Source organism: Brachionichthys hirsutus, chromosome 19, assembly GCF_040956055.1.
Source record: "Brachionichthys hirsutus isolate HB-005 chromosome 19, CSIRO-AGI_Bhir_v1, whole genome shotgun sequence".
NCBI classification, from domain to species: domain Eukaryota; kingdom Metazoa; phylum Chordata; class Actinopteri; order Lophiiformes; family Brachionichthyidae; genus Brachionichthys; species Brachionichthys hirsutus.
Window position 1 is genome coordinate 2,428,246 of NC_090915.1, and position 68,156 is coordinate 2,496,401.

Sequence of the window (68,156 nt, forward strand, 5' to 3'; positions counted from 1 at the left end):
GGTCAAGACAGATGGCCGCCCACATTGGTTCTGTCCAAGGTCTCTTCCTGATAAAAACTTTGCCTCCGTCTCCAAAGTGCTTTCTCTTATGGGTCAAGTTGGGTTCTGTCTTCCTCCGCCTTGAGATAACTTTCTGTTCTGATCTGGCACTATAGAAATAAATGTGAAATTTTGATACATCTCAGTGCGTCCAAACACACCCGGTGAGGGTCTTCAGGATGCGGATCTCTCACCTGATACCTCCCGGTCATGAGCTGGCTCCTGGACGGGGTGCAGATGGGCTGAACGTAGTAGTTCTCCAGGCGGACCCCCCCGCCGGACAGCCGGTCCAGGTTCGGCGTCTTGATCTCTGATCCGTGGTAGCCGACGTCGTTCCAGCCGAAGTCGTCCGCCAAGATGAAGACGATGTGCGGCTGTCGAGCCGCCAGAAGTCCCGAGCAGCTGGAGAGCAGAGCAGCAGCGATCAGCCAGGCGGCCATGACGCTTCCTCGTTTATTCCACAAACGACTGTCGTCTGTCACAAAATTCATCAATGAGGTTGAGCTCAGAATAAATGATTCTATTTAAATCAGAACGCAGCAATGAAGAGAGTCAGACGCAGACAAAGACAGTCTGGTTGGATTCATCTGAGCACATGCCCTCTTGAAAGGTCGAACCCTCAGGATTACGTTTACAACACGAGGATGCAGGTTTTCCAGTTGGACAGGTTAACAACGACGCACAGGTGTGTTTACGAGCACATACAAAAAAGCATCTGCCAGATTCAGCGTTTGAGTGTGAAGATTTTCTCCTCGTTCTCCGCGGTTTTGCTTCTGAATGACCAAAAGGCTTAATGTTCATTATCTTAAAGGGAAAAGGAGAAACGATGAATGGATGAATGGATGGAGCGAGGAAACGGTTTGCAGCTATAATATTTATGTGCTAATGAAGCAGCCCAATAAAATGCCTCTACTTGCATTCTCTGCTTCATAACAAATGTTGTCGACATAAAACCCGATGACGAGAGCTCCAGCTTTGTTGTTCGGGTGTGTGATGCTCGGCGTCAGGCCGACATGTGAGCCTCTGTTGATGTTGACGTCTGACGTCAAGGAAACAGGTTGAACAGTCAAGGAGAAGGGCTTCGACGCAGCAGGGTGAGGAGCGCCGAGGAGGCTACTGCAAACTTCAACGATAAAGTCATATTTAAAATATATTCACAAGGAGGTTCGGTTTTTATCTGTCGGCCTGTCAGCAACATAACTCAAGAAACTGCTGAGGAATATTGATGACATTTCCAGGAAACGTTGGGAATGTTGCCGGGAACAGTTGAATAAAGTTTGGTGATGATCCAGAACAGAAACACGCTGCCACACCTAAACCCCGTGTTCTGTCGAGCACTGGATGTCCTCAGCACCAAATCTGTGTGTCATCCGTAAAACATTTTTATTCTCTATACTTAGCCACTGCTGAAATGCAGTATAACGACAATAAAGTTATCCCTAAATAATAGTCATAGCACACGCACACACACACACACAGCCTCACCTTAAACTTCAACACCGCCTTTAACAGCTGGCACCAAATGACAGCTGTGGTTTTGCTGCCCATCAATCATGTTGTGTTATTTCATTGTGTCATTTGATGGGCTGAACGTAGTAGTTCTCCAGGCGGACCCCCCCGCCGGACAGCCGGTCCAGGTTCGGGGTCTTGATCTCTGATCCGTGGTAGCCGACGTCGTTCCAGCCGAAGTCGTCCGCCAAGATGAAGACGATGTGCGGCTGTCGAGCAGCTGAAGAGCAGGTGATGATGATGATGATGAATATATTTATTAGGTAGAATGTTAGAGCAGTACAAGTACAGTCAAACAGTAGAATGTATTACAGTACAAGTACAGTCAAACATCCTGTCTAAGAGGAGCATTCAAAAATGCCCTTGCGGTCTTGTTTCAGTTGAAAGTCCTTAGTACGTACATAAATCATCAACATTTAACAATACCAATAAAATACCAATAAATTACTCCATTGATGCAAAATAAGAATAAATTAAGAGACATAATATTTACAGCAGAGCAGCAGCGATCAGCCGGACGGTCATGATGCTCTCTGAGGACTCTGCGGGTTTCATCGCCTGCCGTCCGTCTCAAACCGGAGTGAACAAACAAAAGGCAGATAAATATTTAATTTTCAGTCAGATCCTGCGTTCACATCTGTGTTTCCTCGGCTCGCACCCTACCTGGAGCTGGGAACCAGCGATTCACGGACTTCATCCCTGCGTGGAGGTTTTCAGGCAGGCCGGCCGGGATCAACGGGAAGCCGACACACTCCCAAGTCAAGTAAAGTTAGCTCAGAAATAGATGTTCACAGTTTACAGCATAATTCTAATAGTGGAAACTTTAGGATCATCATCATGGGTACTGATCCAGCGGTGATGATAGTGCTCCAGTCAAAATAAAAACGAGGAAGACTGTCTGATAAAGAGTGGAGAGAAAAGACACACAGAAAAACCCAAAATCAAGATCAAGTTCATAACTTTAATTATCAGGGTATTAAAAAAACAGATTTACAAAATGATCTTTGTACATATTTGCAAGCGTTTTGTCTCTTTCACAATCAGAATCAGAAAAAACTTTATTATCCCCGTGATGGGCAATTTGTTGCACAGCCAGCAGAGACACACACCAATTCAGTCACCACACAATTAAAACATTAAAAGTGCACAAGTGACACAGAAGCTGTTGATAAAACCAACAGATGCAGGAAGAAATGACTTTTGGAATCTATTTGTCCTGCACTTTGCTACCGACGACCGGAAGGCAGCGGGTGGTTGTATAAATACTGTCTTATAACTCTCAGTAAAGATGATCAAATGCAGCCGAGTCCCATTTTGAAATGTTAAATTATTGGGAAAAGGTTCTTCTGTTGACCGATGAACATTAAACTTCATACGTGGAATTGAAAACACCAATTACTCTTCCAAAGCAACGGTTATTCGACTGACGCTGGAAAACCAGATTGCGCTCTACGGCGTCTCCCCTGACTCAGTTTGCTCCTCTTCATCACGGCGCACGTTCTCGGCGCTCACGCTTTGCCCGTCCCTTTCTTCTGCAGCCGGGTTCTCGTGGGCTCGGTGAGGACCAGCGGCTCCTGGATGACCGTGGCCGGGTACGTCTTTCCCAGTAGCTCCACCTCCACCTTCTGACCCACAGATCTCAGCTCCGGGGGCAGGTAGGCGAAGGCCAGGCTCTGCTGGCTGGTGTAGCTGTAAGCGCCGGACGTCGTGTTGCCGATCACCTGATGACAAACACGAGGCATCGGCTGAGTGACCTCTACACTCGAAACGACTTCAAGAGAAAACCTGTGTGTGTTAGGAGTCACAGGTACACAGAGATATTGTTATTTGTTGAGCTCATTAAATCCTTATGTACACACTTTTATTTTTATGTGTGAACTAGGGTTGCGTGATCCTGGAACAACATTTGCTTGGAATCGACAACGGAAAGCACGGATGTGACTGGAAAACACCCAGAGAACACACAACTCCACCAAAACCATCGACACGAAACAGTTCGATCAGCAACGCCCAACCCCTTAAACGCAGTGCCAGCATTTGGAATCATGTGGTCATCACTTCCTAACAGGTTGGGGAAACATGGGGAATTCCCATCATGGTGGATCTGGATCTATTTTTCCGTGGATGTGGCCTCTTATCTTTCACACCTATTGCCCCCTTCCTGTTGCCTACCTTGCCGTTGTGCCAGACGGTTTCGTTTCCTTCCGGGTCGACGTCATCGGTGTCCACAGTGATGTAGGAAAGTTTCCTCTTCAGCCATTTAGCTTTGATTTCCTGAAGGGCTGCTTTCCCAATGAAGTCGGCCGGCTGGGAGTTTGTCCAGAAGTACCGTAATCAGAGATTATTCTAAATGTTTTCACCGTTAGAGCAAATAAATCCTGGATGCGAACAGATGATGCAGCGTTACCTTGTTCAGTTTGATGAAATAATCCAATCCAGCCTCCAGAGGATTGGTGTCACTGTTCATCTGGAAAGACCCGACAAGTTACCATCAGCATCTGAGCTACTCCATTTGACTTATTTTCATCTTGCCAAGTGCTACATCAGAAATTCTCTCAATTAGCTTAGCTTAGCATAAAGCCAGGAAACGGCTCTTGAATTTCTCTCACAGTATCATTTACATTTCTTCACCCCGTCTAGTTCCTGGAGGCTTGAACAAGAAATCGTTTGAAACACAACTTTTGTTATAACAATGTTGTGTGTGTGTGTGTGTGTGTGTGTACCTCCTGTCCCCAGCCCCTGAAGCCCTTTTCCAATCTGAGGGAGGACATGGCGTAGGTGCCGAAATTGTCAATGCCTTCATCTTTTCCTGCTTCCATCATGGCCCGGTAAACAGCTGCCATGTTGCTCTGGTCCATGTACAGCTCCCAACCGAGCTCACCTAAAAACACACACACACACACACACACACACACACACGGTATCACTGGCAGGTAATTTAAAGCTACAGCTGCACATATGTCAACGGCAAAGATCGTGAGGTGATTGAACAACTATTTGTAGTTGGTGTTGTTTACAAGGATATTTGTTTATCGGCGCAGCATCTGTAAATAGACTCGTCCAACCAAAGTAAATAATGATATAACTCTCATAATGTGTACACATGTATGACGTTTGCTCCACAACAAGAATAAAACAGGGATGCATGAAATTATTTCATCAATTATTCCGTTTCGTTGATAAATTGTAAATCATTAGTATAAAAAAACGAGCCCATAACAGTGTCTTATAGATACTCCTTCAAACAGACGCATTCTTTTGGACTGGATTCACCTGTGTAGGAGATCCTGATGGCCCGCACAGGAATGCCAGCCAACTTTATTGTTTTACAGCGGAGAAATTTGAACCCGGCATCGCTCAGATCCTCGTCTGTCAGTTTCTGGAGAACTTGGCGAGATTTCGGTCCTGCAATGCCCAGCACGCCCATTTCTTCTGTCACGTTGCTGATGTCGACGTCATAGCCGCCGTCTGCAGCTTCCGTCTCGATCCACCTGAGGTCAAATCCACAGAGAAACAGAGATCATCGTCTCTGGATGAACAGAGACTCCGGCTCTATTCCGTCCTCTGCTGCCGATTAAAGGTACAAACGGTCCATCTTCAAACAGGAAGTGTAATCTCACTTCAGTCACGAGAGGGCGCTCACGGCAGGAAAAAAAGGGCCCTGCCTCACATGAGTGAATTAAGCTGATTGGCAGAAACGAGGGCGGTGTTACTGGCTGTGTTTGTCCAAGAACAAGGGAGATCTGGTGATCTCTGCAAAATGCACAGGGCCACACGTCGGACCGGTACTAGGTACATGTGCAGTTTTTGTGCCGACGGACCTGGTTATTCCTGCCATCCTGTATTTGTGCATTATACCTGAGGTCATGCCCTTCTGACCCTGAGCCTGTGATGAGGAAGAACTCTCCCGGTGTTAGCTGGGTGACTGTGACCTCAGCAAAGACCCTCCCAGTGGGCGTCAACATGTGACTGATGTTTGTCATTCCCACCTGGAAGCACACAGATGCGTTGGAATAACAGTATACACAGCAGTATATGCAGCTGTAATGCTTCATAGTGATGTTGAAGAAGTCTTTCACCTTGGGCATGGTGTTAGCGAACAGGCGGTCCAGCAACATTTGTGAGTCCTTCCCCTTTACGATGAACTTCCCAAAAGGAGTCAGGTCGATCACGCCCACCTTCTCCATTACCAGCTTACACTCTCTGCCAACTGGTCCAAACCAGTTGGTGCGTCGGAAACTGGGCCTACAGATATATGTCTGTTTTATTGAAGGAAGGAATAAATGTCTGCCCTGCTTTACCTCCTCCAAACGTCATTTTGCTCTAAACGCACAGCAAAACATTAAAACACGCTAATTGAATTATCTGAATGCTAATCAGAAATTTACAAGGAAATAATGATGGAACTATATTATTTCGGTGTAACTTCATTCCTTACTTGTAACCAGTGTCATCCCCAGGCTTGTAGAACCAGTGGGGTTGTTCCCAGCCGGCGTGAAAGCCCATTGAGCCTTTGTCCTTCAGCAGCTCGTAAACGCCGCTTGTCCGATGGGTTGGTCGACCGGCGAATCGCTCCTCCTTCGGATAACCAACTGGAGAAAGAGATCAAAGAATTTAAAAGCTTTAGAAGAACCAGAGTCTTCTTTGGCATCATGCTCGACTGTCTTGCGTTCTCCTTACCCACATTGTTGAAGCCATAGGACTCTCGAGCTTTGGCGCACAAGAAAGGCACATCTACCCATTTGCTGAAGCGGTTCGGGTCGCATTCAATCAGGTCATAAGGAGGTTCTCCGTTCCTGATCCAGTCGCTCAGGAACTTACCGATACCACCAGCATGAATGACTCCATACCTGAAAATAGTCCAAGCGTTGACAGTCACGATTCAGCGTCTCTTGCAGAAACAGTCTCCATCCCTGACACGTACCCAAAGCCAATGGCAGTCCAGTAGTTGCTAACTCCTTGATGTGGCCCCACACTGGGCAGGAGGTCAGGCGTGTACGTGATTGGTCCGGACACAATGTTGATGATATCCGCTTTCTTGAGCACCGGGACCATCTCCATGGCCATCTCCACATGCTCCATTATCCTGTCTAGATCTGACTCAAAGAGTTCTTTCCCAAAACCTGATGCAAACAAAGGAGAAGAGCAAAACCACAAAGAAAATAGCCTGTCAAAGATGAATCGCTTCAATGAAGTTTTCAGTATTCACGCAACACGAGCGCCTGGTGGCCAGGCCAAAGGCCTTCACCCATGGGAGAAGGCCGAGCTTCGGGTCATGACCGAAAGAACAAGATCGTGGGTACAAGTGGCCGAAATGAGCTTCCTCCGTAGCGTGGCTGGTCTCTCCCTCAGAGACAGGGTGGGAAGCTCGGCCATCGGGGAGGAGCTCGGAGTAGAGGTTACTCGGGTATCTATTTAGGATGCCTCCTGGACGCCTCCCTGGTGAGGTGTTCAGGGGACGTCCCACCAGTAGGAGACCACGGGGAAGTCCCAGGACTATGTCTCTTGGCTGGCCTGGGAACGCCTCGGGATCCCCCCGGAAGAGCTGTAAAAAGTGGCCTGGGAGAGGGGGCGACTGGGCTTCCCCCCGCTTAGGCTGCTGCCCCAGCGACCCAACCCCAGATAAGCGGTTGAAGATTAATGGATCTTTATCAACAGCAGACAGACCTGGAGGCACTCCGTCTCTGACCCAGGAGTCCTGCAGCTTCATCTTCTCCATGTTTTCATACGGGCCAAACAGCAAGCCATCTCTTTCCTGGCGCAAGTAGTATGACCCGTCCAGGTCCCGGATGACTGGGAGCTCCGTTTTCAGAGCCTTTACCTCCGGTACCGTCGCTGTCACTACGTACTGGTGATGCACCGGGATGGTGGCGTGTTCAAACCCGATCATCTTGCCCACCTCCCGTGCCCAGAAACCTAAAAAAAGAAGCAAAGATAGAATTAAATCAATGATTTTACTGAAACTGACAAGTTTAAAAAGCTTAAAGTTTAAATGGATAATAGCTTAGCTAACAGGAACATTTTATTAATCCTGAGGCAAATTCTGTCACACGTTACACAGTAAATGCTATGTCAATATTTACTCTTCCGTTTGGTCTTCACTAGCTCCACTTGTTTCTCTAGTTAAAATACTGTGGTATGTTTATAAGATAACGGCAAGCCGGTTCTAGCTAAAAATTACCTTTAAAAACAGGAAACGCTAGCAGAGTTCTAAGCTCGTAGGACGAAAGTTAGGCTCAGAATCACGTCCCGTGATACATAAACTGCCATTCTTCAGTATTGCAGCTGACCTGATGAGGTGAAATTCCAGACAACCACCTTCGAACTTAACTTGGACTACCATTGGCTGGAGTGTCTAAAACCTGCATTTGGAACAGCGCCATTTGTGAAAATGAGACGGCTAGACAAAAGAAGCGGTTGCGGATCAGGATGAGGCTCCGTCGAGGGCAGGAGAGGAGGAATAGAATGGAAGAGCCAAAATATGCAAAGAGAAAAAAGCCCTAGAAATAGAACCGAGTTTCAAGCTGGTGTCGTTTCAATATAGCAGCTGTTGCTAATTCTAAACCACAAAAACAAACTCCACAGGCATGCAAGCAGAAAAAATGCAGTGCTTATAACTCTGCGATGTGGATGTCCTCGCTAAAGCCTACACTTATCCACTCTGTAACGGCATAGCGGACCAAAAAGATTACACATTAACAAACTGCGGTACAAACTGACAGAGACTCATGTCAAGACTGAGTGAAATCTGAGGCCCATCTGGCAGAAGCCAACAGAATGCAAAGTCAGTGAGGAGAGAGCGAGAGGAAGTGAATGAACAGTAGAGCATTTATTCTTTAGAATGCTATGCATGCTAAGACAAAGTTTATTGCAGTTCATCCACAGCAAATGCATCACTTTAAACGTGCATATTATCTGAAAGGTTGTATTGCAGTTGATATTTTATTTGCCTAGTAGCAACCTGAAAGACCAACAGTATGCACCGCTACGCGTTTACATAATGTCCTCTATGGACAGAGCGGCGCCTCTAGCAAACTCACGATCCTCGCCAGATGAACTGGCAGCAGCAGGAATGAAAGCAGTCTTTGCCAGTAACCCCCAACCCGAACCGGTGTGAAGCAGTCTGAACCAAACGCTCACTTTCCTGAACTCCCGTCTTCTCTGTGGGCAAAGGTCTCCTGCTCTAGCGTCCTTAGATAACACGAAGCGCAGAGCAGTGGCAACAGGAAGTCAAATCAAGTCAAACATCACATTTCAAATTAGATTTCAAATTTCGGCAAAACCCTAAATCTATATAACGTTATGCAAACTCAAAGCAAAGGGAATCCGACCTGAAAATGAAGCCGGCGTGGAATAGAAGCTATTCTTCTCAGAAATAGAATTGAGAAATCAGAAACAAAACATCTGTTTCAAATTATTCATTTTCTGTTCCATCTGTGTGTCCAAACACAAACCTGTTGCGTTCACGATGCGATTTGCTCGAATGGTTCCATGAGGAGTCTGGACATCCCACTTGCCATCAGCGGTTGGGGTGAGGGCGCTGACCGGGGCTGTGGTGTAGATTTGGGCGCCGTACATACGAGCACCGGCAGCCAGAGCCATGGTCAGAGAGTAGGGGTCAATATGGCCGTCTCCTGGGGTGTACAGGCCCGCCAACACCTGGAGACACACACAGTCCTTCATGTTACAACATATTGTTTACAAGGTGTTGACCAGCAGATTTAATAGTTTATTATTTAAAGAAGTATTAGATGTTGGTATTTTGGACTGAGCTGAATCTAGGAGGAACAAATGTGAGAAGAAAAAAAAAAAACCTCAGGATTTGCAGATCATGAATCTTCAAATAAAAGACTGATTTAATTCTGTCAAGAATGTTGAACCTTTTATTGGCTTTATGACTAAAAAGTTGACATTTTAGCCAAAAGGTTGATGGGGAAAGAACATGAATGATTGATAGTGTGCAACTCATTTTCAGGGAAATCTTAAATTCAATTGCACAAATGTTAAATTCAGCTTTGTAGTTGTGCTAGGTGAAAGGGCGAGGGGGGGGGGGGGGGTTTAAAGAAATCAGAGTATGTAATGCATCATGAATATTCACGGCAAAATTTATCAAAATCTGGCTTGTAATCGTTTCGCCTTTGAGACGTTCGACAGAGTACCGGTGAACGATTTGTTGATACAGACCTTGTCCATGTTGATCAGAGGGAAAAGTTCCCGGACTTTCTCTGGTCCTATTAAATGCTGTGGCGTCACATGCCAGTGCGTCCGGGTCATCTGGTACTTGATCTCGTCCACCCTGGCCGGTGTTGAAGCAATTCGAACGCTGCCCGGCTGATGAAAGCCCACTGCCTGCGGAGGAAGACGATATGAACGACGGAAGAACACCAACTCCTCCGACACGCCAGACTCATGAGCGACAAGCGGGGGGAATTCACTTGTCCCGTTTCAGCCTCCAAGCTCTCGTATAACTTGATGCTGTCGTAGTGGACTTTCTTGAGGTTGATGCCCGGATGGTAATATGTCGTCAACCCGGCCTGGAATACAAAACAAGATAAGTCAGCCACGGTGTAAGATAGATAATCGCACACTCAAATGAAAAGGATGAACCTGCAAGTCAACGTTGATATGCTAAAAGCGTTAGCGTGTTCGTCTAGCGGGCACAAAGCAACAGCGGGATTCGTCCGTCGATGAGCTTGAGTCTACCTGATCAATCAAAATACGACTTTCAATCTGCTTTTGCCGCTTTTCGGGTCTTTGTTAATTCCTAAAATGTGTGGTTCTTTAGCAGCTATAGGCTAGGACATGATGCATGATTAGTGAACGGCTGCTTAACTACATATCTGACATCTGATTCACTTTGACTTTTCATGGTTGGTGTATAAAGATACCAAAAAACAATCTCGAACCTTTTGGTGCTGATCCAGATCACCGTGTGGACGGTGTAGATCCAGTTAGGAGGGGTATGAGCCGCTTGGAGGAGGTCTGTGCTCTCCGAGTGCTTTTCTAGTTTGGAACTTTTTTGTGTCCACCTCATTTATCAAGTGCCTAAATCACATCGATTTAAAGATACTAAAGGTGCGAATATCAACATGAAACTTTGTTCCGAGTTCATGCTGCCCTCTAATCCAACGCCAGAACCGGCTGCTGCCCGTGAAGAGACGAACTGAAGTTTTCTTGCTGACATGTCAACTGAGTATTAATAGAATCTCAGTCCGAGTCAGTGGGTCTCGACCTCATTTAACAGCTGCCCACTCTGGGTGGGGCCACAAACGACTAAATGAGGCCGAGGAGGTTTTTCCAAACGTGATGAATACTTCCAAGTATTTGATAGTGGCGACTAGATGTCCGATCTAAATATTTATACATTAATTTCTCTCATCTAAAATCGGGATGAAATTGCTCTAACTTTTAGACTCTTAATCTTTTCGGCCTATGATTAGCCCTTCACACAAAATGTACTACCTTGACTGAACAGGAAACGCGACCATGTTGGAACGCGATAGAAACCTGGACAAAATCCCAGTTCTTTTGTTTCAGAAATGCATTTTAATGGACAAAACAATAGATTAAAAACAGAAATCGGTAGATTGATTGAACATAAAATAAAAAGTGGGCTGCAACTTTTGTTACGTGTTAATATTTGGGTTTTCGACTCACTTTAATGACCAAACTCCAGGTTTTTAGTGAATTGTGCAGGTATTTTCATGAGTATGTGGATTTTATTCACGTAATTGTGTAACAGTACCCGGTGCTGCACAAGAACTGCTCTTTGGCATCTGCAACCTTTGCCCACCTTCACAGGGAATGTTTACACAAACATGGCTGGAACCCTTCTGACCCACCACCTATAGCCGTTTTACACGGACTCCTTATAGAAGGGGGGGGGGGGGGAGAGACTCACCGCATGCCAGGTGGATCCAGCCGTCAGCTCAGACTTCTCCAGCAGCACCACGTCCTTCATGCCACCTTTGGCCAGGTGATAAGTCAAACTTGTTCCCACACACCCCCCACCAATGACGACAGTTTCTGCCGTGTCCTTCCACCTCTTTCCCAAAACATAGGACGCGCCACTGAAAGGACAGGAACAGGAGAGTGGGCCGAATTGTACCTTAATCGTGCACCAGCTGCACGTTTTCAAAGCTTTCCATACCTGGATATGAAGATACGTCATAGTAAAGACTACTAGCAGCTCTGCGTAAAAGTTGCGCCAAGCTGTGCGGCTTTACGCACATTTACTCCATCGCTTGAGACTCGACTAAACATGCTTACTGTCCAGGTAACACAAGTCGACTCGAAGCACCTCACCTCTCTGCAGCTTGCTTCCTCGGGCTGCAGCAGATGGTGCGTAAAGGAAGACCGGCCAAACCCGGACACGCGGCTGCGTCGCTCCGTAACCGGTTACCGATTAGGTTTAGAATCCGTGACATGGTTTAACGCGCTTTTTTTCTCAAAACGATAAACTGTGAAGCATAATCACTGTCTCTTCTGGAGCTGTGACTCCATGCTGGTTGCTCAATGGCACTGCGGCTGCGCTGTCAGGCGAGTTGGTTGCTACGCCTCCTCCAACATTTACGCGGCAGGAACAGTTAACGCTTTTGAGTGCCACGACTCCAAATGCAGGTCGAAAGTCGACGATCGGCAGCTAGACACCCCCCCTCCCCTAGAATGTGTGTGTGTGTGGGGGGGTTACAAATGCTCTAACAATCTCTCTCTCTCTCTCTCTCTCTCTCTCTCTCTGAGCAAGAGTTAATCAAAAAAATAAGTATTTTCTATTTTTCTTTCCCCATGATACATTTTTCTCAGAATTCTGAAATTATAATCTCATTTATTTATAATCTTTAAATCACTAATCTCCATTGAGGGAAGCATCGCAGATTGTTTTCATACTTCTTCCATGAGTGTGTGTGTGTGTGCCTCGGGGGGGGGCTTGAACAGATTATTTCTCCATTATCAATCAAAAGCAAAAGTTCATCATGATCTTATTTTAAGGAAATAAACAACAACAGAAGACAAAGAGGCGATCTGGGGGGGGGCAGGCGGCCCGACGCGCCACACCCATTCCTGCGTTATAAAAGCAGCTGCTTTGCCTCCGCGCACGGAGGGAGAGTCACAAACTGCAGCAATCATGGCGCCGACCGGAACCAAGAAGGTAAATGCGTTTATTGATCATGTTTTGTTGCCAGATTTGGAGTCACTTGTAACTTTTCCGTCGTGCGTAAATGTAACTTTTACGCGCAGGGCATTTTGGAGCGCCTTGACGCGGGAGACGTCGTGATCGGAGACGGAGGCTTCGTCTTCCAGCTCGAGAAGCGGGGCTACGTCACGGCGGGGCCGTGGACCCCCGAGGCTGCTGCCGAGGATCCGGAAGCGGGTATTTATCTCTAATGGATTCGAACCCATCCCGGCTGGTGGATGCATTTCTGTGCTGACGGGAACCGACGTGCACGTTTCAGTGCGTCAGCTGCACAGGGAGTTCCTCAGGGCCGGCTCCGACGTCATGCAGGCGTTCACGTTTTACGCCAGCGACGACAAGCTGTTGAACAGGGGCAACGCGCAGAGCTTCACTGTGAGTCGTCGTCGTCCCCCCCCCCGAGCTGGTTCTGGACCCCCCCCCCCCCCCCTAACGGCCCGTCTCTTTCCTTGGGGCTGCAGGGGCAGCAGATAAACGAAGCGGCTTGTGACCTGGCCAAGGAGGTTGCCAGCGAGGGGGGTGCTCTGGTGGCAGGGGGGGTCTCTCAGACCCCCGCCTACCTCAGCTGCAAGAGCGAGGACGAGGTCAAGGCCATCTTTAAGAAGCAACTCGATGTCTTTGTCAAAAAAGAGGTGGACTTCCTGATCGCGGAGGTACGTTGCGGTGAAACCGGACGTGCACATCTCTGCCCACTAAGCTGGATCAGTCCCCCCCCCCCCCCCCCATGATGTCCTCACAGTTTGGGGGGGGGCGCTGTTCTGTCATTTGCTTGGCCTTGGTGTTGGTCTCGTTACTGTGGTTACCTGCAAGCCATCTTTAAAATGTAACTTAAGCAGCTGTAAAAATTGTGCTGCAGGAAGTGGCTAACGAAGCCTAGTTGCATCTTAACGCTTCATAATGCCATTTACTGGTTGACATGATTGATTTTGTGTGCCCCCCCCCCCAGTATTTTGAGCATGTGGAAGAGGCAGAGTGGGCCGTCCATGTTCTGAAGACTGCTGGGAAACCCGTGGCTGCGACTCTGTGTATCGGGCCTGAGGGAGACATGAACGGCGTGGGCCCCGGGGACTGTGCCATCAAGCTTGTGAAGGCTGGTATGCAAATTTACTTGAACATCGAGTCTCACCGGTTCCACGTTGGCCCATTTTAAACACCTAACCCTAATTAAATCCATACAGGAATGTGGATCTGTAGTTGAAGATATTTTTCTTGCTGGTTTAATAGTCACTTTGGCGCAATCTGGCGGCCGGATGAAAAACGCGCTGCCTGAAAGCAACCAAAAAACCTGCAAAGCTTGATGTTTGAGTGGGATCGTCTTCCCACAAACTCCAGGATGATCTAGGATGAGTTGGAATTGCATAAAGTTCTTCTGCACTTGATGATTTTCATCTTTCCTGTTCGCAGGCGCACAAATCGTGGGTGTGAACTGCCACTTTGACCCAGAAACCTGCTTGAAGACCGTGAAGCTAATGATGGCGGGAGTGGAGAAGGCTGGGCTGAAGGCTCACTACATGATCCAACCGCTGGCTTATCACACTCCCGACTGCGGCCGCCAGGGTTTCATTGATCTGCCGGAGTTCCCCTTCGGTGCGTTTTCGCAGCCAAAAGGCTGCCGGTCCGTTTTCCTGGGTCTCGTTTATAAATAAGACTTGTGTACGACTCTTCGACAGGTCTGGAGCCCAGGATCTTGACCAGATGGGACATGCAGAAATATGCCCGGGAAGCGTACAATGCTGGGATTCGTTACATCGGGGGCTGCTGTGGATTCGAACCCTATCACATCCGCGCCTTGGCTGAGGAGCTCGCGCCCGAGAGGGGTTCCCTGCCCGCTGGTTCGGAGAAGCACGGCAGCTGGGGCAGCCGCCTGAACATGCACACGAAGCCTTGGGTTAGAGCCAGGTAGGGAGAGAGATCCTCCTTTTCTGTACCTGCTTGGACAAAATGAGTTTGCTTAAACGCACTCCTCCTCTTAGGGCCCGCCGTGATTACTGGGAGAAGCTGAAGCCCGCCTCTGGTCGTCCTCTTTGCCCATCTATGTCCACGCCCGACAGCTGGGGGGTCACGAAGGGCGACTCCGACCTGATGCAGCAGAAGGAGGCCACCACCCAGGAGCAGCTGGATGCCCTCTTTGACAAGGCTGACAAATCCAAATGAGCTTCCTCTTAATCTGCTTCAGAGAGGGGGGGTGGCAAACTCTCTCCTCCTGAAGATGAGACGCCAAAAAGTTTAAAATGCATTTTTGTTCTATAGAGAAGTTGTATCATTTCAATGCTCGATTTGTGCCTGTTAAGATTTTTGCAACTTCGGGTGCTGTTAATTTACTGTGATAAAAGAACTGCACACGAGTAACGACACTCTGACGCCTTAAGAACTGATGAAGGGATCCAAAATAAACTTCTAACTGAGCAGGATCCACATGTGCATGTGGTGTTTTTATTCCTTTTTAAAACACAAATTTGGGGGGGAAAAGGAGGGCATGCTCTTTAACTTGTATTTTTTTAAATCTTAATGTTAGCTGTCAAATGTACATAAACGATATCCTTCTGTTCGTGCTAATGTTAGACTGCGCTGGTAACCTTTAGTTGAGGTGTTGCTTCAGGTCTCTGACAGCACCGGTCCCGCTTCTCCCATCTGGTGGACAGAAGACACGACAAGTAGGTATTTAACCATTATAATTAAATACACTTAAAATGTCATTAATGCATTAATACATTTAAACAAATATTAGTAATTTGTTGAGTTCAATTTCCACAGTAAAAAAAACCTATCCAATTTGAAAATGATTTTTTTGCTGTAGTGAGGAGTCTTTTGTCCCAGTTGGCTTGCCGTACAGCAACTAGCCATCGGAACGTCTCTCACGTGTTTACGTCATAGGTTTGCCCACGTGCAGATGTTTATGCTCCTCGTGCACGTTTGCCAAAGATCGAAACGGAGAGCGTTGTCTATAGAGCAAAGGAACGATGGGGGAAAATGACAAATATTAAATTTTAACGACATTAAACTCTGAATTGGGGATCAAGCTAATGCGGAATTCTCTCATGAATCAACTACCTTTATAAATAGACTGGTATTGTGGCCTTCAGGTACCAGGGGGAAAATGGTTATAACCAATGTCTTAAAGGTTAAATAGTTTTTATTTAAAAGAAACATCAACGTAGAACGAATAATTCAGAGTTCGAACTGATCAATTGAGGCACAGAACGTGTCAAGAAATCAATTCCCAAGCATAATTGTAATATGTCTTACTTTACATTTTCTTTTTACCTAAACTGTGACATCCTTGCAAGGCGTCCCCCGAATTTCCTGTTTTTATTTTTTATTCTTATTCTCACGAATTTGACCAAAAGTGAACGAGCGCAATGTTTCCGTCTATCGCCTGCTGGGTGTTAAAAAGCTACTTTTAACGACGCCCCGTGGTCCTTAAACGCAACACGTCGCGGGGGGAAGGGTGCACCAGTTAAATCCCTCCCCGGATTTGACAACGCGCACCTTTACTGCTTGTAAACAGAAGCTCACACGTGACACGCGAGAGCCGAGCCGCGCGACCGTATTGTCTCGTGAGCGGACAACAAAGAGCGCCCGGCTGCTTTGGTTAGCGCGAGCTTCGGGCAGGTGCCATGACAACCGGCGGTATCAGAACCATTATGGAGCCGCGTTTCCCCGCGTTCGTTTACGTCGGCGTGTCCGACCGCGACTGACCGCTTCAACTTCTAATGACCGGACCGGACCGTTCGGAGGGACAACGGCGTTAGCTCGCGAACCGAGCCGGACACAGCCTTTGTGTCGCCTCTTAATACGGCTAATGCTAGCTTCAGCTAGCGTTACCTTGTTTTCCTAGCCTATAGTCAACGTTAGCTAGCATTTAGCATCGAGAGTTGTTGTTTTTCCCTGGCTAACTGGGGTGTCATGGCGTTCACTATGGAGGATAACTTGGAATCCGATTGGGTTTCCATTCGACCCAAAGTCTTCGACGAAAAAGAAAAGCATAAATTCGTCTTTATCGTGGCCTGGAACGACATCGAGGGAAAGTTTGCCATAACCTGCCACAACAGAACAGTACAGAGACGGTCCACTTTTCTGGACCCGCTCCTCGACGGGACCATTGCCGACGGATCTCCTGCCCCTGCTGCGGATAAACGCGCAAAGAGTCCCGTCACAAAGAAGGATGACATCCGCCAAACGAGCAACGTAAGACCGCACTCCGTTCCCAAAGGGCAGCCCGCGACAAAGGCTTTCAAAGTCGGTAACTCGAAGACATCCGAGTGCGTGGAGGCGCTGGGCTCCTGGGATATCGTGACACCGAAAGTCACCGATATTGAAATCGTCGACCCGGCGGATGTGCCCATTTCCCCGCATGACGCGGACTCGGGGGACTTCAGCTGGGCCAGCCTGTTCTCCTTCCAGGACCTGCGGGCGGCCCACCTCCAGCTGTGCGCCGTCAACTCGGACCTGGAGCCGTGTTTACCTCCGTTCCCCGAGGCGCAGTCCGGCGTGTGGACGGTGCTCTTCGGAACCCCCGTGGTGTCCCGGCGGGAGACCGACGCCCTGGGCTACCAGCTGCAGGTCTACCTGGGTCACGCCTTGGACACGTGCGGGTGGAAGATCCTCTCGCAGGTGCTTTTCTCCGAGGGGGACGACACGGACGAGTACTACGAGAGCCTCGGCGAGCTGAGGCAGAAGGGCTATGAAGACGCGCTGGAGAGAGCCAGGAGACTCATGCAGGAGGTGAAGCAGCTTTATTTTCACGCGTTTGTGTGGGATGTGAATATTTGTGGGTACATTGTGAGTTCTCTGAGACCACAGAGCAGAGAGATCGCAGAGTTTGTACTTTCCGGAGCATAAGTGTACCTCGTGTTCCGTTTCTTCTCCTCCTCCTCCTCCTCCCCTCCTCTGATCCTCCATCTGTTGCACGTTTCCTCTGGCCTGTAATGTGATCCCGGTCTGGCCAGCCGTCACGCTGCAGCTGGTCTGAAGGGAGTTACTAGAGAACAGTCCGAGGTGAGGCTTCTGAAACGACGCCTCGTCACAGCTGCTCAGAATGGCCTCCACCTGAACACACGCTCGTTGGAATGTTAGCACGAAGAGATGGGAATTCTAACGTCACTTCGCCGGCATGAACAACCGGGTATCCGACCTGGAAGGAATTGTCTGACAGAATGTCTCCCTTGTCTCTTTAGATCTTTTGTCAGAAGAATAAAGGGACATAACACAAAATACAATACTGTAATACAAATATATATATGTGTATGTTTGTATAGGACAGGGTGAAGTGGAGAAGATTGACTTCCTGTGGCGACCCCTCAGGGGACAAGCAGAAAGTACAGTAGTAGTAGTATACAGTAACACAAACGTTATTTAACCCAGCGTGTATTATTACACAATAGTTTTATTGGGAGAACACGCTTTCTGCAAGGCTAACTTTAATAAACCTTTACTGCAGGTGCGATAAGCAGAGCACTGACCTGCTCCCAGCTAATAGCATGCTAAGATAGAAAACTAGGATGAGTATTTAACTCTTAAAAGTCCAGTAAATGACTAAAATGTCACGATCGGGGTGGCGCGAATCACTGGTGAACATTTACCGATTAAAACCAGTTTCCTGAATGCAGCTTCTCACATGTTAGGATTTTATCTTAATCTTTAAGGAGTGAAATGTTCTTCAAACAGACATGTTTCTGTTCGAGACAGCCTCATTAATTCAGTCACTATTAAACCAAACGTACGCAGACAGTCCACAACATTTGTTCCTGCTAAACTGACACTGCAGATTGGGATTAAGATATTATGAGATTAGAAGAACATCACTTGAAGATGCTCGCTGGCTCTCTACTCTCATTTGTCACTGATTGACTGAAGACTCGTAGTGTTTCCTCACCTGTGATTTGTTGTCCAGCAGAAATCAGGCCAGCCGCTTGTCTGTAGTAAACCTGACGCCTTTCAAACTAATATTTACCTCCCGTGGTTTTATTGAGCTCTTACAATGTAAAGCGTGTCAACATACAACAGTCGTGTATTTTGAGACGTGGCTACGTTTAAATACCGTGATTGTGTTACACATGCAGCGTTTGATACCAGAATGCGAACGTGGCAGAAGTAATTTATTCATATTTAGTTTTATTTATTATTTGGTCTGTAAAATGTCCAGTTACATATTTAAAAGTTAGAAGCCACTCAAGAGAGTAAAGACGCAGATAACTGGAATTCACTTTTTCTTTTTATTACACCTCTGTTTCTCGGCTCGGATCGCAGCCGAGGCGTGTCCCTCCGTTGAGATTCTTCCGTTAAAAAAAAGTCCTCCAGCAAGACTGAGCAGATTTACTGCCAGCAAACTGGAAGAGTAGGTCCTGATGGCAGGGCTGCAGCGTTTAGCGTGTCGCTAACCGACTCGAACCCGGGCAGTCCGGGGGTTTTCCTGCCCCGCGGCGACTGCAGGGTCCGGGGGGGGAGTCGGTGTTTGGCCTGGTGGTTGCCAGGGAGACAGAGATCGAAGGTAAACAGTAGGAACAGTGTTTGTGCTGAATCGCGCTGTGTCTGTCCCCGTCCCAGCTATGGAGGGACGGGGACGTTGGAAAAGCAGCCAGGAGTTAATATAAGAGTCTATTCATAATCCAGAGCTCCTCACAGAGAGGAGAACACTTGATTCAGGACGGGAGGAGGCGTTCTACTGTATGAATCGGAAGCCGGGGGGGGGGGGGGGCTTCCTGATGGATTCATCTGGCAAACAATGAACCGTCTGTGGATGGCGGGACACATGGAATGAATCAGCAGCGGTTGGAGCCAGTTTATTCTCATTGTACTAAATTCAAACAATATAATTACAGTATTATTCCTGACCACACTCGCCCTGGGGCCTCCTCTCTCTCTCTCTCTCTCTCTCTCTCTAATAGGTTCAGCCTGGAGCTTTTGTTTACTTGTAATCCTGAATTAGATCCTGTTCACCCACATCCATTGAGTTTGAACAAAGTTGCCTCACGTCTCTGCTCTTATTTTCAGGAACCGCTCCTCTTAAATAAGCTGTTTTTGTTGTAAGCTGACCGCATCTCGTCAAACTCGGAAGTCTCCAACCACGTCTTTCTGCCGTTCTGTCCCAGGTGTTGGACAAACACAAAGCCGCGGACAGCATGGTGGCGCTGCTGCAGGTGTACCCGGAGGAGGACGAGGCCCACGGAGGCCTGCTGGAGGCCACGACTCAGCTCTACCACTACCTGCTGCAGCCGTTCAGGGACATGAGGGAAGTGGCGATGCTGCGCCGACAGCAGATAAAGGTGACGCCCTCTGCCCTCTGCGTCGGGCTGGGTTTAAGCACTTCAGGCTTTAGCGGGAGCGGCTCACCGGTCTGCCGCCTCCGCTCCACGAGCGGCGAAGCCGTTTTTGTGGTTTGGCAGTTTTACAAATCCAAAGTTAGCGCTGGGAAAGGAGCCCTGAACCGCTGCACGACAACGTCCTCCAGCGAGCCGACCGTAATGACATTTAGCCGAGTTGCTAAGGCTGTAGTAGACAGTCAGTGTTACTGCATCGGCCGTGGAGGCCGGCGGATCAGCCAGGCCCCCCCCCCGCCCCCCTGCCGCGAGCGGCTTAACAACCAGCCTAAGTATTTTTTCAGCAGCCAGTAAACCACTCGGTAATTCTGCAGCTTCGGGTCCGTTCCACAGACGCTCCATCTTTGTTGTGTTCCTTCAGCTTCGGCTTCGTTGGGCCGGAGTCGGCCTTATCAAACGTCTGGTCGGGTTCCTCGCGCCCTTTAATGTTCGCCAGGAGTCATCTGACCTTTTGACTTCTGTTCATCGTCTACATGTCGCATCACAACCGGCTCACGCAGCACCGATCGGCGTCCATTTTCTTTTTCCCACAGCAGGATCACCCAGCAGTCGCCGAGCAGCACGAGCGACTGTTTGGGTGCGTTTGCCTTCATTATTTGACGTCGGCTTCCAGGGTTGAACCATTTAAAGTCACAGATATGAATATGCCCCCCCCCCGCCCCCCCCCAACCGGGAAGAACGAGCGCCGCCACCTGCTTACCCCTCAGGCCAAACCGGCAGCTGATAAATGAAGCCGCATGCAAATAAATCCTCTGCTGGCAGAGGTGTTTGGTTTCTCCCAAACCGATGAGTCGGGGATCGTAGCCCTGCCCTCCCTTTTGTGAAGAACGACCCGGGATGCCGTCGTTTACATCCAGTTTGCATCCCGATGTCTCAGCGAGGGGGGGAGGATGAGCCCCCGACCCTCTGCTGCTCCCCGGAGTTCCGAGATGTTTGAGCTGGCTTTGACATTCCCAAAGCTTTTTACTTTAAATGGCAGTTTTAGATTACTGTCCGAGAAAGCACATTGGGATAAATAAAATAAAATAAAAACTGACCTTTGACCTCCTTCATGCTGCAGCGGCGGTGTCGTGCCGTTGCCGGGAATGTCAGAGGTCATCCATGAATTAAAGATGAGTTCTCCAGTTACTGCCTCGCATCCACCGCTTTGCTGCGCGTCGACGGGCGTCGCCGGCGTTCCTTCAACGGCCGCCGGCTGTTCCGCCACCTGTCAAGCAAATTGTACACAACATTTGACTCGGCACAAAGTATTATATGCAAATGAAGCAGATCCATTCAATCCAGGTGGAGGCGGTTTCGGTGTCGTTCGGTCTGAAGCTAACGTCGCTCAAACGGGGGGGGGGGGGAAACGAGTTCCAGATTTAGATCAGTCCGGGTTTGCCGTTTCAGTATTTGTGGTGGAAGGACGGTAATAAACAAACTACTGTCTGTAGCCATGGTAACGCTGCAGCGTGACTCATTAGCGTGTTTACAGAGGAGGACGACGCATCAGGCTTTTTATACACACACGCAGTACGGAGTTGGTATCGAGGGATCAGCTGAGAATAACACACAGTGACCCCGTCGTATCCGACGGTTACCAGGAATACAAGCCGTTTGACTTGTTGTTCCGAGCAGATGAGATCAGGACCACCGTGACGGGATCCACGCCGTGACTCGGGGAACTTTACCTCCAGGATGGCGTCGCTTCTATTTCCAGCTGCTCTGGCACGTCTGTGTTTCGTCACCAGCAGCTGTCGGTCGGAGGTGTTGAGGGACTCGGCTCCCAGTTCCTCAAAGGGATGATCCTTTCATCCGTCTCTCTCCAGAGCGGCCGAGGAGCTTCTAAAGTTCAACCAAGAAGCGTCTGGATGGCTTTGATCGTTCGTATCAATCAGTCAGCTACTGCGTGTTTGATCTTCTTATTCCTCCCGTTTGTTTTAAAGTCTTGCTTTGCTTCTACCGACGTTGTTCTGATTTCATCCGTTATTTGGTAGCAGATTTAGATCAGCTTTAAACTCATTGAGAATCAACTTGACTTGATGCAGAGACGCTTCAGTTTGACGACAACAACAACAACAGAGAGAAGCTTGAGCAGCAGATGGTTGAAATATCACGAGGGTGGCGGCGTGACCCGTCACCGGGTCCGGCCGATCTGCTCGGGTCACCGTTTGTTGTCGTGTCGGTTCTGGAGCCCGCCCACATGCTTTGGTTCTGCATCCTTCCTGTTTGAGGAGATCTGAACAGCGAGGTCAGAGCTTTAAACGTTCCTTCTCTCTCTCCCTCCCCCCGGCGCTCCCGGTTTAGACCATAAACCCCTCCCTGTACTTGCGCCTCGCGTGGAGACGGACCCACAAACGCACTGAGAATTCTGGGTAACATAAATCAGGGCGTGTTTGCGGCTTGTTGGTGATTTCTGCGGTTCCGTTTCTGACACACATCTGTTTTACGTTCAGATAAGATTACATGAACGTATGCGAGGAGGAGACCACGTACCATGTGGTCTTCTTTTAGGGGGGGGAGGGGGGGGTTCTCCACGTGGCACTGCAGCTTCGCCCTTTCTCACGCTTTTTCATGGTGAACTGGGAAACACGACCTCCGGCGCGTCTCCTGGAACAATCCGCTTCCGGGTGTTTGTGTTTTCTCATCGGAGACTTTCTCGATCCAGTATTTTTGTTTTTAGTCTTCCTCCAGCCCAGGAGGACACTGGGTTAGTGTCACTGGCCTCTGGGGGCTCCTACCGCCACCTGCTGATGGGAGAGGGAACTGCAGCCCTCTTTATAACCTGAACACACAGTGGGATCTTTTAAGAGCTTATGGCGTTCATCAGAAAGACTTTAGATTGTTTGCTAATAAACATTTATCTATGCCGCTCTGTCTGAGCGACGTTTAACCGGCTTCGTCTCATCAGATCTCTCTGGAGACGGAGCGTCTGGGTCCTCGTCGTGTGGACGGCCTCAGAAAAGAAGACGAGGAGTGGCAGAGGAAGGCTCACGCCGCTGTGCTGTCCATTCAGGACCTGACCGTCAAGTTCTTTGAAACCACGACTCGAGCGCAGAAAGGTAAACGCACGAGAAACGGTGTCTTTGATGTGTGTTTAAGGCTTAACATCTCATCTCTGAGCCTCGGGGACAACCTCGCACTTAGCCCCGCCTCCTTCAGAGGTATTTCTATCCTCAAACATCCCAGCTATGAGCTGACCGGTCAGCTGATTTCGGTTCACCCGCTGGAATCAAAGAGCTCAATTCTTCAAACACAGGGATTTCCTTTCTCTTTTTAGGCCTTCAAGTTCCTGGTTTGTTGAAACGATTTTGAATTCTTTGCTCAAGCCGTGATGTTTACACGAGAACGATCTATGAAAGGGTCTGAATCTGTCTGAAACGGCCCGACGTTCGACCACGTGTTTGCAGCTTTGTACGAGCGGATGCGTGCCGACCAGAGGAAGTTTGGGAAGGCTGCGTGGGCGGCGGCGGTGGCGCGCACGGAGCGGCTGCAGTACGCCGTTTCCAAGGAAACCCTGCAGCTGATGAGGGCCAAAGAAATCTGCCTGGAGCAGAGGAAGCACGGCTTGAGGGAGGAGGTAAAGCATCAGTCTGGGGGGGGGGGGTCCTGATAATAAAGCAAATGGCTAACAGAAGCTAACACTCTGGGAAGCTGAGGGTAGCATGAGGAGGAGGATTGGCGGGAAAATGACCTTCGTGGGTCAGATTTCCTGCGATGGAGCGAATAACATCCTGGGGAGCGGTCGTGACTCACTGGGGGGGGGGGGCGTCCCAGAATGACGATGTCGCGTCGCTGCGGTTCCAGATGCAGAGCCTAAAAGGCGGGCAGGATGCAATGCAGCGTCTGGACCAGCTGGAGGCGCTGTGCTACGAGCTGCAGCTGCAGCTGTACGACGTCCAGGCGGAGGTGCAGCGCTGCGAGGAGCTGCTGCTCACGGCTCAGCTGCAGAGTCTGCGCAGGCAAACGACAGGTGAGCCCGACGTCGGATGTCGGATCCCCGCGGTAACGGGAACCCGTCGTCGCATTCGGAGCCTCGCCATTGGCTGGTTCTGATCTGATTCCAGAGCGACAGGACGAGGCGGTGTACTACGACGCCTTCGAGAGCCCCGACGCCATGAAGGCGGAAGAAGACCCGGCCGGGCCGCCGTCCCCCCCGGGAGACGAAGAACTCTGCGTCCTGCAGCAGAGGACGCGGCAGCTCGAGGCTCGCCGGGGACGCATCACCGCCAAGAAAGTCTACCTCAAGAACAAGAAGGTGAGCGGCGGCGGCGGCGGCGGCCGGGAGACGGTTGGGTTCAGGACGCCGGGCGTGTGCTTTCGTCCTCGTGAACAGGAGATCTGCATCGTCCGCCACAACCAGAAGAAACGGCAGCGTGAAGGAAGCGGCGCCGACGGCAGCCGCCTGCAGGAGGAAGACGAGGAAGACGAGGAGACGAGGAACGCCAGCATGAGCCGGGAGAGGCGGAGGACTCTGGACAGACTCCGTAGCCTCAAGCAGGTGAGGACTCGGCCCGTTTCATCACCTTTGACCTTTGGCCTGGTGTCTGACCCCCCCCCCCTCCGTTCCACAGCGCTATCCGGGTCAGGTGACTCTGAAGTCCAGCCGGCTGCGTCTGAGTCAGTCTCAGGGCTGGAGGAGGGCGGGACAGACCGACCTCGTCTCAGACCTCTCGGCCCCGCCCCCGGCCCCGCCCCCGCCCGACGCCTGCGACAGCGTGTCTTTACCTACGGTCCATCTCCAAAGTCTCCCCCCTTCACCCCCCTTCCTCTCGCTGCCTCCCCCGTCAGCCCAATCGGTTCGTTCCCTTGGCCTTCCTCCTCCCCTTCCTCCTCCTCCTCCTCCCCCTCCTCCCACAGAGGACCAGCAGCAGGTCGAGGGGAGGGCGACGGCCCCCCCAGCGCGGCAGCATGGCCGCCCGTCTGACTCTGCCCCTCTGCCCTTGGCTCCGTTTTCGCCCCGATTCTTCGACAGCAGCCAGCTGCTGACGGCGAGGAAGAAGCTGAGGAAGACGGCGTCACTGGACTCGACGCCGTGGAGGCGAGGTGAGGAGGAAACCGTCACGTAAACATCAGTTTGCCATGGTAACCAACGCTTCTGCGTCTCCAGCGACCTCCCCCATGGACGAGGTGCTGGCCTCTCTCAAACGGGGCAGTTTCCACCTGAGGAAGGCGGAGCTGCGGGTTCTGGCCCCCGACCCGGACGACGACGGCGACAACATCCTGGCCCAGATCAGGCAGGGCGTCCGGCTGAAGAAGGTCCGGACCCGGCCGGAGCAGCAGCGCCACGCCCGGACCTTCCCCCACTCCGCCGACGCTCTGACCCGCAGCATCCACGAGGCCCTGAGGAGGATCAAAGAGGCGTCGCCCGAGTCCGAGTCCGAGGACGAAGGCCTGCCCGGCACCGACTGGGAGAACTAGCTCCTCCCTCCGGGACGGGCCGGAGACGGGAGCCGGTGCCATTTGAACAAAACACCCTTTTTTTTTAGGATCAGAAGGTTTTTCTACTTCTTCTGTTTGTAAAGACGGACCAGAAATCTTTTTGTACGTTTTCACGACGCCGAAGTCTTTCTGTGCAATGGGTTCGTTTTAGGAGGCGTTCTGTTTACGTAAACGTTCGGAGCGGTCACCGACGTGCGTTTTACATTTTTACATCCAGCTGTTTGGTGTCGAAGCAACGCTAAAGCTAAAGTTAGAATGGGAGCAATTTGCCAAAGCATTTTGGGAATAATTATTTTCGTCTGCTGTACTTCAGTACGAACCGCTGACAGAGTTCGTGGGAGGAAATAAACTTTTAAACTTTTACTGGAGTCCCAGTAAATCAACGACGCCGATAGAAACACACACTTGAATCCAGCTTTAGCTGTTTTCTGCGATGGGCCGACGGTTCCGTCTCCCTCGGATAGAAAACACTAAATATGTTCTTTTTTTAATTCAAAGATGTCAAAAGTGGAGAATGTATTTCAGATAAATGGAAAGAAAAACTGAGCTGTACGTTTAAAATATTCTGATTGACGCTGGAATGATTCAGCACAATTAAGCAGCATTTATTTTAACATAATTCTTTTTAACAAACTTTGTTTTTAGTCTCGAAAGTGACAATTTGCTGCTTTCTTGCTATTTAATTCTTTTTTTTTTTTGTCAACTGATAATCAGACAGGAAAAAAAAAAGTTATCATCTTTTTGTTTTTTGTTTTAAATAATGATTAGTTGATTACCTGCGAGGATAACCTGAAGATGAAAATTGTGTTTGTCAGAACAACTTTATTTAAAATGCCCCGGATGTTGTCTGCAGAAGCTTCTTCTCGGCTGTTTGAGGCGATATCGCCCTCTGCTGGTTAGAGACGCAGCCTCCTGCTCACCAGACATGACGACTTCTAGATCACTTTTGAAGTTAATTGTTTTGTTAATTTATGTTTTTAGTTTCGTCCCGGGAGTCTTCTCTCATTCCACTGCCTTGTTTGTTTTCACGGATTTGTTTTCCAGATTATTTACTCCCTGGTGTCGTTTGCTGTGTGTTGGATTATACGTTACCTGTATCGTAAACGGAAATAATCTCCTGTCATGCACTGACTGGCGGCTCGACTTCTAGGAATAGTTTCACCTTTTTGGGAAATAAATGTAGATTCTGGGGTGAGATGGTCACAACTGTGAGTCCAGCTTCAAAGATTAAAAGATATTTGATCAGTGAAAGTAGCTCCCAAAATAAATTGGGTTCTTTTTATAATCCTTTAACATGATGCCAGTTTGACCTTTATGACCTTATGCATGTGACTGGTTTTTAGAATGAACCCATCACAACGTAAGTGCAATAATGAAGATGATCATTCTAAGAATTATACTGTAATGAAGTGTAAATCATGAAAATATATATCCGCATGCCTAAATGTATTGAAGTATTTATTAAATCTTATTTGACATTTTTTAAGCGTTCAAATGTAAATGTCTTTTTTTTTCTTCTTTACTACCATCACAACATTCCTTTATGCGTTCTACATCAATTTGTTTTTCTTTTAAAATAAAATTAAGCACCAGAAGTTTGTGTTTGATTCTCTGTGTGTGAAGTTATATGCTCTTTATGATCATTTTAGAAATGTGTTGGATAATGAAATAGATGCTAAATACATTTAGCCAATCAGAGGTAGAGGTGGGCGGGTCTTCGACTTACTGGGGAAGAGAAGATATCTGGGTCAAATTTTGTGCTATTAATTTGCAAATAAAATAATACGGTAGATAAACTTTAAGAAAATTTAAGAGTTTATTTTAAAAGTGTACCTTCTTCTAAAGGAAAGACAACTGCGTGATTTTCATTTGAATTTGTTTTACTATAAACTCAAAATTACAATTTGTGTATTTAAGCACGTGATATAATCAACATTTTGAAGTCTTTTTCAAATGATTTTTCCCATTCCAGGCTGCATTATTCATCATAACAGTCATTCAAGTCTCCAAAATGTACCAAAAGCAACAACAAGCCCTTAAATAATCATCTCCGTGTTCCTTTTAACGCTGTAATTTTTGGCAACAGTAAATCCCTCAAAATATAGTACCACAAGTTAGCTACCGCTGATGCATCTCTGTACCAAAAGGCAACATCAACAAAAACATTTTTTTTTAATCATGTACAAGAGAACATTATTTGGCAAAAGAATAAAGATTCTCCGCAAATCCAACCTGCAACATTTTCATTTCTAATTCAAAAATATTTCCAGTTTGACACCCACATACCATAGAATTAAAAACAAATTACACGAAAACTCCCACCTTTATCATCTTTAGTAACAATTGAGTAATAAATTAAGAAAAATTAGGATTGCACTTCAACTCGCAACAGAAACAGAAGGAAAAAAACAAACAAACATCTCACGCAGTCATTTTTACAAGTGCACTATGAAGGTAATAAAAAAAGAAAAGAAAACAAGTGTAGAGAAAGAACGAGTTGGTTTACCAGCGGTCGAAACTTATCCAAGCAAAGTTACCTGAAAGTGAGAGTGGAAAGTGTTCGTCTACCCCCCCCCCCGACGCACCCTTAGTGTATTGCTCGTGTTATAGAAGAATATAAGACATTGTCCTCACCCGGCCGTTTTGTGCTTTTGGCAGGCTCTCGGTGGGTCTCAGACACATTTGACCTCTTCAAATAACTAAACATGAATCGCTCTCGGACTGCAGGAAAAGGTCGAGCCCCTGTCGTTTGATCATTTCGCTGACAGTGACTCGACAAAGGGACCTGCCGCCGACCCCGGGAGACGTCCGGGATGCACCAATGAGAGAACGAGTTGACTTAAATGTCTCCGTGATTGAATGAGCAAAAAAAAAAAAAAAAAAAAGTCACCATCCTGTTTGAATACGACGACATTCCAACGGACAGAAGTGAAAGTGTTCGGCATTTCAACACGTACGATTGTCAACATGGTCCCAGAACGAACCAGGGGGAAGGCATGGGCCGAGCAAAGTCTCTATGCACGGCTGGAAAACGCGAGTGAACCGTCGACGTATAAAAATGTGTGTAAACAGACGTGTTTTAAAAAAAGGGGGAATTCAAGTCGTTAATGTGCCAGTGGCGATGCGAGTGCCGACATGCAGGTGATCCCCCCCCCCCCCCCTCCGACCGCTGGCTGAGGCGACGGCGCCGCCGTCTAGCTGGCCTCCAGGAGCTTGGCCAGCGAGTCCCGCAGCTCGGTCAGCTCGGAGATCTTGCTGTCCAGCAGCTCCAGCAGCGAGCGCAGGCTTTTTCGAAAGGCTTCCCTCTCCTGCTGGTCGCTCTCCAGACGCTGCTCCAGATCGCTCAGATGGGCCTCCAGCGCCTGGTTCCTCGACTCCGTGTCCTGGAACAGACAAAAACAGCGCGTCGGGATTTTTGTGCTTCCAACTAGCATCACAGACGGGGATAAAGCAGCCAGGAAGTAGCCTGAGCCCGGGCATCACTCACCTGCAGTTTCAGCAGGAGAGCATCTTTGTGAGACTGGAACTCATTTGCGCTCTCCACCTCCACTTTAAGTCTCTCCAACTCCTGGAATAATCAGAGGAGCAGTAAATACGGCGATTAGTGAATCAGACACGACCAATCGAGCCCGCCGTAATTCACTCCTCGAACCTCCTCCTTGATCTTCAAAGCGAACTCCAGCTCTTCTATCGTTTGGTTGAGATCTGTCCTTTGGGATTTGACCACCGTCGAGTGGCTGCTCACACACTCCAGCTCCGTCACCTAGGATACGAACACCCCAAAGCTTCAGTTTAGGCATGCATCGGCCGCACAATTCAACCAGCCGCACTGTTTGGTTACTGTGGCGACCGGCTGATACCCGCGTGTGCAGCCTCTCGGCCTCGTCCTGATAGGCCGCCAGCTGCTGTTTCCACTGCTTGACGTTGGCCGTGGACTCGAGCAGAGCCGCCGTCAGCTTGGCGTTGTTCCCCTTCAGCGCCGCCAGCTCCGCCTCCCAGTGTTTACTGACGCTGGATGAACTGGGACGAGGAGGCAGAGGCGGGAGACGAACTTGCCATCAAAAGGGGAAACGGAATTTATTCCCCGCTTTCTACGCAGCATTTAAACGTCGCCGACCTCTACCTGTGGGAGGAGGGCAGTGCATTCTGGGACAGCTCGGCTCGGGCTTCCGTATGCTTAGGCGTGTCTGGTGTGACTCGGCCTTCGTCCGTGCCGTTGATGCTGTCTACGGTCGACGGCGACTGCAGATCATCTGGCGCCGACTCCTGCTTTCACACAGGAGTGAAAACTTTATTTATAAAATATTTTTGGTTACAGCGACAGTCAGACGTTTTATTTCCTGCAGACAGAGCTGATCAACGCTACTCACACGTTAGGATGCTATAGAGAGGGTTAGCTTAGCTTAGCTTAGCCTAATCAATAGACTGGACACCGGCTTGTGTTAAGTGTTCTTTGTCGTGTTTTAATCATGAAGCTTCAGCAGAATGACTCAAAAAGCATTGAGCTCTGCTAGCAGATGCTAGCTAGTGCTACTTTAAATCCAGAGATGGAAAAATATCAGAGTGTCAATTTTTGAGAGCATGAAAGGAAAATTGGGGGGGGGGGGGGATTCACCGGCACGAGGTGATAAATAAACCTTTATTTATACGCTTAAAGATGGCGAAATGATCGCTGGGCTCTCGTGAAGTTTTCGTTAGAAAGCTGCTGGGGGGGCTGGGGGGGGGGGGGGCTGAGGGGGAGGACTGGTAAAAGGGGCCATCAGAGACACGTCTTCATCTCTTTACCTGCTTCTTAACGGGTTTGCTGACGGGCAACAAATTCCTTTTTACAGCGCCACCCTGAGAAAGAATAGAGCAACAACAAGACAGAAAGCGCTGAGGCGTTCGCTCAGCGGTGAAGCGTTGAAACCAAGACCTCGAGCTACAACACGCATGAATAGAGCATTAATGAGGTCAATTAAACAACTCGGAATGCTAGCTGCACCCTTTCATGCTAACTTGAGTTGCGCGAGACAGAGAGAGCTTCTGACTTCAACGCGTCTGATTTGACGGAGCAGAACAAACAGCAGGAGGGAGGACTTTGCAGTTTTCCTGCAAACACGTCAAAGTACTTTTACTACAAGCCGATGGCGTTTCCTACCTGAGAGGGCGTGCTGGCGAGCTCGACCTTCTCCTGAGATTTCTCCTTGGCTAACCGAGCTGCCTCCTTGAACTCAGCAAACTTCTCTGAAAACTAAAAAAAACAAAACAAAAAAAACTGTCTAGAGTTATCATGTAATACTCCTCCAGATCAGTAGGTGGCAGCAAGTAGCTAAGTGCCTTGCACTCTGAAACAAGAGAATTAGCGATGCATTTATGCGGCAGAAACGGGCAACTTAAGTAAAACCATAACGGTAAACGAGAGAGCCCTTAAAGCTAGCTACCATGCTGCTAAAGCTGTAGCTAAACCAAAGCTACAGCTTTAGCTACCCCCCGCCTGCAAAGCCATTTGAGATTCTCGGCCGGCGGCGGCGGCGGCGGCGTCACCTTGACCAGGTTGCTCTCCGTGGAGAAGCCGAGGCCGTAGACGGTGTTCGCCCGGCTGTCGGCCCACTGGCCAAACTTCTGCGACGTCTTGGTGAACGTCATGTTGGGGGTGATGGTGCTGTTGATGATGGCCTGTGGGTGTCAAAAGGAAGAAGCTGTTAAAGGCGTGGGGGGGGGGGGGGGGGGGGGGTCCAGCAAGCCGGACGCCCGACACAGGACAACGCACCTTGGATCCGTCCAGGCTGATGATCCGATAGACATTTCTGGTGCAGTCGTAGAAGTAGGAGACCGTGACGGCGTGTTTGCTGGTGGGAACCCAATTCTTCTTGGTGCTCGGGTCGATCTGGAAGACGTGGGCCCGTGTACTGAAGATGGGCTGCTCTCTGCGCAAAGAAAGAAGAAACAGAGCGATCAGAAACTGGACACTGAGATACGGCATGTCGGTGAACGAAAGGTGTGATAAGATCAACACAAAAGGATTTAAGCAGAGCAGAGACTCGTTCTCACACACCAAGGACGAAGACATTTTCCTTCCTTCCGCGTGATTTGCCTTTGGAATTTCTTCCGTGTTATCAGAACACGTTCAGGACAAGCCATTACGCAAAACCAGATCTGGTCAGCTCTAAGCTAAGTAACAGCCGATGGCACGTTTTGGCTGTCATTTTATATTTCCTAGCATGGCCTAGATTCAGATCTGCATCGGTGGCGTGCGCCGATTGTTAGCCCGTAATCCCCCGTTCACAATGAAAACGTACCGGTCTTTGATTTAAAAATGATTCAAACAGTAAACCTCCATCCTTCCTGCTGTATAAGAGAAAAGACAACGATTACAACAACGGGAGAAGCGCTGACAGAGGCAGCCTGTGCTCGACGGGCAAGTCCAAATAAAAAGACCCTTATTACTAACTTAGCTGCTGCGTTGCCATAGCAACAGCCTGCATCCCTGACAGTAACCCCCCCCCGCAGACGGAGGCAGCGGGACGTTGGCGAGGCTCAGCCTCCACCCTGAAACGCCCCGGATGCCATCCAGCAAACCACCGGCAGCTGAAAGAACGTCGTTTTCCTTCTTAACTCGGCCTCCATGAAAAAAGGAGCTCATATTAGTACAATTATTAATATAATTTACATCAAGGCTCATTTACAAAAAGGGACGTGTAAATATGTGCTCATCAATAACTCCCACTTAGTGTCCTGTGACAGTCCTCAGTCAATGTGTGTGGCATCCCCAAGTTGACCTCTGACCTGCTGGGCCTGTCCAAGTCAAACAATGTGTCACAAGTTCATCCATTTAAAAGTGCATAGGAAGAAACAACAACAACAACAATCTCTGTAAGAGTAGTTCACACAGTTAGCACTGGAAGCTAGTTAGCTAGCTTAGCAGTGTTTACCAGACTGTGCAGCAGGTTTCCGGGTGAATTCTGCTTAAATCTAACAACTAATGTCCGTCAGACACCGACACGTGGAGAGAGAACCGCCACCTCCCGTTTCGCCCGACATCCAGGTACGTACATACCCCATTTTCTGCTGGATTTGGTGGCTGGAGTCGAAAAATGATCCTCCCGTGTGCCCGACCGGAGGCGGCTAGCTTTCAGCTCCGGTTCCCCCTCCAGCTGGTTTAAACTTCGACCCGGGATTCAGACGAAGCTGCGGTTTGACGCTGACGCTCCATCGGCACGTTTTATCCTCTCATCGACCAACGTCTCGTTAATTTGCTCAGCTCCATCCTCCATGCCACTGCTCTACGAGGAGCATTAATGTGGGTGACGTCATCACGCATGCGCTGAAACGACGTACTATTATTTATTTATTTTATTAAAGCGTAGAGAACAAATCAAACTGTTTCACAAGAAAACATGAGTAGAAAGAAATGTCAACATTAAGTTGCTCAGTCATGTCAGTGCAAATATAGTTACACTGGAAAAATAAAAGAAAGATATAGAAGATAGGAACGATGGGGGAAAGGGGAAATGCCATATTATAACGCTAGGGGGTGACAGAATTCAAGAAAACACATTAAATGCAGCACAATTACCAACAATCTTAATTGTCTTTTGATTCTCAGAAAGGTTTATTGAAAGGATGTGTTGTTTGAAGATATTTTAAAAAGCAGCGAAGAAAAAAACATTTCACAGACAAATGATGGACGTGAATCATAAAAGATTAATTAAATAAACGGAGTCACTTTTCTGTGAATTAGATTCAAACAAACCAAATAATACATCCTTCCAATGGACATGCTTATTGTTTCCAGAAGGGTTAGGGTTAGTTCACTAGAGGACAAACAGACACAAACCTGCTGACTAAACTCAAACCCTCCCCCGAGTCACCCGGCCTTTCATTTCCCATACCTCTGCCAGCGGGACAGACACAAGCAGGTGCAAGGCTGACGTTTTCAATGGGAGTGTGAATCATGTCGACTTAAAATAAAGCAGCACTTCAAACACTTTATTATGATTAAAGTCACCCATGAACACAAGTTATTACCACCCGTTTTTGTTTTTCCCCAGATCACAGTCAGCTGGGATTTATTTTGATCCTTTATCAGCTATTAACAGCTAAAACCCAAACCGGACACTGAACTTACAGACGGACTGACAGACGTGGGATATGTGAGTATATTTAGACCTCCTGCTGCTTCAATGCAGTCGCAGTCTTTAACAAATTAACACAGATTGCCAATGTAAGGGTTCAGTCTGCGTGAACAGACGATAAAATCACCTCCCGACATTTTGCAGATGCTTCACATGAAACACTGGAGGACCAGTTTTACATTTCAAGATCACGCTGAGCATGAAAACTCGAGGCGAGCGCACTCGACAAGATCAACAGAGCAGTACGGAGTTGTGGCGAGACCCGAAAGCTAAAGTCACCACAATCCACAGCAATGGATGCTTTGACAGAAGGTTTGGTGGCGTCAGATGAAGACACAATTGAGATGACGGCAATCATGACTGAAGATATTATTGATCAAGATCAGGATGACAGCGATGAAGTGGAGCAACTTCGAAACAGGTAGCGAACGCTGCCTGGAGTTTATGATCATACGGTCTGGATGCAACTGCAGCTCAAAGGTTTATGCGTGAATCTGGTTTTAACTTAACTGGTTTTAAAACCATAAAATAATCAATAATCTCACGCTGTCAAGACACAACAGTTTGCTTTCACAGCGATAAAGAGGATCCATCCCGGATGAGTCGAAAATCGCTATCACAGGCATACCGTGAAGAAGATGTTTAGGACAAAAACTTTAAATGTCAAAGTTAAATACAAAGTTCAGAACAAATGATTAATTGCCCAATGTTGTGTGTCTTGCGATTTCAGTTTACGCGAGGCTGTCCAGGATGACGCCATAAGACCCAAGATGCAGTGCCTAATGATGGACTCATCCTTCTCCATGGTGACGATGCAAGGCGAGGACTGTGGGATCGCGTGGGAGACGACCCCAAGTCGCTGCACTACCCCGTGGGCTTCCGAGGCTGGACACCCCAGTGATCTCAGCCCTCCAGTGGGATTACAGGCTGTAACATCTGGGTCTGCAGGAAAGATTAGTTTTGTCATGGATGAGGAGCTGTTTTCAAGGTGGAAGAAAGTGAAAGAGATGAAGAAGAGTCAGAAGAGTAAGGCCGACAGACATCGAGAAGTCTTCGAACAGAGCTCTGAAGATGGGTCAGGAAGGCCGGAGTTAGTCGGAGTCTCACGTCCAAATGTGAAGCCCGAAGAAGGAGATGAAGAAGAACCGAACGATCCTCCGATAAACAAAGAGCAAAGTCTATTCAGCTTAGTGTCTGAGGGCTCTGAAATCCTCAACATTGTTGTTCCTCCAAGACTTTATACCGTGGACGAGGAGGAGAGCAAAGAAATGGTGGACAACCTGTTTTATCTGGAGGAGATCCCTGTTTCCAAGGCAAGTAAAGAGACCAATGATGGTGAGTCGGTGGTCTCAAATACTGGATCAGGAGCAGCAGGAGCTGACCAGGCCAAACGCTCACCTTCGAATGCAATGGATCCACCAGGGGCTCCAGTCGCCAGGCCTCTAGGCAGCAGAGCCGTTTGTAATGTGGATTACTTTGAGGCGTACAACCTGGTTGATGCTCAAGCTCCAGGAAGTCCTGCTGTGGTTGCACCTAGACGGGCGGAACAAGAGGTGAGGGTTTATACCGACAGCCAAGACACCAAGACACCAGTGCAGGCCAAAGACAACGTCACCACGGCAACAACAGCCCTAGATAGAGACGATTCAGATGCAATCCTTTTGGGGGAGATCGCCTGTGAGCTTCTTGACGATGTCTTCTATGGAGGTACAGAAAACTACAAGAAGACTACAGACGGAGCGTCTGAGGCGACGCCCAGCAGGGCCCCATCAAAGCCAAGCGGTTCAACTTTGTTTGGAAGCCAAGAGGACATCCTGACTCCAGTCTTTCTGCCAGAAGGACCTCCAAAAATGATAGACCCCATTTTACTGGAAGAGCCCAAAGCCATGGCCTTCCTTTACACCGATCTTTATGAGGAAGCGGTCGGTAGTCGGAAGAAAGAGGAGGACGTAGAAAGCATCACCTCCGAGAAGTCCTTCCACAGCAGGAATTCAGACCGAGAGGCCAGAGGGTATTTAGAGAAGTACGTCCTTTTAGATGAGACTCCTGTCGTGGAGGAGGAGCACGCCGATAATCAGGGATGCCCAGAGGAAACCCCTCGGGTATTGTCCCGGGATCTGTATGAAGTTGGTGATTTTCTATCCGGGCCTGAAAAAAACGAGATGTCAAGTTCAGAGGAGGAAATCACAGACTTCTTCAGGTCCAGTGCCAATTCTTCTCCTTGTGATAAAAAGTATTTTGTTCAGTCACTTGATGAGGATGAGGACAAAGCAACAAAAAAGACTACAGACATGTCAAACAAAAGCGTCTTCAACAAGGTGGAAAAAGCCGCCGAAATCCCAGCAGATCCATTGAGCATCTCAAGCTTCGAGTTTCCCTCAGAGGAATCTGACTGGGGAAGCGCAGATGATTATACCCTGGATGACAATTATGAGCATCTAGATTTTTGGAAAGGAGATGCAGAAGTACAAAAGCCAATTGTGCCTCCAAGGAAAAGGGCAAGATCTTCTTCCAATGCACGTCTGGACCTGACACCTCTGATTCCCATAGAATCAGAGGAAAAAGATGGGGTGGGTGGAAATGAACACAAGAAGAGTGGATTCGCTGCAGTAGAGTCTGCGCAAGACGAGAGTGTCAAAGATGGCAATGAAATAATCGCAAAACCAACCGCAGCTGAGGCGAAAGACGCGAGAACTGTAGAAACGAGTGCGGCCGAAGCTGCAGCGGAACTAACTGAGTCGGAAGCGGTAGATATTAAGTCATCAGAATCAGCTAAGACAGAGAGTTACCCGGAAGAACAAAGAGATCGCTTGACTGCCTCATCAGCAGAGCCAGCTAAGGACAAAGGACAGTGCGTTATACTCTAACTGAGCGCCGGTGTTTTCAGGCTCTTTCTGCATGAATTTCAGTTCCTGTTCGCACAACGAGTATCCAGAGGAGGCTGCTCTCCTCTGTTCTCCAGAGTTACCCACGCAAACGCTGCACTAGTGTGGCAACGGCGCATGAATCATATCGTGAGAGAACTTTAGGTCAGGAGCGTGAATGAAAAAGTGAGAGCGCATGCGTTCGTGTTGTGCAACATTAAGGGTGTAATCTTCATCTATAAATAAGCATCTCTAACTTTAACCTGACACTTCATCTGAGCAAGATGTCTGTGAGCTGCGATCCTCCAGGTAAACGACCTCAGAGAGCTATAGCTGAGATAGAATCCTGCATGCTCTCTGCTACTCAGATGTGGGCTCTCTGAATGACCAGACTACATTTCCCCACAACAGTCTGTTGAATGAATAAACAGTAAAAAGTGATTATTTTAAAGCTTGTTTTCTCCTTTCATCAAATGCATTTACTTACATGTAGATAAGAGAAATGTAAAAAAAGAAAGAAAAGAAATTGGTTCTGTTGTTGCGATTGTTTTCTTCCCCCACACCGAAAGGTGGCAGTCATGAGTCAATGGGTTATTGTTGACATGGCCGGAACAAGTCTCCAAGCCATAGACGTACAGCACATAGAATTCACATACACAAATCGAGGATGCGAATTGCTCGTCAAAGTTAAGAATTTGGATATTCATGCAGTCATTTTAAAATAAAGGAAGAGAGGAATCAGAACAAGTGTAAAACAAACTTTTAAACTTAACAAGTTAACGGTTATTAACTCGATTCTCTTGTATGTTTTCGTGATGGTCTATTTCTATGCTAGTCTCTGCGGCCCAGTGTTTGCCTGCTCCTCTACAGTTAGCTTTCCGCTAACTCCGCCATGGACAATGGCTCCAGTTTGTACTCGACAGCCATCCTGCAAGAAAACGGAGCGGCCACTTGCGACGGCCCCTCGATGGAAGACGGGTTAATCGATGCTTTCGGCGGCCTAGCTTCCCTTCCGGTCGAGGTTGGCGAGAGGAGACCGACATGTTTACGGTGCCGGTGAGATGAATGAAAGTTAAGCTAGTGCTAGCCAAGTTCCAGTCGATCCCTTTTTCTTCTTCTCCTGCTCTTCCCTTCCGATAATAATAATAATAATAATAATAATAATAAAACGTGCTTTCTTGGGGACCTGATTTATTTCTGAAGTCTCGGTTGAAACACAAAGATTGTGCTGAAATGGGGAGTAACTAAGTCAATCACAACTTTGTCCCATACAGTCGTCCTCAGAAGGTGTGTCTCTGTCCTTTTCTTCCACCTCAACCCCTGGAGGTCTCCACGTGTCTGTATATAGTTCAGCATCCTGCAGAGGTGAGTCACCTAAACACAAAATAATACACAGATTATTGGTGTCTACTACCAATACTAATAATAATACAACTTAATATCCAGCAAGGAACAGGCGAAAGGTCGTGGACAGAAGTCTGGATAGTCGGAAGCAGGCGGAATCAGAACTGGGAAGGCAGGCGTTAATATTTCTGAACAATCCGGCAGAGAGTAGATGTTGGGGAGAAGAATAAATGGGGTGGGGGTGGGGGGGGGGGTCTGGTGAGGGGAGCAGGTGGAGGATGCAGGCTGTGACACTGTCCAACACAGACGCATGTGACTCCAGTCGGTGCCCTGTTTGATGTTTGATCCAGTTTCGAACACGTGCAAATCTGATCGGCCTTTTTCATTGCTTCTAAAACTGCTGTGGACTCATTCATTAAACCACTGCTGGATGGGGGGGGGGTCATGGATATAAACCTTTCTTTCCTGTTCCATCAGGAGAGCAGAGTACTTCGAACGGTTCCTCTACTCGCTGCTTGTTTACCACAGGGGAAATGCAACGTTATAGTTGGGAGGCGATTCAGTGAGGACAGGTAACAGTAGCACGACGACGTCGTCACATATTGATGTGAAAAATAGATTTAGAATCGGTCCTCGTCTTTCCTCCTCTCAGGCATCCTGAGCTGGCGGCGGTATGCCGGGACAGCAGGACGCTGATCCTGTATCCAGGCTCCAAGTCCCAGAACTTGGAGGCGTTGGTTCAGAACCAGGAAGGAGGCAGTGTTGATCGTAACGTGATCATCATAGATGGCACCTGGAGTCAGGCCAAAAACATGTTCCTCAAAAACAGCCTGTTCCATCTGCCTCAACAGGTTTGTAGAACCGTCGCACAATTGTGTTCATCTGGAATCCTGTCTGGAGCCGAATCCCGTCAGACTGTCGCCGAAGCCGAATCCGATTCCCTTCTTGCGTGGAAGCGTTTACATAAAACACAGCTGATGCGTCGACAGAGAAGCATCCGTTCAACCCCCCCCCCCCCCCCCCCCCCGATGTGCTTCTGTTCATCAGGTGCAGCTCAACACTCAGTACGTGATGTCCAGTCAGTACGTGATCCGGACGCAACCGTCCAACATCTGTCTGTCCACGCTGGAATGTGCTGCCGTCGCTCTGTCCATCCTGGAGCAGAACGACAACATCCAAGAGGTGAATAATTAGGACGCTGTGTCGTCACTGCCATCTGTTTGTTTGTTTTTATTTCATTTAATTTGTCTTCCAGGTCTTGCTGCGGCCCCTGAAAGCTCTGTGCTCCTTCCAGCTGCAGCACGGAGCTCAGATTCATCACAGCAAAGAGCATCTACTGAAGAACGGCATGTACGACAAACCCCTGCCCAAGAACAAACGCAAGATAAAGAGGATGGAGAAGCTCGTCACTGACCACAACGTGTGTCCAAGTAACTGAGCGGAGAGACGGGACTCGCCGCAACGCAGCGGTTTATGCCGCACAGGACTGCTCCGCCTGAGCAGCACGGACCAGCATTGGGCCGCAGGGGAACCACTGCGGATTTTGGGAATTTTTGTTTTTAGATAAAAGGGTGATCAAATATCATTTATGTTTCTGTCATTAATTTAAAACGCAAGTAAAAGTGGTAATTTCAGTGTTACTATTTGACGGTAAGTCAGGTTTGTTTTGAAAAGTTTACACTGTTCCTCCCGGCACTTTATACAGACACTGGTTCTGTTGCGATTGACTTAAAATAGAAGGGCTGATTCTTTTTATTAAATGTTTTATAATGAGCAAAAGTCTCCATTAATATGTTACAAAAATAAAAATCCATTTAGAAGTTGTGTGTTATTTTGTTACCGGTATTTTGATAACCAACCCACCCCTGTAGAAACAAATTTCCCAGTCTTCCACTAGTTCTAGACGGGATGACGTTCCGTTTCTGATGTCACAGTTCTGGAATGCACAGCAACGGCCCCGGACAAAAACAGAAAAAAAAACCTGTAGGGTTGGTTGAGCCGGTTAGACACTGAATATCCCCCACAGACCAAGCATCACGTCTGGCCAAATCAGACTTGATGCTCCACAGTTTGACGAGGTGGAGGTTTACCTCTGGATTACATTATTCTGTTTTCCTCTACTGTAATTTTGTTCATTATTGAAAGCGTTGCTGGTTCAAATCGCACCAAATTCATCACAGCGCGTCCTCTCGTCCGCAGCAATACCCCTGTCGAGTTCGAAGTAGATCGGCAGAAGGCTTGTCGAGATATTCCTTTCTTCATGTTGTATGTTGGAGTACCTCCAGCCGAAACTACAGGCGCGTTGTGACTGTCAGCCGGCTGCTGCGTCGGCTGAGCTACCGCGCATGCGCAGCTCCCGTCGGCCCGGTTCTTCCGCCATCTTTGTCGGCTGTCCATTGTTCAGGCTGGAAGCAGAAGCGCTCCATTAAAACACCTTGACAGCGTTGTAGGCAGCTTCCCGCGACAGTCGTGGACTTGTTCCCGGGTCTGCGGCTTGTTCTCGACGGGCAAGTTGGACGTTATGGACGAAGACCAGGCCAGAACCCTGTAAGTGTCCTCCTGCCTTTAGCGTTAAGCTAGCTGCGGTTTGCACATGACGCTAGCGAGCTGAATGTGTCCGTTCACACTGCTAGTCCGGAGTATCCCGGTGCGAAAGTTCTGTTGGTATAAAATAAATATCACTTAATTATATCACCGTGCTAATCGAAGTAAGTATTTTATTGTTTCATGAGCACAACACGGAACTACCGGCTGTTTCAAATGAGCTTGATTTTCCAATTCAATAAACGTGACACGAAATGTGTGTTTTTTTTATTATTATTTTTTTTTTATGGCTAATGCTACCAATATTAATTGTGACAGTGAGTTCCGGAGATTTTAGTCCTGTCAAAATAAAGTATTTATTACTGTACTTTTGTTTTTCCGTCAATGAGAAATCCTGTGTTTATAAGGTGAAATAAGAAATCCGGTTATTGTTAAAATGTCAGCGGCTCTAATCGATCTAGAATGAGCGGTTATGTTTGTCAGGTCACTTATTTCTCTAAGGATTTATTGGTAATTTATTTCACTATTTCCTGGTGAGAAATGGGTTTGTGTGATTTAAGAAGATGTCGGTTAAAGGAATTCATCCACGTACGGAGCTTTTTCTGATTGTTCATATATTCTGAAACATGTAAAGTCTGTAAATGAGCTTCAGTCATATGAATTCATCATTTCCCCTACAACGAAGAAGTGTGAGATACCGAGGAAAACTTTGGTTTTGGTTTAACACCTCTGCACCCAGATCGGATCAGAACCTCTGCTCAACCGGTTTCCTATTGCTTCATCCAGCCGGAATGAATTTGCATCGTAATTTAGGGGAAACATAGCTCCTTCCAGAGATGCTGCTTGAATGCTTCTTTTTTTTTTTTAAATCAATATAGGTATGTGGGAAATCTGTCCAGGGATGTGACGGAGGCCCTCATCTTGGAGTTGTTCGGCAAGATCGGACCTTGCAAGAGCTGTAAAATGATTGTGGATGTAAGTTTGTTCACAGCCCTTTTCACTCTGTGACCAAAACCGGTGTACCGTTTTAATGAGGATCTCAGTTCGACTTTAATGTTTGTGTTTCCCGTCCGCTTCAGACGGCGGGTCATGATCCCTACTGCTTTGTGGAGTTCTATGAGCATAGACACGCCACTGCCACGATAGCAGCCATGAATCGTAGGAAAATTCTGGGTAAGGTAAGCGGCCATTTCCCCTGGGCGAGTCGACGAGGACGGTTTGAATCATGAGGCTAGTTAACCCCTTCCTTCGTGCTCCACTGTGTGTAGTTTTTTGCGTCATTGTGCACGTTATTCACGTGTGCACGGTCTGAAATTACATGGTTAGAAGCAGCGGACGGCGGGGCGCGATCAAATCCTGAAACTGTCGGAGGACTTTATCGTGTGCGTGTGTTTATCGTGATTTTATGGCTTCATGTATCAACGCATCAGGAGATGCTCATTAATTAGTAGATTGTCTTGGTGTGTTTGTGACCTTTACAGTAGTAGTAGTAGTATACTTCATATACAGTAGTCCATGTAAGAGACTGATTTTATACTCCATCTGTTTCAGACGTGTTTCAACGTTCAGGCTTTAGCAGTTCTAGTAAAATGTCGACCCTTGTGTTTCGAACGGAGACTGAATTACTGAAGATGTGACGCGATTATGTCTGTAATATTTGCATTATCTGATCTGTGCAGCAATATGATCGTTGTAATGGCTGAAACGACCCCTGCCTATGTTTCTGAACAGATGGTGCGATCGGTTCCATCTTTATTCATTTAGGTAGTATTTTCTGTGAGTTAGCAGTAATCCAGTACATAATCGGGATTTGTGTCGTGATTTTACTTCATGAAATGACTATCGTCCTTTTCCTGTACCGATCCGCTGCTGTGTCGATTCTTTTAAAATCCATCGGTTGACCTTTGTTGTGAGTTTTAGGCCGGCTGTAAGCAGCAGCTCCGACAGTCGTCTTTTGAACGTCGCGTTTAGCCTTAGTTCTTCCGGGTTTAAAATAATAAACTGTCCACTTGGAGGCTGGATCAGCGGCTGCTGTTTTTTTTATCGTCACTTCACGCCTCTGCTTCGATTAGACTTTCAGTGAGTTTTCATTTGTGTCTGAACTGATTGAACGTGGCCCTGCTGCCTGATCATGCTACTTGAATTGATGCTCTCCTTTGCCCCTCCGTCTTCACTGCTATGTCCCCCCCCCCCCCCCCCACCCCAAGTTATTCCCTCATAAAATCTACATAAGAGCAACTTCAAGAGAAATACTTTGAGTTGAAAATATTTTATTCTCAACAGGTATTGAAGGACCATTTGAGGAGTATAACAAGTTCGTAAAAATCACTTGTTTGTAAGTCCCTTGTTATTTGGACCTTACTTCAAATTATTTACTAGATGAGACTGAAATGTTCCTGATTATGACGGTGATATCCCTATATGTTCTCCACTGTATATTTACTGTATGATTAATTGATGCAAAGGTATGTACAATTAGATGACAATGAATACATTTGTAGTGCTGGTCTAAGAACCCAATTGTGGCATACAGAAGACCACCTTTTATTTAAAAGAACTTCTTCAATCACAAACTTATGAGTAAATCTGGTGTGTGACAAACCTCTGATCAAAGCAAAAAAACAGCTTCCTCCCTTCTGCACGCCGCCGCCGCCGCTCACCTTCTCCCTCTTCCTCTTCCTCGCTCTCTACAACTTCTCTCTTGCAGGAGGTCAAGGTCAACTGGGCCACGACGCCAACCAGTCAAAAGAAAGACACAAGCGGTAAGATGGCGTCTCACGGTTGTGACGTTTGTTCGGAAGCGTTTCAAGGGTGGGATTTATAGTAAGACGTGGACACGCAGAGGAAAATCAGAATCTAAGATGTCAATTCTGCACAACATGAGGAACGGGAATATAAATGAGCTGCATCATCGTGATTGGTTGGCCTGCTCAAATATTCCAAAGGTCTATTGTGAATGTGTTCTTTTTTTTTTTAGGTCACTTCCATGTCTTTGTTGGAGATCTAAGTCCAGAAATAACCACAGAAGACATAAAAGCAGCTTTTGGGCCGTTTGGAAAGATAACGTGAGTTTCATTTACCCGCAGCGTTCGGTCGTTACGTCGTCGTAACAGCCGGTGCCTCGTAGACCTGATCGAGGCCTCTAGTGTCAGGCCTGAGGTGTTCAGCTTCTGAACTTGCCCGCAGGGATTGTCGAGTGGTGAAAGACATGGCCACGGGCAAATCCAGAGGCTACGGATTCGTGTCCTTCTTCAACAAATGGGTAAGTGTGCCGACGGCAGCCGCGTCACGTTCACCCAGACGCGGCTCGGAGAACGCGCGCCTCCTCCCGGGTTGCACAGGAGAGAGCAGGAGGAAACCGAGTGCGTGTCGCCGGGTTCTGACTGCTTCTTCCACGTCATCAGGATGCAGAGAACGCCATCCAGCAGATGTGCGGCCAGTGGTTGGGAGGGAGGCAGATCAGGACCAACTGGGCCACAAGGAAACCTGCTCCTAAAGCTACCGTCGAAAGTAAGCCGAGTGACGGGCGGGTAGTTAGAGATGATGTACTCTGTATATGATGTGTGTACTACACACTACTATACTCTATATATGATGTGTGTACTACACACTACTATACTCTATATATGATGTGTGTACTACACACTACTATACTCTATATATGATGTGTGTACTACACACTACTATACTCTGTATATGATGTGTGTACTGCACACTACTATACTCTGTATATGATGTGTGTACTACACACTACTATACTCTGTATATGATGTGTGTACTACACACTACTATACTCTGTATATGATGTGTGTACTGCACACTATACTCTATATATGATGTGTGTACTACACACTACTATACTCTATATATGATGTGTGTACTACACACTATACTCTATATATGATGTGTGTACTACACACTACTATACTCTATATATGATGTGTGTACTGCACACTATACTCTATATATGATGTGTGTACTACACACTACTATACTCTGTATATGATGTGTGTACTGCACACTATACTCTATATATGATGTGTGTACTGCACACTACTATACTCTATATATGATGTGTGTACTACACACTACTATACTCTATATATGATGTGTGTACTGCACACTACTATACTCTATATATGATGTGTGTACTACACACTACTATACTCTATATATGATGTGTGTACTGCACACTACTATACTCTATATATGATGTGTGTACTACACACTACTATACTCTATATATGATGTGTGTACTGCACACTACTATACTCTATATATGATGTGTGTACTACACACTATACTCTATATATGATGTGTGTACTACACACTACTATACTCTATATATGATGTGTGTACTGCACACTATACTCTATATATGATGTGTGTACTACACACTACTATACTCTGTATATGATGTGTGTACTACACACTATACTCTATATATGATGTGTGTACTACACACTACTATACTCTGTATATGATGTGTGTACTGCACACTATACTCTATATATGATGTGTGTACTGCACACTACTATACTCTATATATGATGTGTGTACTACACACTACTATACTCTATATATGATGTGTGTACTACACACTACTATACTCTATATATGATGTGTGTACTACACACTATACTCTATATATGACGTGTGTACTGCACACTATACTCTATATATGATGTGTGTACTACACACTACTATACTCTGTATATGATGTGTGTACTACACACTACTATACTCTGTATATGATGTGTGTACTGCACACTATACTCTATATATGATGTGTGTACTACACACTACTATACTCTGTATATGATGTGTGTACTACACACTACTATACTCTGTATATGATGTGTGTACTACACACTACTATACTCTGTATATGATGTGTGTACTACACACTACTATACGCTGTATATGATGTGTGTACTACACACTACTATACTCTATATATGATGTGTGTACTACACACTACTATACTCTGTATATGATGTGTGTACTACACACTACTATACTCTATATATGATGTGTGTACTGCACACTATACTCTATATATGATGTGTGTACTGCACACTATACTCTATATATGATGTGTGTACTACACACTACTATACTCTGTATATGATGTGTGTACTACACACTACTATACTCTGTATATGATGTGTGTACTACACACTACTATACTCTGTATATGATGTGTGTACTACACACTACTATACTCTGTATATGATGTGTGTACTACACACTACTATACTCTATATATGATGTGTGTACTACACACTACTATACTCTGTATATGATGTGTGTACTACACACTACTATACTCTGTATATGATGTGTGTACTACACACTACTATACTCTATATATGATGTGTGTACTACACACTACTATACTCTGTATATGATGTGTGTACTACACACTACTATACTCTGTATATGATGTGTGTACTAGACACAGCGTTAGTTCCCTGTCCGGGACCTGTTAAAGGCCCATTTGGGCTCCCTCTACGTACATAATCAGATATTTCAGTTCGTAAAGTCTTCATTTGTCAAGCCCAATGGTTGTCATGGGTTACCGGATGTTGTGATGTATCATCCACGAATGGAAGAGCGTAATTGATCTTTAACGCGGCTTCGTCAGCCGACCCTCTGAGGCCCGAGGCTTCACATCTTTTTCTTTTTAAGCTACCAACACCCAGCAGCTATCGTTTGACGAGGTGGTGAACCAGTCCAGCCCCAGCAACTGCACCGTGTACTGTGGGGGGGTCACGATGAATCTCACAGGCGAGTCCGACTGTTGTCCGTCGGGTTAAGTTCCAGCTCAGAGGGATTTTTAGAGTTAGACTCAGCAAGTAAGCACAATAGAGAGAGAGAGACGGATAATAATCGCTTTTTAATTTGTGTGTTGCCACTGTGCTGTGTGTGTGTTGGAATGTCTTCTTTTTGAAGTCCAATATCAGTTTGGCTTTGAAAAATGTCAAATAGTTGATAAATGGAATGTCTTCCTTTCACTTTCAGAGCAAATCATGAGACAGACCTTCTCCCCGTTTGGACAAATAATGGAAATTCGTGTTTTCCCAGACAAAGGCTACTCGTTCGTGAGGTAGGTTCAAGCACCCGATCCGCCTCATCGACCAGCAGGACGGCGAGGCCCAACGGTCCGGTGTCCCCCCTTCTGTGTGCAGGTTCAACGCCCACGAAGCAGCGGCCCTCGCCATCGTGTCCGTGAACGGCGCGTCCGTGGAGGGCTACGTAGTAAAGTGCTACTGGGGCAAAGAGACGGCCGACGTGGTCACCCCGCTGCAGCAGCTACAGGTGCCACAGGTACGCCCCGGGGGGGGGTCGAGCATCGGGTCCGACAGCCTGCGTGACCCTGACCCTGCCCTCGTGCCTCAGCAGAACGCGGTGAGCTTCGCGGCGCCGCCGTACAGCCAGTGGGCTCAGTGGTACGGCAACACGCAGCAGATCGGGCAGTACGTGCACAACGGCTGGCAGGTGCCGAGCTACGGCGTCTACGGGCAGGCCTGGGATCAGCAGGGCTACGGGTGAGTCCTCAGACACGGCCCGCTAAAGGGGGCTGGCAAACATGGTCTCCATGGTAACGGCGCGGCTGATCTCACGACGCACTCGAGGCCCGTTTGGCGGCGTCGGCGGTAGCGAAGCCGCCGTCGTGACGAGCGACTGGATCTCACTTCCTGTTTTTCCTGCCGTTTCAGCCATTTACACGCCGGCGCCGGATGGACGGGCGTGGGGGCCGTGAGCAACGGGGGCATGGTGGAGCCGGGGCAGGGGGTCAACGGGACGGTGCTAGCCAGCCAGGCCGGCATGAGCACCGCTGGCTACCACACGCACTGATTGCCGTAGCCCCCCCCCCACTTGAAGGCTCTGAGGCCACAAGGGCGATACTCTGCTGGGGGGGGGTTTGGATGAGCTCTCCGATACCGTGCGAGTTATTCTCTTACAGACGCAGCATTTTAATCGATCTTACTGGCCCTTAAAACTCACCCCGCTGCCCCAAAAGGCTTCACTGCGCTTCACGCCGGGGCTCTTGGACGCTGTTTCAGCAGCCAGCGCACCTCTGGGCCCGTTTTATTGTTCAGATCACTGGCCAGGTGTAACTTCTGTCATGGCGTCTAGATATTTCTGGCACAGCCACAGGGGAGGAGAACGCATTCAGCCATTTTGTTTGTAGCTCCAAAGAGAAAATGGCAGATATTTGTAATTATAAATGTGTAATAAGCAGGAAGGAAGGGCCGCTCGGTCGTCCACAGCAAAGGGCTGCTAGCTTAGCGTCTCGCCGGTTTGATCCGTCTGTCAGGTATGAAAGTGAAATTCGAGGCCAGCCAAGTTTTCGGGCGTCTTTCGAAGGGAGTCGCCGAGCAGAGACGGGGGCGACTCGACAGAAAGCAAGACTGTAAATTCAGCGCTCCTTCACGTCGACTCCTGGAATGGACGGAGAGTCCAGTCGGCGATTTGGACGCCCGCGTGCATCAGCTGGAAGGCTTTTCACACACAAGACGACGTCCAGGTCATCTTCCCCGACGCAGAAAAGGACTACGCCGTTTTACTTTTGCTGTCTTTTTTTTTAAGTGTTGTTTTCTTCCTTTCATTGTATAAAGAGCTTTTGCCTTTTTTTTTTTTTTTTTGCGTTTCATTTTGGGACAAATACATTTTCTGGTGATGCCATCGAGTCAAGGTTAAGGGAAAACTAAGTGGCTGTTAACTTTTATTTTTGAAATTAGATTTTCAGTATCTCAAATAAACCGGTTGCAGGGATAACTGCCGTTCTTATCTTAATTATGGGCAGATAAATATTGCACAAATACTTGAAACTAGTATTTCAAATTTTGTGAAAAGGTTCTGTTTCTGCATTCCAGTTCCTTAGGTGATATGCTTCGGAGGTCTGTTTTGCGTCTTGTCGGTTGTGCTGACGCTGTATAAACACGACGCGCGCATTCAGGAAGCACATTTGCTGGAGTCATGGATTTCGCTGAGTCATGGTGGCGTCCCTGTCAGTGCTGGTCTCTGTGCAGTAGAGACTTGATTCTGACAGGCGGAGAGCGGAAGCCTTTCGGTTGATCTAGTAATGTAAATGATTCCATTTTAAACCTAAATAATTGTTTTTATAGATTGAGGAAGCGACCTTGTAAATTATAATGTTCATTTTTGCTCTGTGGCCAATATTTTTTTAAATGTCACCGAGAAATCCGTTGTGTTGCCTTTATCGTCAGTTACTGTTGATTTAACCAAAAACCTGCCATGAGTTCAGCATACGTTTCTGCAGGGAGGTTCGGTCGATGCTTCAGTGATATGTTTGTTTGTTTGTTTTGCTTTGTCCCATTAAAATGTTGATGCTTAAAGTGTCCGGATGATTTGAGCCGTCTTTAGTGAAATGGGTCATACTGAAACTAGCACCTCCAATCAGAATATTTTTGTCTATATTAAGATTACAGTCTTGGTTGGGATAAAAGTGTTTTACTCGATCACAGTGTGTATTCTGCTTCTTCAATATGAGGATTTACAGAGTTGTCTCATATTTTCAAACTCTAATTTTGAGTGTTATTGGTTAAGAAAGATATTTGAAGACATTATTTTTAAATTCTGGTACTGATGGACGTTGGCAATGACATGTTTTGGGGTTTATAATTGATTTAAAAGAAGATTGTATTAATCTATTTCAGATGTACTTCCATGTACTTCAAGTTATTTTATTAAAAACAACTTTAAATGAATCATCCAAACTAACTCACTTTGAACCCATTTGTACAGTACTTTTACTTAGTGTATCCTAACTAAGTACATCTGCTATTTAAATATAAATGTCGAACAATATTTAAATATTGACTTTCCATTATTATTTCTATGTTTCTTCCTAAAATATTCAACGACGCAACATCCGAAAAGAAATCGAAGCATTTTAAACCTGATGTTCCGCACGAACTACGCCTCCCATAGTTCGGCGCGCGTAGAGAACCCCAAAAGGACACGCCCCGTTTTGTCCACGTGATGGACTCTGACCAATGTGAAGTGTCGTTACAGGCGCAATGCGGATTTCGGGATGTAAGAAGGAATGGCGACGGTCGAGCCGGTTTGGAGCCTCTGGGAGAGCTGAATTGGACCAAACGAGCTGAAAGCAGGTAGCGTGAACGTTCCGACCGGGGGGGGGCCGCGCCGCGTGGTCACGTGGGATCAAAGGGGCGGGCTTAAAAGCGAAGTGAGCGCGTGCGGTACACCTGAAGCAGAAGGCCTTCACAAAGGGTTTTAAGTGCCGTAAGATGACAGCAAAACGTATTAGTAGAGCTGCTTAGCTTCAAAATATAAAATAATCGTGCGTAATTATATCATATAATAAGTCAGGCTTATTTAGGGACCATTCCTTTATATGTTTATATGTTGAAACTAAGCAGCTGTGCACGCTTGTCTTGGTTGTCTGTTGCACTTATATGTCCAAATGCATGTTTTAAATAAAGTTACATATTTTATAAAAACTAGTCGGATTATTTTTTATAATAATCTCACTCTTCCTTTCATCTCCTCAGAGCTTTATCTTCTATCCCCCCCCCCCCCACAGTTTCCATCTAAATTAAAATAAAACCCCTAAATGGAAACCGAAGCAACGACATCGCCCTCGTCCGCCGTGGTCCCGTCGACTCCCTCGCCGACTTCGACCCCCGAAGGCAGAAAGGCCGCCTCCTCTACTCCCGCCTTCCTCTCCGACCTGGGCAGGGCCACCCTGCGGGGCATCCGCAGGTGCCCCCAGTGCGGCGTCTACAACGGCACCCGGGGCCTCCGGTGCAAGAACAAGGCCTGCGGGATCTCCCTCAGAAACGCCTCGGTGACGCGCAGGGGCAGCAAGAACTGCGGCGTGGAGGTGGTGAAGGTGATCATAGACAGCGAGGAGAGGGCGGCCAAAGGGTGCGACGGCGGCGGCGACGCCCTGGACGGGGACGGCGGCCTGGGTGGGGGCGTCCAGGTGTTTTCAGTGTGTCACAGAGGAAGAGGAGCCGCGGCGCCACAGCTGGGTTTCGTTGAGCTCGTTCCCACCGACACCGCCATCGCCACCGGGGACGGAGCCACCTTGCTGACGCGCATCAATCTGGGGCGCTGCTTCGTGCCCGCTTGCAGGCAGGGTCAAAGGTCGAAGCCGGGCGAGGCGGAACCAGGGACGAGCAGTTCCAAGCAGTCGTCTGACAGCCTCTGCGTCCACATCAAGCAGGCCATCGAGTGTCACAGCAGCTCCACGCCGCTGACCCTGAAGAGCTCCGCCCTCGAGGGGCTGCGGGCGTCCATCCAAGCCAGGGAGGAGCTGTGGAGGCTGGCCACGGAGTCTCCGGGACCGCTGGTGCAGCGCGTCGCAAAGGACACCCTGGTGGTGAAGTGCCACACGGACTCCCAGCATCCTCTGGGGCTGCTGCACCTCACCGTGGGCGCGGGGGGGGGGCTGTCTGACGGTCCAAAGGGCGAGCGGAGGAGCAGGGAGGAGCAGCACGCCGCGTTCCACTGCTCGTGCCAGGTGGGCGGCAGCAGGAGGAGTAAAGCCGGTGCCGATGGGGCGGGCGGGTCCAGCCGCTGCCACGCTCCTCCCAGCCTGCCCGCCTCCCAGCCGTGCCTTCACTTCTACGCCTGCGTCTGCGCCTTCGCCAGCGACGAGGAACTGGCGTCGGAGTTCGCAGCGTTTATCAGTTACACCCCCGACGGTGAGATGCGGCGAGGAAGTCGGACTGTGAACTGTAAACAGTGTCCTTTGATGTATTATTCCTTTGAAATGACTTGGGGACTTTGTCCACGTGTGTCCTTTCAGCTGGCGGGAGCGCCATCAGTCCCGGCCCTCTGCTCCAGGCCGATCCGTTCAGCCCCCACCACAGAGCAAAGAAGCCCCGCCTGGACGAGTCGCTCTCCGGTATCTGATTGTTACACTTCCCGGGAGCGTTTATCGCTCCACCAACGCTGTCGGACAAGCTCCTCCTCTCTTTTCCCATCTTTTCCAACCTGTGATTCTTTCATTCCCGTCCCTTCAGGGGTCTGTCTCTCGGGGGCGGGGAACAACGGAGATTCTTCCTCCGGCCCGAGGAAAGCCGGCCCGAGGAAAACCCCCGGCGCCGGAGGCCCGAAGGCTCCAGGTGCCGCCTCCATGCCCTTCATCGTTCGTCTGTTTAGTCCCGCTGCACCAATCCTGATCCAGCGTTGACCCGGAGGAGGAGTTCACATCAATGGCTGTTTCTGTGTGTCCCAGCGGGCGCCCAGGCTGTGGATGAGAGCGCGGCGACGCTGGGCTTCCACCAATGGCTGGCCAGCGTCACAGAGAGGATCCACCAGACGATGCACTACCAGTTTGACGGTAAAGCTAAAGCTACGCTGTTATTCTAGAGGCTGGCTTGTTTATGCTCATCTGTCCCTTTAAATTTGCACAGCTGTTTTTAATTTGCAGCTGCACATTAATAACATGTGTCGTTTAATTATTTGTTATCGGAACAGTCCTTGTATCGAGAAATGCATTCCACTGTTACATAAGATTATATACCAGAAAGAGCTAAGCTAAGCTAACGTCATTGATCCCAGGAAGGTAGTTCAACACATTCTAAACCAGCGATGTAAATAAATAAGAGCCCGAGGGCACGATGGCAAATTCCCTAGAAAGAAACGGCTTCATAAATCTTATTTTTAACAAATAAACAAACAAATCACAGCAAAGGATAAAGCTGTTTATCTTGTCGTAATACGTTGTGGACGTTTTTGTTTTTTCCCCGTCAGGGAAGCCTCAGCCTCTGGTGTTCCACATTCCCCAGGACTTCTTCAACGCCCTGGAGCAGCGCCTGTCGCTGGGCTCCAAGAAGAAGAGGCTGCCCAACTTCACAACAGGTGGAGCAACGTCACCCGACGCATGACCGTTTCCTCCCCTCTCACCTTCTCGGGTGGTTTTATTAGAGTCGATCTGAACTTTCCAGTGAAGAAATCGATGAATTAAACGACGATCGCAGGAAACATTTAACTCGTGACCTTCTGTCCAGTCCAGAACTTTAATATTTGAATATTTATTCCACCGTGAGCCAACACTGACTCCCTCCTGTCCTTTGTGTGGACGCCAGTGTTTGTGAGAAACGATGGACTCCCTCTCGGCTCGTTCACCAAGTACACCTGGCACATCACCAGCTTCGTGCAGGTCAAACGCATCTTCGACACGCCGGAGGTAACGTCCAGTTATTCTACACCCTCTATATGTTCAGCCTTTCCTCCCTTTCTCTCTTTCTTTTACGAGCTCCTTTCATTTGGTAGTAAAAGCACGTTGTTGACGGCGGCCATTTTTAAACACCTACTGTGCTACTGTATTTATGTCGATTGGGGAAGTTGATGATGTTTCTGTTGCTAATGGGGAGGATCAGGAAAGGCGTTGTGGGAGTTTCATAAGCTGTCGCTATGACGACCAGGTTACACTGAGGTGGCACTATTCTCTAAAGGTAAACATCCTCCATAAAAGTTCCTGATACCAAACCTGAGTCGAGTCAACACGCGCTATAAACGCGCTATAACCACAGAGTTTCCAGCGCGTTTATAACGCGTTTATAGCCTGAAATACTGCGGTAAAGATCCTGGTAAACCTAATACAGTGGAACCTCGGTTCTCGAGTTTAAAACGCCTTGGAAGTCGATCAGAACGGAGGCGGAGTCGACCCCGAGCAGGTTCAGGTTCAGACTACTGGAAAAGAAAAGAGGAAAGTCGTGAGAACAACCGTTGAATGGAAGGAAAAACATTTATCTAGTTTACGTGATGTCTCATGGGAATTATAGTTTCGGTTTTTGAACCCGATTACAGAACGAGGTAAGCCGAGGTTCCACTGCAACCCAAGCTTCAAATCTCTACCTCATCGTCTGTCCACCAGTTGCCGCTGCAGAGCTCTCAGAGTTTTGTGAAAAACATCGACGGCTCTTATTCCCATTTTTGCTGCCCTGAGCTCCCACCAGAACCAGAGCTACCGGAGGAATGCAGGTCGGACCGGCCGCAGGCCATACGGCCGATGGAGCTCCGCACCTTGCTTAAAGTCGGTGCGTTACAGTTTCTTTCAGCCTCTGCAGCGCCCAGGCGCCCGTCCCGCCGGCTCTATTCACCCTCGTATCTCTGCAGGGGCCGGCACACCCGATCAGAAGGAGACCAGTCCGTTTGTGATTGAGTGGATCCCCAACGTTCTCCCTCGCTGTCAAATGGGAGAGCTGAGGATCAGCTTTGAATTCGGCCACCAGCAGAGCGGCCAGCCGGAGCTCTTCTGTCAGACAACGAGCCCGGCAGAGAACGCGGGACAAAACAAGTCGGAGACGAGCAAATCCAAACTCCGGAAAGACGTTGAGATCCTTCAAGTAATCATCTAGTGGGCCGATCGGCGACCGTCACGACAACGTCTCGATTATTACGACTCTTGGGCAAGATGTAGCTGATCAGGTCGATCAGTTTTATTTATTGTAGTTATAATATAATAAAATAATAATTATATTTTTGGGAATATATACCGTATTTTTTGGATTATACGTCGCTCCGGATTGTAGGTCGCACCAGCCAAAAAATGCATAATTAAGAAGAAAAAACCATATATAGGTCGCACTGGAGGATAAGTCGCATTTTTGGGGAAAATTTATTTGATAAAATCCAACACCAAACAACATATAGCACAAAGAACATGCTAACACGTTTACCAAAATATCAGGTTTTACTCCGAATCACGAAATCCAAGGAAATCTCCATCCTCGGTGTCACTTTTGAACAACTCCCCCAACTCAGCAGGTAGACAAGACGCCGCTTCCTCTTCTACGTCGCTTACATCAGACTCGTCGTCAGTTGCAGTTCCAATTATTCCAGCCTTTCTGAATCCCGACAGGATGGTTGCGGTTGTCACTGAAGCCCATGCTTTGTCGATCCATTCAATGACTTCTAGGAAAGTTGCATGGCGCATTCTCCCGGTTGCCGTGAAGCTGTGCTCTCCATCCGTCATCCACTGCTCCCACAGGTTACGCAAAACTGACTTAAAGCTCCTATTCACGGAGATATCAAGTGGCTGGAGTATTTTGGTTAAGCCTCCAGGGATGATGGCAGGTATGGAGTTGAAAAATTTTAATTTATTTTTTAACTGTGGTGTGATGTGCGCTCTCATGCTATCCATTACAAGCAGAGCTTTGCGTGCTCTAAAGAAGCCATCCGGTCGCTTATTGTAGCACTTTGTAAGCCACAAGTTCATCATTTCTTGATCAATCCACCCTTTCTCGTTCACGGCGATTTCAACTGAGGAGGATTGGATTTTTGGCATGGTTTTTCGTTTGAAAATGACCATCGGTGGCAGTTTTGATCCGTCTCCACAACATGCCAGCACCACTGTGAAGTGTGATCTCTCATGACCAGTTGTAACGATATTCACACTTTTTTGCCCTTTCTCTGCAACACTTCGGCCCATGGGGATGTCAAAAGTGAGGGGGACCTCGTCCATGTTAATAATATGATCCGGTGTCACGTTGTGATCACTTACATGCTTTTCAATGAACGCGCGGAAACTGTCAACCTTGGCTTGGAAGTCCGCTGGCAGTTTTTGGGACAGTGTCGTCCTAGCTCTGATAGAGAGGCGTTTGCGCTGCATGAAGCGGTAACACCAAGAAGGTCCTCCCGCAAAGCCGTTTATATTCACCTCCCTGGCAACCACTTGGGCGTGGAGACGCAACTGCACCGTTGACAAACCTCTCCCAGAAGCACGTTGTTCAAGCACCCATGCGTGAACTTGTTCCTCCAACTGCGGCCACCTAGCTTGTCGCCCGCGATTAGCTTTCTTTGTTTTCTTCATTTCAGTAAGCGTAACCTCCGCTTTTCGCCAGTCCCTTACAAGTTTTTCGCTCACTCCAAACTTTCTTTCTGCTGCTCGATTGCCGTTTTCGGTTCCATATTTCACTATCTGAAGCTTGTAAGCCGCGGAATATGACTTTCTTTTCGGCGCCATTTTCAATCAGCCCTTCTAATTTGTGTTTTTAGATAACAGGTGTGACAGATAACTCTGAACCTCCAGAAACCGCGACAGATTCTGACGGGTCACAGAGTTCCCTGTAACACCTGTTATAGAAATGTGTAGGCTACTGTCTCTGCGCTCACAGATTTTGTAAAAAAAAACATATATAAGTCGCTCCGATTTATAAGTCGCACCCCCGACCAAACTATGAAAAAAACCGCGACTTATAATCCGGAAAATACGGTATATATTTTTAAGCATTATCTGAAAATGTCTGATCAAAACACATCACGGGGAAGATTAGAGTATTTAAGACAAAATAACTTTTTTATGTACTATATCTATGTCTTTCAAAAGTAAAAGTATGTTTTGTTTGCTTTTGTTTGAACATGACTAAAATAAGACATCTAATGATGACTCGACTTGACCTCCTTGCAACCTTTTCATTTAGTTGTAACATTTTTATAAGCGTGTTCACCACTAGGTGGCAGCAAACGCCTACTCATACACCTGCAGGGCAAAACAGGCACACAAAGAGAATAGAGAAAGCTGCGCAAACTTTGAAAAATAATCCGTGCGGAGAATGTTTGGGCTGGAAATGCATTCCTCCCTTCTGGGCATCACGGAGCAGGAATTACACACTTGCCGTGAGAGAAATGCTTGAGAAATGTTCATGAATTAATTAAGATTACAAGTTAATTCCATGAGAATATGGTGCCAGATTACACGCATCTCCTCAGAATAGCATCCAGCACACTGCGTAGCCACATCTAGGGTGTAGGCGTTTAAGAGCCCCTAGCCTCGTTCCTCCCTCACAGGCCCCCAGGACGTAAGGATAAGAACAGCCTCTTCCTCGCTGAGGGGGGGTTGCTGCCAAGATGTGTCTCCTCCATGCATTTATCTCTTTATGCCGTCTGTCATTCACAGAGACGAGAGACTCATCGATCGTCTCCTGAGAGGAGAGGCGGGGATGTTGTGGCAGAGAGGCTGCTGATGTCGCCTTTCCTCTCAGGACAGACTGTATTTATGATCAGTATTCATTTGTCTAGGAAATGTAGAGCCAGATGAAGCCTTCTATGCTCATCTCGTACATATATGGTAATCGATTGGTAAATCGAGACAGACTGACAAAAATGTAGGTTTTTAGCAATCATCACGACCGCAAAGTGCAGCAGAATGTTGGGAGTTCATGACCAAGTCAACTCCGTCCGCCTTAACGTGCGATCAAATGGAAGTAGCCGAGGTAGCCATGACGACGTGTCTGAAAGCACCGGGCAACGGACGCAAATACCAGATACTCTCTTCCAACTCCGTCATTCCGCATTAACTACACAGAAAATAATCTCCCAGATCATTTACACGGTGAATCATTGATGGAAACCACCCATTGCAGATGTTTCAATTCAGCTGTGCTTCCTCCCACCGCACATGAATCAGAGCTGTGCGCTCGCAGCGGTTTCATCATCCGTTAATGCCATACCGGCTTAAGGATAATACTCATTGCAATAAAAATAGGCAATTATGTATTATTATGAACAGACAAGGTTTGCTCCAGCAATTCTATTATTCCCTAAATGAGTTAATTTCAAAGATGTTGGCTGTAGTGCTTAAAGAGCAGAAATACCACTGGGATCTTTGTAGCCTTTGTGTTGGCTCATTAGTTTGGATTTATGGCCCCAAAATGTACCGTTCTGCTTCACTTATGCTGATTTGAAGATGGAAGCATTCAGTGGAAATTATAAAAATGGCTGGTGAAGTTGTCTTTGGAGTTGTTAGGAGCCAGAATAGAACTATATCAGAGGGAATACGGAACGTTTAGAGCTCAATATGAATAATAATAATACCCAAAATAAGTCAGTGGCCAGAAAATGCAATTGCAGTCAAATTTGGCAAGGACAGCAGTTAAACAACACAAGTCTAAAGGAAAGCCACGATGGGTTTGGTGGCAACTTGTTTATGGAGATGTGTTGCTTTTGTAACTCTGTTTACCATCTTAGTTTGTGTTCTAACATTTCCTAAAGGCACAGTCTCTCTGAACTGGGGGGGGGGGGGGGGCAATATCCTACAAAGGAAATTCGATAATTCCAGATTGGACAGTTTGGCCATTTTAAATGTAGGCAAGACTGTACTCGCAAATCTTTTTATTTATTTGTTATGTATAGAACAATCAGCTGAGTCAGATTTAATCTCAAATAAGGTCAGAGATTACAAGATGTGCTCCATAAATATTTTGGCAAAACTAAAATGGAAAAACCCTTGAGGAAACACAAATCATCAGTTCCAGAGGTCAGCATTCTCTGAGCCAAGCGAGCGAGGGAAAAACACAGTCTGATACGCACCGACTCCACGACGCTCACAAAGCACCGGCGCCCTTCAGCACGAAGCCAGGCGGAAACCGAGCTGCCAAACGACTCGTCTTCCTGCCAGACTGACACGTCCTGTCATGACCACATCATAAACCTGACGACAAACCGTGACATGTAACATTTTGACAGCGCTGAGGCAGATTTAGTCTTCCTGGACGGGAAATCATTTACTCAATGCTGGGCTGAAGCCTACCCAGATAGAGAAAAGGGGGATCAGGGGGAGGAGGGTCAACATCCGAGCCCGGTAGCCGATAGACTTCTCCCAACAACCTCTGAGCCCTGCCTGTCAATCCACGAGTCAACCAACCAAGTCCAGCGCCAGCGCCCGACAATCCGTATCTTAATTCCCCCAACTGTTTCTGGTGATTGCCGCAGACTGGACAACGGCCCCTATTGGCTCTTATTAGGAGAGTTAGATCACCCTTAAATGATGGATGAATTTGTGGAGTAAGTTAATTCTGTCTCGCTCTCCAGTTCCGCAGTAGTACAAGAAAAAAAACAAAAACATCTTTAGCACAGAGCACCATGACCTGGATAATGAAATGGCCGACATCCCACAGCATGACATCATCTTGGGAAAAAGATTTCAAATCTCATTAAGAATTCTCCTTGCTTTGTAAGTGTTAATAAAAATTGTAAAAGTTCACTTTCAATAGTAGTTAGACATTATTATAACATTTCAGAAGCCGGTTGACTAGTTTTAAAAGTTGCGTTGTGTGGATGTCTCTGCTCCTGGGTCGTCCTCTAGCCCTGTTCCCTGTTAGTTCCATCCTCAGCGTCCTTCCACCGATATAGTCCCCGTCTCTCCTCTGGACATGTCCAAACCATCAAAGTCTGATCTCTCTGACCTTCACTGTCCCTCTTATTGTCTCATTTCTAATCCTGTCCAACCTGGTCACTCCCAAGGAGAACCTCAGCATCTTCATCTCCGCCACTTCTAGCTCCGCCTCCTGTCTCTTCCTCAGAGACACTGTCTCTAAGCCGTCCATCATGGACCAGCTTGGACACTCAGGCTGACTGGGTTAAGTATGGACGTGAGTGATTTGAGAACGCGGAAGAAAGCGAGGAACACGGACCGACGGAATAAAAGCCAGAACTTGACGGTCATTCTGTGGATGTCTCATGTCTCATGTCTCATGTCTCACATCTCATATATATATATAGTACTGCAAGCAGTTCTGGGACAAACCGCGTTTTGTAGCCGATCCGACTTTGATTGGCAGGTTTTTCATTAACATTATTGTCCGTCTCCGTCTCCGTCCTCGTCTCACTTCTCCCCTCCTGCCGCTCCTCCTCTCCTGACGGAGTGAGGGATGTGACAGGAGGATGTTTATTTAATGAGAGCAGTCTAGAGGGGGTAATGAAATCTACCCTAACACCATTAACAGCCGGGCTTATCAGCTCCCAGGACACACGTCAGCCTGCTGCAGCCTTTTGTTCTCCGGCTCGGGGCGGCCCCTGACCTACAGGACCGATTATGGATCCGACACTGTTGACTCCCACCTTGAGAAAAAAAAAAAAAAACCGACCAGCGATCTCTATCGTTTTTCACTTAGCTCATTATAACACGACGTGGATGGCATTAAGAAGATGGCCAGTGGGCAGATGTCTGGCGCTACGGTAACGGCGGAGCGCTTTTGAGGTGGCTGGTTTGTTACCTGATCGCAGGCACGGCCTCCCTCCCTGTCACGGTGATTGATGCCGATGGATGGACTCTTTCTAAAGACAAAGCTGCGCTCTCGCATGAAGGAAGCCGTTGCATGCGAGGGACAATATTCCTCCTTTTTCCCTCTCCTCTTCAGCTCCATGTTTCTGGCATTAAAAAGCCATCATGGCGCCGCTGTTCCCTTGAATGGCGTAACTTTCATTTGTTGAGAGCATGGCCACACAAAAGCTGTGCAGATGAGCTACTTGAGAGGCCCGTCAGTCATCGCGCCAGATGTGCTCTCCCTTTATTATTTATGGCCGTAATTGGCCGGTGTTTCCTCGGGCAATGAATCTGCTTTGAAGGATGTGACGATGACTCCAGCAATCAGGAAAACGGTCACAAGAAGAAAGGGAGAACGTGGATGCGTGTGAAGCCAAATGTTCCTAACCGAGAGGAAAAGCTGTCTTTGTTTTTATCCGATAGCTTAATGCACAAAGCAAAGAGTTAGCCACAAAGACCAGGAAACACGAATATGCTAACATTAGCCAGTAAGATACAGGATCTTAATTTGTAATCTTTTTGTAATTTGTTTCTCTGTCGAGTCCAATCCTGTATCTTTCAACCCGAACCTCTCTCTCTCTCTCTCTCTCTCTCTCTCTCGTTCCACTCCTCTTCGCCACGCTCGTCTTTGCTGATGACCCTTCCTTCCCCTCTCAGTCGTCTCCTGACCTTGCTAGGACATTTATTTTCCAGTCCTCTCCATCCATCCTTTCCTGTGCTCTACCCTGACTAATCTGCACCATCAGCCCCTCTTCATTTATCAGGGGGGGGGGGGGGCTCTCATTGTTTTGACATCTAGTTAATTCTCGCCTCATGATTTATCAAATTCTTATTACCGCTTGCTGAAAGCCTCGTTCATTGTCCTGATCTATGGTAATGATGCCCCCCCCCCCCCACCCCCCCGTGTGGTGTGGCTCCTTGAATCCCAACAAAACCCATTCATTCATTTTCTCCTCTCCTCCCTCCTTCACTTCAGGACAGCATTTCTTTTGCAAACTGTTTTCTTTTCGCGTCGCCCTTGAAGTTGTCTCGGCCCATCGACCCAATCATTTGCCTTATAGCACACATGCATGCGCGCAGATGTATAAAACACGTCGCCTGTAATTAAAAGGCCTTGAAGCATTGTCTGAACTGAAAGTCATTCCGGAAGGAAACGAGAGCCCCAAGATATTTGCAAAGACGTTCGTTGTTTACAAGTTTTTATTATGCTTAAAATGTCCCAGTAAACTATACAAATGCATCCTGTCTGGCCTCGAGGCTTCTAAAAGCATATAAACGACGTATCTTCAGCTCAGTTTCCCATCCCGGGGGCTTCTGCGGACTTTCATACTAGATTATATGAATAGTAGCAGAATTAAAAAAACGTTTTGTACATAGCCCAAGAATCTTTATCGAGCCCGCCACTCGTATGGATGCGAGTAGAGAATGAGTGTGAAAGCTTTATTCCGTTTACACACAAATTAAACGTCATTTTTGGGTCATTAGCTGGGAGGACGAGAAGAACAGCAAGCCCCCAGAGGTATGAATAAAACCCCGACAAACAGGAAACGACGGCGAACGATTCGGTCCAGATTTTAACACGACACAACTCCCTGAAACGTACATTTGCTCCAGCATCTGTGCTGATGTGGCACCACGAGAGCCCACCTCAGCCCCCCCCCCCCCCTCTCCTTTGGAGATGAAAGACAGGCACTGGGGTAGCGGAGGTCAAGCATTAGCACAACTATCTAATCACCACCTCTCCTCTTTTTTCTCCTCCCTTCTGCCAACAAGTCATCTGTCAACAGGATGGCGGCTTTGGCCTCTCCATTAGGACAGTGGCACCTATTTCAGCACACGCACGCACACACACACACACACACGCCCCTCCATGCATCTCCAGCCCAGACACCCTTCTCCCCTTGTGAGGGCGGGGTTGGGGGGTTGACGCCGCCAGCTCCATGCATCATTTGTCACAGCGCTGCCCTCGCTTTAATGAGCTTGTCTGGCTTCGGCTCCTCCTCCTCCTTCCTCCTCACTTCTCATCCCTCGTTCACCTGACAGCTTCCATCTTTAACTTCCACTCGCCTGCACTTTTATTTCTACTCATCCCTCTGACAGCCCCCCCCTCTTGCTCCTCTAGTTAGGCAATGATAAAACTGCTTTACGACGACAGCGACAGAAAGTAACTAAGTAGATCTACTCCAATAATGGTCAGGTACTTTTACTTCATTGGACTCATTCCACAGCTGTGACTAAGCCGAGCTGTGACTGACTGGAAATAAGAATAAAGCCATTAAAGTATTTCCACCTTTCCATTGTTATTATTGAAGCGTCCACTAGAGGGCAGTGAAAAGTCACGTTTCCACTACAGCAAATCAAATCTAAACATTTGTCATGCCCTCCTTGAATTGTGGCCACGCTGCCCCAGTTTTTTGGTGATGAGTGCATCATTGAATTACATGAATTAACCCAAGAGGATGAAGATATTGATGACTTGGTTGTTGTAATTCTACATGAACAGTGACTGCTAGCGACGCTCGCTCTAGGGTTGACGCTGCGGTCAGCCGCACCTCTTTAATGGGCTCTGTTTGCAATCTGCGGCTCACACAGAGAAAAAGAAAATGGCTGACGATGCTCCGAGCTAACAGGACTGCAATGTGAAACAGTCATCAATCACCGTCAGCAGCCCTTCAGCGGCTGGGCGGCTGGTCAGTCAGACGAATTGCTCGTTGCTGCATGTACTTTAAAGCCGTGCCGGGTAGATGCAAGCTTGTTGTATTTATGTTTTGGTCGAGCGCCATCCCAGAGTGAGTTCCAAACATTCATTTGTATAAATTGCATCTGATTCAAAGGATGTAAATCGGCTTTAATGGGGGTCATCCTGAGGTCATCCCGAGGTCATCTTAACTTCAGCGCTGACATCCTACTGATTCTACAACCCAACTTGATTGACTTGATTTAATAATATTTCCACCTTCGCCGAGGCGGGGCGGGGCGGGGCTTATGCTATTGGCGGCGTTGGTTGGTTTGTCTGTCTGTCTGTCTGTTAGCAACATAACTCAAAAAAGTTATGGAGGAATCCTGATGACGTTTTCAGGGAATGGTGCCAGGTTGGTTATGATCCAGAAGAATCTGGATCACTTTGAGTTTTTCGTTAACAATGGAGCTTAACATTTTTTGAAATAACTTTATTTTGGTGATACTCATAAACCACACAAACACACGATTCCCTTTTTAACTCCTGGTGATCATCTTCCCTCGCTGAAAGCAAACATCTTCCGGTGCTAATCCATCACCATTTTATTATTATTATTATTATTATTATTATTATTCTATTGCCAAGACGAAGCCCTCTTGCTGCCAGGATGGGTTCCGTCTCATTGGAGGTGATTCAGGACTGTCTGTCAGCGTTTGGCAAAGTGAGGACAAGCTGTCCTCGTTTGCTTTTCCATAAGAACGAAGGCGTCTGATGCAGGAATTGAGTTCGTGCTGCGTTCCAGCTCCGTTCCGTCGCCGCCTTGGAGGCAGTGATGGACGCAGTGATGGACGCGGTGATGGACGCGGTGATGGACGCGGTGATGGACGCAGCCTCGGTCGTTGGAGAGGTCGGCCGCCGCGACGTCCCGCTCGGGTTTCAGCAACACATTTCTGGATGCCAAGAGAATCGGTGTCAATCTCGTCCGATTTCTTTTTACTGGATTTTCGTGTCATCCGCTGCAGAGCTGAAGCGATCTCTGCTGCTTAATGCAAACCATCATCATCATCATCATCATCATCATCGTCGTCGTCGTTGTGTTTTTGCCCGTTGTTCTGCTGCCCCTCTCTGGTCCTAAAAACGCTCCTCCTCTCGTTCGGCCAGTTTGTCCATTCCTCAGTGCTATTATTGGATCTCAGAAGCCCAGGGGGGGCCGTGCATCACATCTCCCTTCTCCAGCACTCCCCTCGTTCAACTTGTTCTTTCTTTCATTCCTCTTTTCTCCTTTTTAATAACTCCCTCTCTGCTCTTCGGCCATTAATAAAGATGGACTCCCTCTGCCGTCGCCCCCTGCTCTCATCTCTCCCTCCGTCGTCTCTGTTTCTCCATCACCCCCCTTTTTCCATCGCACTTTATTGACCCGCCTTCTAAAATCTCATCCCTTCCCATCTCACTTACCCCCCTCTTCACTCTCTCCTTGATGTCCTTTAGCTCTCACCCCCATCGCTCACTCGGCCGTCTTCCCTCCATTCTCTCACCTCCCTTCCCCCCCCCGTCTGACACAACAGTCCATCATGTGCTGGGCTCTGGACACCGGCCTCCCTCGGACGCGCTCGTTCATCAGGACGATGAAAAGCAGAAATCCCTCTCAACTCGCGTCCGCTGGCCGCTGCCACTTATTGCACTATCCATCACAGCTGGCGGATGATCAATACGCGCCCTTCCGCATTGCCCCCCACCCCCCCCTCAACCCTTGCTCCTTTCCTTCACCACCCTCCTTCCTCCTTTACACTGTATTTCTGTCACGTCTGGCTCTGCAGCCCAGGTCTCTGTGGGGAAGAGCATGCCAATCGTTTTCAGGTAGCGCAGCCGCACCGGAATGATAAGCCAATAATTACACCTTATCCTCTTTGGTAGTGACACTATGGTAATAAATACATTCTTTTAGGAGAAGATGCACTTATGTCCATTTGCACCTCCCTATTGAAAGGCCTAGTTAGCTGCTAACTGCTATTTGTTGCTTTTTTTAATCTCCCGTTTGAGGATCGTGCAGTCTAAATGTCGTGCCCTCTTCCTGTACCTGGTGTGCTTTTTGTTGCTTCTGCCAAAGCCCACTCAAAGGTGGAACAACAACGGCGCCCAATGTGTCTTTGTAATGTTTATTCAGAAGGCTGCGGCACGATTCAAGCTCCTAACAGTCCAGCTTTGAGCAGCTCGTGTCCCAAAGGCCTGTAATGATGGATGCAAGATGTTTGATCACAAACCAAAGTCCTGGACAAATGTCAGAAATGCGATCGGTCGTAGCGCCACCTAGTGGAAGCAAGACGTTCTACGCGTCAGTATTTGAGGCCATCAAAAAAGGAAGTTGGTGTTGAGACGCCATCGGGAGGTCAAAGTCTCTTCTTTCATCAGAAAAAAAGTTGCTTTCGATAGTCTGGCAGTCGAACCAGACTATGTTCGACTGCCGATTACTAATAAATGGAAAATAAAAGTTGCTTTCGACTTTTTCTCCATTTATTAGTAATCGGCAGTCGAACATAGTCTGGTTTCACCAAAAACACCAAGTCATGACAAAAAAAACCTTATAAAGCGAGAGTTTGGTGAAAAGAAACGCGTCAAGCAGCGACTTTGAGGCTCGAGGAAAAAATAAAATCATGAAGTTACAAAAACGTGATGCTAAGTCAACTTATAGCCCCCCCCAAAAAACAACGAAGCCAGAGGAGCATTTTTATTGGAGAGAACTTTTCCCAGGAACCAACTTGCTGTCTGAATTGATGGTGCTATTCCAACAATCCCTCTTCAGGTGGGACCCAGTTAATGGGGGGGGGGGCAAGCAATAAGAGTGGATAACGGCGGCTGTAATTCTGCTGAGAGCGGCTTTGCTTCGTAAAACTGATTTGTTCAGAACAGAGGAGTCGTTAAGCGGCCCGAGCGGATTCTAATGCCTCTCTAATCTCCCTTGGTGTTGCTAATTCTTTTCCTTCTTTGCCACTATTAAACTTTTTCACTGTTTCTTGGCATTGACTTGTTACACTGGATGGATCGCGCAAACTGAACATAAATTGGCTTTCGCTGCTCTGGCAGGGAGAAAGCTGAGAACTACATGTAACCGGATGCAGTCGGGCTCCAGGTGTCTCATGGCTTTCTAAAGATTTTGCTTTTTAAACATGTTTTAGTTTGCTTGCAAAGTAAATACTTTTTAAGTCTGTCTGGCATAAAGTCTTAGAGTTACAGAATCTGCCTCCTACATGTTTGTTGGACTTTAGGATGAGTCTTGGAGCACCAGGAGGGGGGGGGGGGGGCCTGACAGACTCAACGCCACAGGTCGGGACTGAAACCCAGAACCTCCTTGCTGTTTCTGTTTCTATCTGTCTGCATCGAAGCTTGATTTGCTTTATTCTTTGTGAATTTCTTTGAGCATTTTTTTCCCATCCTCCAAAAACCACCGGCTCATCTCTTGACTTTAATACATGCAAGCGAACGCCGCCCCGCTGACGCGTTTATCGGCAGAGCCTCTGCTGAGCCTTCGCTATAGACTTTGACGATCCCGGAGTCGCAGATCTTGACATAAATGCGGACGGACCTGCCAGCAGCTCAATTATCTGTCATTAGCAGGCGCGGAGCCACTTGACAAGCTCAACTGGTGCTCTTTCGTGCCGGACTGCTTCATTAGACCCGGGTAAATGTATTGTCAGGCTGATGCATATAAATAGAAAATGACGTGTTTGATCAGCTGAGAGAAAGAGAGAAATCCGTGTTGGAAAGAAATAATGGGACGTTGTGCGAGAACGTCCCAAACCCTGCTGGTTTCCATGGTGTCAGAGCACCTGGTGACGTCATCTCAGTGGACTCACAGAGGTGACGGGAGGTTAATCTCCCCGGAACCCCCTTTTCTTCGGCGTGTTCGCACTGATTGGGAGCTTTTAAACCGAAGTGATGTTGAGGTCACGCTGTGATTCAGCCGTTTTGTCTCTGCGGGATTTATTCATCATTAATCTGTCTGTTTTCAACAACAGGCGTGTCTTGATGTTTTAGAGCCCGCCTCCAAAGCCTTTCCTTTTGCTCCCTCCTGTGATTTATTATTTTTAGCTCGTTTTTTTTTTTTATATAAGATGGAATCATTGATCATTTAACGATGAATTTTATACTTCAGTTTTCATTTTATTGGGGGGGGGGGGGGGGGGGGCATTCTAACCTGGAGTTCGATCCCGTCTCTGCAAAAAGGTTTTATAGAACTCTGCTCAGTATTTAATGAGGGGATGTTGCTGCCAGCAAACAAAGTGAAAACACGACTCCTTTAATGGAGACTTTTATAACAGCGTTTTCATTTTAACCAGAATCTTTTTTACAGGCAGTCCAGGAAAGACACAGATCACAACGCGGTGATTTATCTCACAGGATATGAAGCCAATCAAATCTACGTATTCTGATCAGATGACGCGTTTCATCAGTATTTTCCAGTATGTCTCAAATCAATGTCAACGATCATTAAAAGCAGAAGACGTGAAGCGCAAACACGAGCCGACGTAACTAACGTCTGAACCGTGCGGGACAAAAATATAAAGCATTGAAGCATAACTTAAATCAGGTGAGGAAGAAGAGGCACCGCAGCCTGGCGCATGGGGATCAGGTGGAGCCAGAAACTTCAGGACAAATAAAGGAAGAGAGTGACAAAGAGACAGGAAGTGACACGGGAGGTTAGCGATGCCCTCATCACCTGGACATCCTGTGAGAAAACCTCTGGTTTTGGGAGTTCACAGGTGAGAGATGCTGATGGGCGGCGACAAATGAAGACGGTCAGTCTGTAGAACGAGGTGTAGCCGTTAGCCGTTAGCATCTGGAAAAAAACATTTCTGTTTTGATTGGAGTATTATTATATTTCCAAGTCTGGTTCCAACGAGTACTAACCAAATTTATATTCCTGTGACGAACCCAATAGTGTTGACCAACACGGAGAACACGCAGCATCGGTCGCTTTCGTCTCGAGACGCCTCCTTTGGTCCTTCTTCTGGAAAGCGCCGCAAGGAGAAGAAGAACGATGGGAGTGTCAGCCAGGAAGAAGATGGCAGCTGAGGGTCATTAATCACTGTCGCCGTGTAGAGGATGAAAGACATGGCAGGGAGCTCTCTCTCCAGAGACGAGATGAATCAACCCATTCAGCAGCCCCACGCTCTGCTGTTGTCGTCGGCGGCTTCACGTCTCCCTCGAGACGGAGCGCCGAAAGGCTCCGAGGCAGCGACGGTCCCTGGGTTTGAATCAGGGGCCTTTCTGCCTAGGTTCCCTCCAGGCAGCCTGGCTTCCTCACACTGCTTCAAAACATGCAATGCAGGAGAGTTAAGCATCTTGAATTGCCTGTAAGACGTACAGGCATCTGTGTAAACACTGGGGAAGGAAGGCAGGGTGGGGTGGTGGCCTATTATGTGTACAAACCGGAGATTTAAAAAGCAGTTGGCGGCTAACTCAAGCAATGAACAAGTGGCATAAGTAAAAGCATTGGCTCCAGTTTCTATTCGGGATTCTGTAGCGACTGTAGATGATTCCAAATCATTCTATTCCACATCTCTGCTCCGTCAACTCTTCGATGCAAACCAGACAGTTGAAATCACCAAACTTTTTGGACATCCTGTAAATCCATAACGAGTGAGACGTGCACGTCGCCTGTTCAGTAATACATATATATATATATATTTATTTATTTATTTTGGGCCTCCGGCTCAGATGTTTTTTTTTTTTACGAGTATGATGAATGTGTTCTTGCCAGAGGAGAGTGGGTGGTCTGTATCTGTCAGCGCCGCTATTACAGCAGACAGCGGAGCTACAGGCCAATAAGCTGCGCTATCATCACCGTCATCAGTGGCAGATCCACTTACAGCGCCGCTCGGCTGTCCACATCCCAGCGCCGACAGCCCAAACGTGCCAGAGAAACCAGAGCGCGCTGCACTCAAACGTCCTGCAGAAAGACATCAGGCTGTTTCTGGGCCACGCTCGTCTTCTCTGGAGCGTGAACGTGCAAACCCCGTTGTGAATGAGTGTGCCTGGTTGTCGAAGAGTGTTCCGTTAAGGACTCTGAAGCATAT

General features: G+C 47.7%; 8 protein-coding genes across 8 annotated transcripts in view; 5 read left to right on the top strand and 3 right to left on the bottom strand.

The window, feature by feature from the left end:
- LOC137908142 (arylsulfatase B-like) overlaps window positions 1-549 on the bottom strand; it is a 4,830-nt gene extending 4,281 nt beyond the window's left edge. Inside the window, exon 1 of the mRNA XM_068752496.1 lies at window positions 234-549. Coding sequence (XP_068608597.1) covers window positions 234-530 — 297 coding nt within the window. The 5' untranslated portion in view covers window positions 531-549. The remainder of the gene's footprint in view (window positions 1-233) is intronic.
- Window positions 550-2,525: 1,976 nt separating this feature from the next.
- On the bottom strand, window positions 2,526-11,975 carry dmgdh (dimethylglycine dehydrogenase). Its single transcript, XM_068752495.1, has 16 exons — window positions 11,854-11,975; window positions 11,450-11,618; window positions 9,984-10,082; window positions 9,733-9,897; window positions 9,003-9,207; window positions 7,216-7,464; window positions 6,473-6,671; window positions 6,229-6,398; window positions 5,987-6,140; window positions 5,628-5,793; window positions 5,407-5,537; window positions 4,822-5,039; window positions 4,272-4,429; window positions 3,956-4,015; window positions 3,721-3,855; window positions 2,526-3,269 (listed from the first exon to the last, which is right to left on the bottom strand). Exons 1-16 carry the CDS (start codon window positions 11,973-11,975, stop codon window positions 3,057-3,059), a joined length of 2,613 nt encoding a protein of 870 aa, XP_068608596.1. The 3' UTR covers window positions 2,526-3,056.
- Window positions 11,976-12,589: 614 nt separating this feature from the next.
- Window positions 12,590-15,152, top strand: LOC137908345 (betaine--homocysteine S-methyltransferase 1-like). Its single transcript, XM_068752741.1, has 8 exons — window positions 12,590-12,697; window positions 12,787-12,919; window positions 13,002-13,114; window positions 13,201-13,392; window positions 13,686-13,833; window positions 14,144-14,326; window positions 14,410-14,638; window positions 14,713-15,152. The coding sequence occupies exons 1-8, from the start codon at window positions 12,674-12,676 to the stop codon at window positions 14,891-14,893; spliced, it is 1,203 nt and encodes a 400-aa protein (XP_068608842.1). The 5' UTR covers window positions 12,590-12,673; the 3' UTR covers window positions 14,894-15,152.
- A 1,132-nt stretch (window positions 15,153-16,284) lies between these two features.
- Window positions 16,285-27,066, top strand: jmy (junction mediating and regulatory protein, p53 cofactor). Its single transcript, XM_068752646.1, has 9 exons — window positions 16,285-17,464; window positions 19,831-20,004; window positions 22,949-23,099; window positions 23,448-23,617; window positions 23,845-24,010; window positions 24,105-24,295; window positions 24,374-24,538; window positions 24,612-25,083; window positions 25,148-27,066. The coding sequence occupies exons 1-9, from the start codon at window positions 16,646-16,648 to the stop codon at window positions 25,456-25,458; spliced, it is 2,619 nt and encodes an 872-aa protein (XP_068608747.1). The 5' UTR covers window positions 16,285-16,645; the 3' UTR covers window positions 25,459-27,066.
- Window positions 27,067-28,673: 1,607 nt separating this feature from the next.
- Window positions 28,674-34,815, bottom strand: LOC137908712 (homer protein homolog 1-like). Its single transcript, XM_068753134.1, has 11 exons — window positions 34,799-34,815; window positions 34,725-34,751; window positions 31,232-31,391; window positions 31,006-31,137; window positions 30,620-30,712; window positions 30,265-30,318; window positions 29,603-29,745; window positions 29,340-29,499; window positions 29,132-29,242; window positions 28,967-29,047; window positions 28,674-28,862 (listed from the first exon to the last, which is right to left on the bottom strand). Exons 1-11 carry the CDS (start codon window positions 34,813-34,815, stop codon window positions 28,674-28,676), a joined length of 1,167 nt encoding a protein of 388 aa, XP_068609235.1.
- A 2,457-nt stretch (window positions 34,816-37,272) lies between these two features.
- dtwd2 (DTW domain containing 2) lies at window positions 37,273-39,573 on the top strand. The gene is made up of 6 exons (XM_068753089.1): window positions 37,273-37,516; window positions 37,735-37,825; window positions 38,282-38,376; window positions 38,457-38,655; window positions 38,852-38,986; window positions 39,060-39,573. The coding sequence occupies exons 1-6, from the start codon at window positions 37,353-37,355 to the stop codon at window positions 39,240-39,242; spliced, it is 867 nt and encodes a 288-aa protein (XP_068609190.1). The 5' UTR covers window positions 37,273-37,352; the 3' UTR covers window positions 39,243-39,573.
- Window positions 39,574-40,244: 671 nt separating this feature from the next.
- Window positions 40,245-49,070, top strand: LOC137908187 (cytotoxic granule associated RNA binding protein TIA1-like). Its single transcript, XM_068752551.1, has 12 exons — window positions 40,245-40,351; window positions 41,227-41,323; window positions 41,428-41,526; window positions 43,056-43,110; window positions 43,326-43,413; window positions 43,535-43,610; window positions 43,753-43,858; window positions 46,040-46,138; window positions 46,373-46,457; window positions 46,540-46,678; window positions 46,751-46,899; window positions 47,071-49,070. Exons 1-12 carry the CDS (start codon window positions 40,326-40,328, stop codon window positions 47,207-47,209), a joined length of 1,158 nt encoding a protein of 385 aa, XP_068608652.1. The 5' UTR covers window positions 40,245-40,325; the 3' UTR covers window positions 47,210-49,070.
- Window positions 49,071-49,940: 870 nt separating this feature from the next.
- c19h2orf42 (chromosome 19 C2orf42 homolog) lies at window positions 49,941-53,754 on the top strand. The gene is made up of 8 exons (XM_068753090.1): window positions 49,941-51,051; window positions 51,156-51,254; window positions 51,373-51,474; window positions 51,588-51,692; window positions 52,106-52,213; window positions 52,441-52,541; window positions 53,232-53,394; window positions 53,474-53,754. The coding sequence occupies exons 1-8, from the start codon at window positions 49,956-49,958 to the stop codon at window positions 53,713-53,715; spliced, it is 2,016 nt and encodes a 671-aa protein (XP_068609191.1). The 5' UTR covers window positions 49,941-49,955; the 3' UTR covers window positions 53,716-53,754.
- The last annotated feature ends 14,402 nt before the right edge of the window (window positions 53,755-68,156 follow it).

Bases quoted from the DNA above. Each gene is read 5' to 3' on its own strand.
- LOC137908345 (XM_068752741.1), top strand. From the start codon at position 12,674: ATGGCGCCGACCGGAACCAAGAAG. The intron at 13,393-13,685 runs GTACGTTGCGGT...CCCCCCCCCCAG, and splicing joins TGGACTTCCTGATCGCGGAG to TATTTTGAGCATGTGGAAGA. The intron at 13,834-14,143 runs GTATGCAAATTT...TCCTGTTCGCAG, and splicing joins CATCAAGCTTGTGAAGGCTG to GCGCACAAATCGTGGGTGTG.
- LOC137908187 (XM_068752551.1), top strand. From the start codon at position 40,326: ATGGACGAAGACCAGGCCAGAACCCT. The intron at 43,111-43,325 runs GTAAGATGGCGT...TTTTTTTTTTAG, and splicing joins TCAAAAGAAAGACACAAGCG to GTCACTTCCATGTCTTTGTT. The intron at 43,414-43,534 runs GTGAGTTTCATT...ACTTGCCCGCAG, and splicing joins GGGCCGTTTGGAAAGATAAC to GGATTGTCGAGTGGTGAAAG.
- c19h2orf42 (XM_068753090.1), top strand. From the start codon at position 49,956: ATGGAAACCGAAGCAACGACATCGCCCTCGTCCGCCGTGGTCCCGTCG. The intron at 51,052-51,155 runs GTGAGATGCGGC...GTGTCCTTTCAG, and splicing joins TATCAGTTACACCCCCGACG to CTGGCGGGAGCGCCATCAGT. The intron at 51,255-51,372 runs GTATCTGATTGT...CCGTCCCTTCAG, and splicing joins CCTGGACGAGTCGCTCTCCG to GGGTCTGTCTCTCGGGGGCG.
- dmgdh (XM_068752495.1), bottom strand. From the start codon at position 11,975: ATGTCACGGATTCTAAACCTAATCGGTAACCGGTTACGGAGCGACGCA. The intron at 10,083-11,449 runs GTGAGTCTCTCC...TTTGTATTCCAG, and splicing joins CTGGATCCACCTGGCATGCG to GCCGGGTTGACGACATATTA. The intron at 6,399-6,472 runs GTACGTGTCAGG...GACTATTTTCAG, and splicing joins TGGACTGCCATTGGCTTTGG to GTATGGAGTCATTCATGCTG.
- dtwd2 (XM_068753089.1), top strand. From the start codon at position 37,353: ATGGACAATGGCTCCAGTTTGTACTCGACAGCCATCCTGCAAGAAAAC. The intron at 38,656-38,851 runs GTTTGTAGAACC...TCTGTTCATCAG, and splicing joins TGTTCCATCTGCCTCAACAG to GTGCAGCTCAACACTCAGTA. The intron at 38,987-39,059 runs GTGAATAATTAG...TTTGTCTTCCAG, and splicing joins AGAACGACAACATCCAAGAG to GTCTTGCTGCGGCCCCTGAA.
- LOC137908712 (XM_068753134.1), bottom strand. The intron at 30,319-30,619 runs GTAGGAAACGCC...ATTCTTTCTCAG, and splicing joins TCGCCAGCACGCCCTCTCAG to GGTGGCGCTGTAAAAAGGAA. The intron at 29,500-29,602 runs GTAGAGGTCGGC...TCCTCGTCCCAG, and splicing joins GCACTGCCCTCCTCCCACAG to TTCATCCAGCGTCAGTAAAC.
- jmy (XM_068752646.1), top strand. From the start codon at position 16,646: ATGGCGTTCACTATGGAGGATAACTTGGAATCCGATTGGGTTTCCATT. The intron at 20,005-22,948 runs GTGACGCCCTCT...TCGTCTCATCAG, and splicing joins TGCGCCGACAGCAGATAAAG to ATCTCTCTGGAGACGGAGCG. The intron at 23,618-23,844 runs GTAAAGCATCAG...CTGCGGTTCCAG, and splicing joins AGCACGGCTTGAGGGAGGAG to ATGCAGAGCCTAAAAGGCGG.